Consider the following 72,089-nt stretch of genomic DNA (forward strand, 5'->3'; position numbering starts at 1 on the left):
CATCTACGGAATTCTGTTTACTTCTAAATCTTAACTTCTTCTTTTGGCTTTTCCCGGTTAGGGGTCGCCACAGCAGATCACCCGTCCGCTCATGACTGGCAGTGGAGTTTTACAGTGCCAAAGTGCTAGCCCAGCACCCAACCTTCCAAGGAAGGCACACACACACACACACACACACACACACACACACACACACACACACACACACACACACACACACACACACACACACACACACACACACACACACACACCCCTAGGGCCAATTTGGAGTGTCCAATCCACCTACAGCATGTCTTTGGGATGTGGGAGGAAACCGGAGCACCCAGAGGAAACCCACGCGATCACTGGGAGGACATGTAGACCCCGCACAGAAGGCACGCCAGCCGAGAACTTTTTGCTGTGAGGCGGCAACGCTAACCGCTGCACCACCGCGGCCGCACCCACTTCTAAATCTTAACCAATAAGAAATAATATTCTTATGTACTATCCTACTTTACTGTTGCATTATAAGAAGTTATGTACTCACCATAACGTTCCATCTGAGTAGGTAACTTCATTTGTCTGCAACCTTTGGGTCTTGGATTCGATCTCGGATCAGAGCCGGCAACTTATTACATAGCTTTAAGATCCGAGCTCCTAGCTCCTCCCCTTACCCATAATCCCCTGCCAACCCTGACTGACCACAGATCAAGTTTGCCCTATACAAGCAGCTAAAGGCTAAATACGTTCCGAAGGGGACTAAAAAAAAAAGGGCATACAGGGACTAAATTTCTGCAGGCCAGGGGGAAGGAGGGGGGGATGGTTGCAGACAAATTAAGTTACCTACTCAGATGGAACGTTATGGTGAGTACATAAATTCTTAATCTGAAGTAGGTACTTCATTTGTCAGCAACCATGGAAGGATGTTCCGGAGCACTGCGGAGCCAAAGGATGCTCTCCCTCTGGAGATAATGTCCAGCTTATAATGGTTGATAAAGGTATGAGATGAGGCCCAAGTGGCCGCGGAACAAATATCATCTAGAGAGACTCTAGAGCTAAAGGCAGCAGAGGTAGATATAGAGCGAGTAGAATGCGCACGCACTCCCTGAGGTGCGGGCCTCCCAGAACTTTCATAGGCCAAAAGAATACACGGAGATCCATCGTGATAAAGTGATCTTAGAGACAGATTTACCTAGATTAAATTTGGTAAAGGAGATGAACAACTGGTCGGATTGTCTATGACCAGCAGTCCTGTGAATGTAGAAGCGCAGTTGTCTATGCACATCTAACAAATGGAGTTTGTATTCTCCTTTGTTCTGATACTTAGGGAAGAAGACTGGTAGGTTAATGGATTGATTGATATTGGCCTATGAAGCCACCTTGGGAAGAAAAGAGGGACTGGTCCTGAGGTACACTCTATCCTGGTAAAAGGCCAAGTACGGGGGTTTTACACAAAGGGCCCGAAGCTCGGAAACTCTTTTCGCTGAAGTAATAGCAACCAGGAACGCCGTTTTCCAGGAGAGGTACTTAAGATCGACCGAAGCAGCAGGTTCAAAAGGGGGAGCTGTCAAGGCCTGTAGAACTAATGATAAATCCCAAGGAGGTACAACTTCCTTGACAGGAGGTCTGAGCAGCAAAGTACCCTTGAGGAAGGTTTTACATAATTTTGCTGTAATCAAAGGGCCTGACTCATGCCCCACATGGTAATGAGAAATAGCTGCTAGTTGAACCTTGACCGTAGAGCAGCTAGCCCCCTGATGAAACAGACCTGTAAGGAAATCCAACACAGATGGCAACGGAGCTGTGAAGAGGTCTAAGTTATGATGTTCTGCCCAGATGGAGAAGCGCTTCCACTTACTACGATAGTCTTTCCTAGTGGAAGGTTTATGTGCTGCTACTAGGATGGCTTTAACTGGGGAAGAGATACCGGGAGTCCTGACTAGGAGTAGAACTGGAGCAACCCAGCTGTCAGCTTGAGGTTGTCCAGATTCGGGATCGGGAGACCTAGGGGATGAGATATTAGATCCGGAAGGGGATCCAGAATCCAAGGAGGATTTACCAGATGAGACCACAGGTAAGGGAACCACGTTTGACGAGGCCAGAATGGGGCAATGAGGATCATTCTGCTCCCCAACCGACTGGCTTTCTGTAGGAGTTTCAGCATCAGGGGTAGAGGAGGCTAGGCATAAAGTAGACCGGGGGGCCAAGCATGCACCAGAGCGTCTCTCGGGGATTCCCCGGAGGGGGGAATTAGAGCGAAGTAGCTGTTGCATTTCGTATTTGAGGGAGAGGCGAAGAGATCACAACAGGGTTGCCCCCATTCGGCAAAAATCCGCTTCGCTACCTGGGGATTGAGAGACCACTCGTAAGGGGAAAGAATGGTGCGGCTGAGTCAGTCCGCCAGTATGTTGGACAGTCCCGGAATGTGCGTTGCAACAAGAAAGCGGTTGGTAGATATCGCCCATTCCCACACTCTCATGGCCTCTCAACAAAGAGGATAGGACCTGGTTCCCCCCTGTTTGTTGATGTACCAGACTATTGACATGTTGTCCGTCTGTATCGCAATAGTTCCTACAGGAAGAAGGTTCTGCAGTGCTTGCAACGCCAACAGCACCGCCCTCATCTCCAGGACATTGATATGCAAAGAGGTCTCTGTGTCGTTCCACGTGCCCTGGACCGTCTTGCATGATCAATGCCCCCCACCCCACCTGAGGCGAGAGGCGTCCGTGGTCACCGTGGAGAGGGGAGGAGGCGTGGAAAAGGGACGTCCCATATGGAGGTTCGGAGATTGGAGCCACCATAAGAGAGCCCTCCTGCACGCCCTGCTGATGGAAATAGGATGGCTTAGGGAGTAATGTTGAAAGGACCATTGGACTTGAAGGGTCCACTGCAGTACCCTCATATTCAGATGAGCCAATGGCAAAATAGTGATCGCCGCCGCCATGGAGCCTAGAGCCCTCAGGACCAATTCCGCCGGTGGAGCTTCTGATTGGAGGATGGCTCGCACATGAAGCCTCAGGTTTTGAAGCCGTTCCGTAGTCAGGAATGCTAGAAGGTTTCTTGTATCCAACTTGGCCCCTATAAACTCTATCACCCGAGTCAGAGCAAGAGAGGATTTTGTCCATGTTTATCGTGATGCCCAGCTGGGGAGCAAGCTGGAGGAAGTAATCCCTGGCTAAGCAGAGTAGATGCCTTGTCGGGGCGGTCAGGAGCCAGTCATCCAGGTATGGAAAAACCTGCATTCCCTGGAGTCTCAGGTGGGCCGCTATCACTGCTAATACTTTGGTAAACACCCTGGGGGCTGTGGTGAGACCAAAGGGAAGGACCCTAAACTGGTAGTGACTGGCTCCCAGCCGGAAGCGGAGAAACCTCCTGGATCATGTGTCCATTAAGATGTGGTAGTACGCATCCTTGAGGTCTATTGAGCACATCCAGTCGTTCTCCCGCAATAGGAGGAGGATGGATTGAAGATGGACCATCCAGAATTTTTCTTTGGTTACTGACGGGTTCAAAAAGGAGGTCGAGAAATGGCCTCAAGTCCCCCGTCTTTTTTGGCACCAGAAAGAACCTGGAGTAAAAACCTAATCCGAGCTGGTCTGGGGAGACGGGCTGGATGGCTCTTTTTTCTAGTAGCTGCTGGATCTCTGCAGCTGCTGCCTCCCTCTGATCGGGTGGTACATCGGAGAGGTTTCTGACTTTGGGGACATGGTAGAGGGGAATTTGGTAACCTCTGGATATGATACGAAGCACCCAGCGATCTGATGTGATGGACTCCCAAGCTGCCAGGTGCCTCGAGAAACGCCCCCCCCCCAGACTGCCTCCAGAGTGGAGCAGTCGGGCAACCCCTCAGGGTTGCTACGTGGGTCGATCAGAGAAGGTTTCTCTGGACCCAAAATTCTTCGGGCCCCCTCTGCCTCTAGGGCGACGTCCTCCCTGTCCTCCTCTGCCACGGAAGGACTGGTTGTCCGGAGCAGGCTGGGAATGTTGCACTTTCCGGAACCACATCTTCTTCTGCCCCTTTTGGTTCTTGGAGAAGGACCTCTGGGGAGCAGAGATGCGGACTCTGACGGCAGACAACGTCTTCCCGTCCTTTTCGCTCTGGACTAAAGTCTCGCGAACGGTCTTGCCAAATAAGGCAGAACCATCAAAAGGGGCATTCGCAAATGACGCCTTAAAGGGTTCCACGAAGTCCCAATGTCGGAGCCAGGCCTGGCGTCTCATGACTAGGCCTGCTCCGCTGGCTCTAGCGGCTCCCTCTGTAGCATGGGACAAAAGCCGCATAGAGGTATTCGATATAGATCTTAGAGTGGCCATGCGAGTGGAGTACAATTGTTTGTCCTCCGCCGACATGGACTCCGGGGGGGGAGCAGCGTACTCTTTGATAAGGTCTCGCTGCATCCTAATAATGTGTGCCATGTAGTTCAGGGACCTTACTGAGAAGGTCGCTGAACTAAAAACCCGCTTCCCCAGGCGATCCATCGAGTGGGACTCTTTGCTCGGTGGATGGACAGAGGGGCTCTCCTGAGCTAATTCCCTCTTGGTGGCTGCCGCCACCAACATGGCATCTACGGGGGGGACTCTTGCTCCAGTGGGATCTCTCTGAAGGGGGGCTCAGAATCCTATCGGGGCACTTGGGAACTGGCTCTACAGTGTCCTGCTCCTTCCACGCCCTGGTGGTAATAAGGTCCACCAGGGGGTTGGCCGGAGGGGACACCCAATAGGTAGACTGGCCTGCTTCGAACACCTCCAGGAACACCGACTCGGAGGAAGTCTTGGGGGCAGACCACACCGCCCCTAATCCTGAGCATTTTCATGAGGTCTCCGAAGGAGACATCCTCAGGGGGTGACCTTGGGGAGCCTTCCCCTTCATCCAAGTCTGTGTCTTCTGTTAAGGACTCGGGGGAGTCCACGTGCCTCCTCTTGCACTTCCGCTTATGAGGAACCTCCTCGGGGGGGCTGTCTGAGGAGGTCTCACCAGCAACGTCTCATTCCAGAGGAACGACCCGAGACATCGAAGCAGGCTGTCCCTGTGGCCGGGTGATGGAAGCCTGACTCAGCTGAGAGGGAGTGTAGGATGGAGCCAAAGCAAGGGCCAGGGGTCCGGATGCACTCAACAGAGCCCTCTCCACCGCATCGAAGGCCGAGGGAGAGTCGCTCTCTCTCGGATCCGAGAGCAGACTCCCACTCGGATCCGATGGTGGGATCGGAACCGGAGCAGAGACCATCGGATCCGACTTGGACTGAGCCGAAGGCACACTGAATCCCTCAGATCCGAAGCTCGGCCCACGGCTCCGAGAGCTCAGATCTGACAAGGATGGACCCGACAAACTCGAGGGCAAAGCTGGAGCCGAAGTACCAAGTACTCCCGGCTCCAACGCTGCCCGGCTCAGGACGCTCTGAACCCGGGAAACGGGTCGGAGAAGGAGCTATCGGGGCAAAAAAGGGTGTTGAGGCAGGAGCACTCCCATCTGCAGCTGGGCCTGGATGAACCTTCGCATCATCCGGTCCAAGTCCGCATCCAATAGGCTATAAGTGGATCTCGACGAGGCCACCGAGGCGGGCCGGGAGTGCCGCCTCTATGACCTCGACGGAGATCGGGTCTCCTCCTCCTCGGGTCCCGGAGAGAAGCACGGGGATCGGAGCAGAGGAAGAGGGGACCAGGAAGCCGTGGAGGGAGAAGCTCGCTTAGCCGGGGGGGGGGGCCGAAGCAGAGGCCTTGGCCCGCCACTTGTGGTGCTTTCTCCCTCCTTTTCTCCCTCCTGGCCTCCCTCTCCTCCGGCGCCGTAGTGGGAGTTTGAGTCCCGGCCGGGGGAGGGGGGTAGGAGTGGCTGCCACCGAGGACTAGGGTGGTGCCACGGAGTACCAGTGGCCGAAGCCAAATCCGGGGGGCAAAAGTCCCACCAGGATCAGCTTCGACCTACGGTCTTTCAGTGCCCTGGGGTTGAACGCCGCGCAGATAGTACACCCAGAGGAGAGGTGTTCAAACCCAAGGCACCGAACACAGAGTGTGGCCATCCGCCGGTGAAAGCTTATGGCTACACTCGGTGCATTTGGAAAAAATTGGTTTTGGGGCCTCTGACATGACACCAATATATAAAAATTAAACTCACTCACTCACGGCCTCTAACACACAGCGACCCCACACACACACTACGCACCAGCGAAGGAAGGGGAGGAAATTACACTAAACTATAATATATTAGGAATAAAAACAAAGGGAACCTAACCACACTCAAACTTTTTAACAAGAAACCTATAAAAAATTACAAAATTTATAGAAGTTTCAAAGTACTTAGCTGAAACTACTAGGAGCTCTGAATCTAGCAGCTTTCTCTAAGAGCGGCAAACTAGATCTGAGGTCAGTCATGGTTGGCAGGGGATTATGGGTAAGGGGAGGAGCTAGGAGCTCGGATCTTAAAGCTATGTAATAAGTTGCCGGCTCGGATCCGAGATTGGATCCAAGACCCAAAGGTTGCTGACAAATGAAGTACCTACTTCAGATTAACTTGTTATTGTAATTTTCAAATGCTTGTAAAATTACTTTGTTTTGTTTTTGTGCGTTAGTCTTTCTCCATGTACTTGGTGCCTGCTTTATAAACACAACCCACCCCCAACCTGACAATGATCAAGACTACTCATAGCTCAACTCTGGTAAACAAATGTGAAATAAAATAAAACCACACACCACTTGTTTTTTATAAGACTTCAAAAATGTAACTGTAAAGTTACCTAAATTGTGCACTTAAGAGAGGAGTTGGAAGTAACAGTTGATGTACTTTCACTGTAAATAAAACTACTTGGAAAGTGAGTCTCCAGTCTGTTAAACATGTCAGAATGGTCTTTACAGAAGGTGTAACTTGGTCAAAAAATAAACTTTTTTCCTTCCTGCATCATTGCCTACAACAGCAAACACAATGCAACTTTAATTCCACTGCTGCAAAGAGGGAGAAATTTCCATTGCTGCAAAGAATAGTTATACAAGTAAACTTGTAACAGAAGATATCTGAATGATCATTGCTGCAGTAGCCTTAGCTATATGGAGTTATATCCTGCAAGGATATAACAGTCGGCCAGCTTCCAAAGCTTCTGGGCACCTTCAACTCACCCAAACTCTTAGAGAGTTTGAGCTGAGCAGAGTAAAAGACAAGTCAGGACACAAAGCCCTTCTGTGCTTTCCTGCCAAGAGAGACAGAGACAATGCTAGGAACAATAAATAAACAGACAAGAGAGATGGATGGATAGATAAATAAATTCCAAATTTTTCATAAAAAAAAAAAAAAAAATATCAAAAAACAAGGGGGGTGGAGGGAGTGGCTACTGCAGCAGTGATCATTCAAACATCTACTGTTATGGTAAGTTAGTTACACCTTAATTTGTTCATCATATTGATCCCTGCTGCAGTAGCCTTAGCTATATAGATAGAGCACCACAGCATGGGCAAAGGGGAAGAATACAGCAGCTCCTGGAGAGCAGGGACAGATCAAGCTTTGCTAGGACTGGAGAAGGAATAAAGCTTACAGTGATTTGTAGAAGTATATACTGAGGACAAAGTAGCAGATTCTACAATACTTCTGGACTCCAACCCTTTCCAAAAAAGCATAGATGATGCCAAGACCCTGGTAGGGAGGGCCTTTATTCTGCCTGAAATAGTTTTGTTACGGCAAGTAAAACAAAAGACAACACCCTTAAACAACCATTTGGAAACCGTCTGTTTTGACACAGGTTTTCCCTTCTTTTCTTCACAAGAAATAAACAATTGAGCCGAAGAGCTGAAAGATTTAATTCTGTCATGATAGTACCAATGTTGCTTGTAGACATCCAATGTACGGAGTATCCTTTCCCCCTCACTTTTACTTTCGGAAAATAAAATGGGTAGAAAAGCAGTTTGGCTTAAAGTAAACTCAGATACCACTTTAGGCATAAAAGGAAGATGATTAGTTCTCAAAAAAAACATGTCCCTATGGAAGAGATGGCGTTGATTCATCATAACAGCTTGCAACTCAGATTCCCTTCTTCCACAGGTCAGTGTAATCAGTAAAACTGTTTTCCATGTTATGAAACTCAGATCAGCCAGATAAGCTGGTTCAAATACAGCAAGTGTTAGCTCCCAACACAAAATTAAGATCCCAAGGAGGGGCCACCAGTTTCCTTGGAGGCATCTTATGCAAAACCCCTTTCAAAAATACTTTGACATGACACTGTATTGAAAGGGGAGGATCCATGGGCAGCCATGCTGAAATGGCCAATAAAACAATACTGAAAGAGGAATAAACGTCCATAAGGTATTAACGCAAACAAATATTGTAAAATCAGAAATTACTAGCCCTGAATGGGTGCTGGTTATGTTGTTGACACCAACTAGAAAACCTTTTCTGCTTGCTAGTATAGGATTTTCAAGTAGCAGGCCTTCTTGCCTCCAATAGTACCTGCTGCACAGCCTCAGTAAACAGGTGGCTAAAAGGAATTAAGGCCCCATCATCCAGGCAGTCCACGGAGGAGGAAGGAAATCAGGGTGTTCTTGTTTAAGTAGATCTAGTCTGCGAGGACGTTTGCAGTAATTACCCCTTGCCATTTCCAAAAGAAGGAAGAATCCCAGCTGCCTGGGCCACAAGGGAGTCACCACAATGATTATGAGAGATTTCTTCTGAATCTTCCGAAGTACTGTGGTTATTAGTGGAAAGGGTGGAAAAGCATACAAGAACATTCTTATCCAAGGAAAATTTTTCTCAATTGATTTTTCTGAGAGGAGGCAAAAAGGTCTACCTGAGGAACTCCCCACAGATGGATATAATCTTGGAAGACCCCCGATCGTGAGGGTCTGTCATGGTCTCGCTCAGCTTGTCTGCCACACAATTTTGCTCTAACAGAATGTAGAATGCCTGTAGAGTGGGACTGTGCTTGCTGTGAAGCTATATCCCAATCTACCATGGAAAGTTTGCAAAAGGGGGTGCAACCCGACTCCCACTTGCTTGCTGATGCACTACATGACTGTGGTACTGTCTATAACCACTTGAAGAGGTTTCAGGCACCAAAGATTGGTTCAGAGAGTGTTTAAGTCAAGCAGCACCTTGATATTTCTGTGCTTGTATCTGTCCTTGGTGTCCCATACCCCTTGCCACTTTATCCCTCCTGAAACTGCCCCCCCCAGCAAATTCCAAAGAATTTGCGGTGACCGACTGCTGTGGAGCAGGAAGAATGAAGGGGAGAGCTGGACTTAAAGATATCTGTTGTCTCCAGCAACAGAGTTCTCTTCTGACAAACTCCAGCACTGGGATTTGAAAAGACAGTGTTGATGCTTGCACCAAAGAGATTTCAGATACCACTATATCTTTTTCATGTGAAGTCTTGCCGGGGTATCATGAAAATCATGGATGCAACTGAGACGCAAAATCCTGAGGTATTCTCTTACAGTGACCAATGTCCGAGTGGAAAACCTTAGAAATAAAGCTAAATAAAGATCTATCTTTTTCTGTCTAAGAAAAGCTCTTTGAACCGAGATGTCTAGCAGACATCCCAGGAACACAATCCTGTGTGTGAAAGTCAAGAAAGAGTTCTGAACATGCGCTTGGAATCCCAGTTTGTGAAAGAGCTCTCTCACCTGACAGAGAGATTCCTGAGACTTTGAAGAAGACTCTGTAAAGATAATTAAATAATCTAAATATGGGAAAACAGGAAAACCCTGTAGCCTGCAAGGACCTATAACTGGAGTTAGACACTTTGTGAACACATCAGACACTTTGTGAACAATCCTGGTGCAGTGGACAGTCCAAAGAGTAAGCCAGAAAACTGATAATGTGATCCAGACACACACAACCTTTAGAAATGTCTGAAGTCTGAATGAATAGGGATGCGAGAAGCATAGTTTAAGTAAAGTGTTATCAGGAAACTTGAAAGAGGAAGACGACGTTAACAGGTTATGAAGTGATATTTTGAATTTGGTTAATATCACAAACAGGTTTAGGAAAGAAAGACGCAGAATTGGTCTCCAAGCATTTCCTTTTTTGGCCCTAGGAACATCCTCACCTGGATAGGAGAAAAGTACAGTTTTGCACCTACCATAAATGTAGATGTCCGATAGATATGCAACTGCAGTCATAACATATGGGTTTGTCCTGCCTCAGGCAGCCCTCGGTCGGCCGAATTCCAAAGTCTGGGTCCGGCGTCGGCTGGTGTCGCCTCCTCTCCGACGTCACAACGGCTGGAGTATAAAGGAATCGGCCGACGCCATCTTCTTCAGTGTTTCTTGCCCCAGATGTCAGGTGCCCTCTTAGGAAGGCTAAATTTGGTAAATGGATAAAAAATAATCCCAAACATGCACAACAGTAATAAACAGATACACCATAGGAGATACCCCCAGCTGAAGGGAAAAAGGGGGGTAGGGACCCAAAAAGAAGGATACAGAGGGGTAGGAGGGTGGGAAAACCCGACTGCAGTTGCATATCTATCGGACATCTACATTTATGGTAGGTACAAAACTGTACTATGTCCTTCAAAAATGCAACTGCAGTCATAACATATGGGTTGAATACCATAGCCAAGCTGGGGGTGGATGGAACTATGATAAGGATGGTGTAGCTAAAATCCCCTGCAGGACTGCCGAAGCAAAGCCTGCTCGGGATCTGGAGTATAAGGGCAGGTGGTAGTGCTTGGTAAATGTATGCACGGAGCTCCATGTAGCAGCCTCTAAAATGTCCTTTGTTGCCACTCCTCTTAGGAAAGCTGTGGAAGTGGCTATAGCTCTGGTGGAGTGTGGCCTAATATTGGCTGGCACACCTTTTCCATGAAAAGAATAGCAAAATCTGATGCAATGTCCAATCCATTTTGAAATTGCTTGTTTGGAGATTGCCTTTCCTTGTACTCCAGCAGCATAGGCTACAAACAGCTGGTCAGACTTTCTGGTGGCCTTAGTTCTGTCCAAGTAGTAGCGTAGTTGTCTGTGTATGTCCAAAGTATGCAGTAGTTTTTCCCCCCTATTTTGAGGATTGGGGAAGAATGTAGGTAGATGCATAGCTTGATTTAGAGACACCCTGGAAATAACTTTTGGCATGAATGTAGGCTTGGTTCTTAGAGAGACTCTGTTTTGATGAAAAATGAGGAAGGGGGGCACTGCCATGAGTGCCTGTATCTCCGAAGCTCTCCTTGCAGAAGTGACTGCCAATAAGAAGGCTGTCTTCCATGAAAGAAATCGCATTTCTGAGGTTGCTGCTGGCTCAAATGGAGGAAGAGTTAGTTTTTCCAACACGTAGTTGAGGTCCCATGCAGGTACTGGCTGTTTTCTGGGAGGTTTGATATTCTTTATCCCTCTTAGAAACTGTCTTAGCAGAGGATGCGAAAACACTGGAGGGTCACAGTTGTATTTTGCTGATATTGCTGAGGCATGAATCTTTATTGAGGAGTATGAGAGTCCAGTATGAAATAGTTCTGCCAAGTATTCTAATATCCGAGGTATACTCAGTAATGCTGTGTCCTGACCCCTTTTGGCATTCCAGATGCTGAATCTCTTCCACTTGGCTGTATAGGTTTTTCTGGTGGAAGGTCTGCGTGCTTCCAGCAAGATCTCTTGAACAGATTTGGAAAGAGAGTTAGGTGTTGAAGTCATGGTAGCCTCCAGGCTGTCAGATGCAATGTTTTCAGGTCTTGATGTATAGTCCTGTAATTGTGTTGCGTTAGGAGCAGGGGCCATAGAGTCAGAGGCCATGGTTTGGTCCGAGTTATGGTCAATAGCAATGGGTACCAGTGTTGCATTGGCCAGTCTGGAGCTATCAAGATGCCTGTTGGTTGTTCTGCTTTGATTTTCAGTATCACCTTGGTCAGCAGAGGCAGGGGAGGGAATGCATAAATTTTTAGAGAATTCCAGCTGAAGGAGAGAGCATCTGTTTCCCAAGCTAGAGGGTGGTGAGTCCTTGTGCAGAACGTTTCCAGTTGATGATTTAAGTGGGAAGCAAAAAGATCTACGTCCGGTATTCCCCATGTCCTTGTCAGTTGAGAGAAAATGTGAGGGTGCAGCATCCATTCGTGTGGATCCATGAAATTTCTGCTCAGATTGTCCGCCAGTACATTGTCCTTGCCTGGTACAAACTGGGATTTTAAGTGTATCTTCAGGCTCAGGGATTTTTCCCAGAGAAGCATTGTTAGTCTTGCAGAGGGGATAAGAATGAGTGCCTCCCTGCTTGTTTATGCACCACATGACAGTGGTGTTGTCTGTCCTTATTAGCAAATGTCCTTCTTGTAGTGATTTTTCGAAAGTCTCGATGGCATGTATCACTGCCAACATCTCCTTTTGATTTATGTGCAGATGTCTTTCCTTTGGCGTCCGTAGACCTTGAATGCATCTGCCCTCCATGTGCGCCCCCCATCCATGGTCTGAGGCGTCTGTTGTGATCATTTGGCCTGCTTGAGGTCTGTTGAAAGACATGCCCTTGTTTAGTTGACTGGCTTGAGGCCACCATAGAAATTCCTTCTGCAGGCATGGAATAAGTGGGATTATGTCCTCTAGGCTGTTGCTGTGTTGAGACCATAAGTTTTTTAAATACCATTGCAGCTTTCTCATATAAAGTCTTGCCAAAGGTATCAGAAGGATGCAAGATGCCATGAAACCCAGGGCCTGCAGGATTTTCCTTGCAGTCAGCTGGGAAAGCTTTGCTAGGCCTTTGAAGTACTCTGGTAAATGCTGTTGTTTTTCCTCTGTGAGGTAGGCCATTTGGGTTTCCGTGTCCAGTTTGGCTCCTAGGAATGTAATCTGTTGGGATGGTAGTAATTTTGACTTCTGAATGTTGACTGTGTATCCCAAGGCCTGTAGTAGATGCATGACATAGTCCAAATTCCCTTTTAAGGTTTGTTTGTTGTCTGCTTGTATGAGGCAGTCGTCCAAGTAGGGATATATTTGAATCCCCTGCTGTCTGCAGTGTGCCACTACTGATGCCAGGCATTTCGTGAACACTCTGGGCGCAGTAGACAAGCCAAACGACAATGCTGAAAATTGATAATGCTCTGTCCCTGCAAGAAATCTGAGGTATCTTCTGCAGCTTTGTCTGATTGGGATATGCAGGTATGCCTCCTTGAGGTCCAGAGTGACCAGCCAAGACCCCTTGCCCAGCATGGGAAGAAGTTGCTGCAACGTCCGCATTTTGAATTTTGGCACAATGAGGAAAGTGTTTAGATTTGACAAGTCCAGTATGGGTCTCCATTTGTTTTCTTTTCTTGGAACAAGGAACAGTCTTGAATAAAATCCCTGGCCTTGCTCCTGAGGAGGAACCCTTTCTATTGCTTTTATACTTAATAGCTTGGAAACTTGAGTGAGTGCCTCTGCCCTTTGATGATGTGGCAGGTTTGGCATGCCTTGTCTTACTGGTAATGTGTGGAAGTGGAATCCGTAACCTTTGTCTATCAAATCCAGAATCCAATTGTCTTTGGTTAAGATATGCCAGTTTTGTGAGAATAAGGCTAATTTTCCGCCCAAAGGTGCTTCTCTTTGAACCTTTGTAGGCGGTACGAAAGTGAAGTCATTGTGATTGTCCTTGTGGTGCAGCTGAACTGTCTGCGCCACTTCTTTGATTTGGAGGTTGCCAGTGGCGGCCCCTGTAAGATCCTCGGTATTGCCCTCTACCCCTGGCACGTCTGCTTTTTCCCCTTTGAAACTTGTCAGAGCCGGGGAAGGACCAATTCTTTGACTGCCAGTTTCTGCTGAATCTGGGTGGCTGAATCTGAAGGAAATCCTTGACTGTCTGTACTGACTTTACTTTTTCCTCTATGGATTTCAATACATCTTGTGCAGTAGCACCAAAAAACTTTTGTTTTTCCAAAGGTGCATCCAGTAACTTTACTTTAACATGGTCAGGCAAAGACTGATCCTTCAACCAAGCATGTCTACGTATCACAGCCCCAGTCATAGCTGCCCTACATGAAGCTTCCAGTGCATCATAACCACACTGCAGAAAATGCTTATTAACCTGCTGAGTGTTATGTATAGGATCCTGTAGTGCCTTTTTATCAATAGGCTCAGGAGAGGCTAACTTTTTCTGTAAATCATCCAGGAGAAAATCTTGGTACTGAAACATGTGAAAAAGGCAGTTAAGAGACCTCATGGCTAGGGTAGTAGAGGTATATACTTTTTTACCCCATCTCTCCAGGGACCTTGCTTCTCTGTCAGCTGGCAGTGGGTTTTTGGCACTGGAGGAAGCCACTCCCTTGGGGCCCTGTGAAATAGTTTCTAGATCCACAGAGTGTGCCTTAAAAAGGTGCTTGTGAGTGTCAGGGACCCTATAATATCTGTCCGGCTTGACAGGAGCAGGAGGAAGAGAATCAGGGTTGGCACTGGAATCAGAGTAAAACATCATCCAAAACATCCATAACTGGAGGGATAGCCAAAGGTCTGTGCTGGGGAAGCTTGAGGAAAGTACGAAGCCTTTTCCTGGAGTCAGAGAATTCCTGACCCTGCCATTGAAAATGTTCCCTCATGGAATGCAGAACTTCCCCAAATGAGAAATCCTCTGGAGGGGAGGCAGAGGGAACTGATTCCTCAGCATCAGAGTCCTCGTAGGCCAGGAAGGGTTCATCTTGAGTATCAGAATGCTCAGAATCCCCAGAGGCTTCATCCGAGGAGAGGTCGTCCACCTGCTCAGTTCTAGGCCTTTTCTCTGCAGGTGGCTAAGAACCTCTGTCCGGATGAGGCTGAGACCCCCTGATAAGGGAAATAAGATCTGCAGCCAGAGACATGATCTGCTTATCAGAAGAAGAAGGGGCCTGGGCAGGTTTAGGATGGGCCTTGGCCTGACTGGCGGCCTTAGCACGTGCAAAGGCCTTGATGGACATGGATACAGGAGGCCTAGCAGCCCCACGTGCAGGCGTTACTTTGTCCACAGGAATGGTGTCGGGTAGATCCAGAAATTAGAAGTTATGTACTCACCATAACGTTCCATCTGAGTAGGTGTATTCATTTGTCTGCAACCTGTGGGTTATGGATCCGATATCGGATCCGAACCGGCATGGTTTACCAGCTATGGATCCAAGCTCTCAGCTCCTCCCCTCACCCATAATGCCCTGCTCTACCCTCATGACCTCAGATCGAGTTTGCCAATAGCAAAAAAACACCCTGAAAAGGGTAACACACCATATGCAGGAAACTGAAAGGCCAGGGGGATAGGAGGGCGGGATGGTTGCAGACAAATGAATACACCTACTCAGATGGAACGTTATGGTGAGTACATAACTTCTAAATCTGAAGTAGGAGATTCATTTGTCTGCAACCTGTGGGACAGAGTCCCCAGCTACCTGAATCTTGGGCGGCCATCATGGAAGGATATTCCGGAGCACCGCAGAGCCAAATGATGCTCTACCCTAGATGCAAGATCCAACTTATAGTGGGAAATAAAAGTATGAGATGAAGCCCACGTGGCTGCTGCACAAATATCATCTAGAGGAATCCTAGCCTTAAAGGCTGCCGAGGTAGATACTGACCGGGTTGAATGGGCGTGTACACCCTCCGGTGCGGGCCTTCCTGAAGCTTGATAAGCCAATAAGATGCACTGTGAAATCCAGCGGGACAGAGAAACTTTAGAAATTGGCTTGCCCAAATTGAATTTTGCAAAGGAAATAAACAACTGGTCGGATTGCCTATGACCAGCCGTCCTGTTCAGATAAAATCTAAGTTGCCTGTGAACATCTAATGAATGGAGCTTATATTCACCTTTGTTTTCATATTTAGGGAAGAAAACAGGGAGGTTAATGGACTGATTGATGTTTGCTTCAGAAGCGACTTTAGGAAGAAAGGACGGGTTGGTCCTGAGGTAGACACGGTCCGGATGAAATACCAAGTAAGGAGGTTTAGCTGACAATGCTTGAAGCTCAGAAACTCTCTTGGCCGATGTAATGGCTACCAAAAAGGCTGTCTTGTAGGACAAGAATTTGAGATCCACCGTAGCCGCTGGCTCGAAAGGGGGGGCGGTCAAGGCCTGTAGAACCAGAGAGAGGTCCCAAGGAGGAACCGCTTGTTTTATAGGGGGCCTGAGAAGAAAAGTTCCTTTGAGAAAAATCTTACACAATTTGGCTGCCATAAGAGGATTAGAGTCATGGCCAATGTGATAATGAGAAATAGCAGCCAGTTGTACTTTGACTGTGGAACTGCTGGCACCATCGTTAAAGAGAGTGGTTAGGAAGTCAAGCACTAATGGAAGAGGAACCGTGAAGGGATTCAGGCCTTGCCGCTCCGCCCACAAAGAAAAACGTTTCCACTTGCTGCGGTAAACCTTTCTAGTGGATGGTTTATGAGCTGCCACCAAAATTGCCTTAACAGGTGACGAAATACCGGGAGTCCTGATCAAGAGTGGAACTGGAGCAGCCAAGCGGTCAGCTTCAGGTTGTCCCGATTCGGAGGAGGAATGCAGGATGGATGGGATATCAGATCCGGGATGGGATCTAGAATCCAAGGAGGATTCACCGAGTGAGACCTTAGGAAGGGGAACCAGATCTGTCGAGGCCAAAACGGAGCAATGAGAATCATTCTGCAACCCACCCGAGAGGCTTTCTGAAGAACTTGGAGCATCAGAGGCAAGGGTGGATAAGCATACAGAAGACCGGGTGGCCAAGCATGCACCAGAGCGTCTCTTGGGGAACGTCCGGGAGGAGGTATCAGAGCGAAAAAACTGTCGCACTTGGCGTTTGAGGGAGAGGCAAAAAGATCGCATGAAGGGGTTCCCCACCGTGCGAATATGCGTTCCGCTACTCGACAATTGAGAGACCACTCGTAAGGGGTCAGAATGGTGCGACTGAGCTTGTCCGCTAGGATGTTGGACCGACCCGGAATGTGCGTTGCTATTAGAAAGCGGTTGGTGGAGATTGCCCATTCCCAAACTCTCATGGCTTCTCGACAAAGAGGGTAAGACCTTGTTCCCCCTTGCTTGTTGATGTACCAGACCACAGACATGTTGTCCGATTGAATCGCAATTGTTCCCAAGGGAAGAAAGTCTTGAAGTGCTAGCAACGCTAAGAGCACTGCTCTCATCTCTAGAACATTGATATGCAGTAAGGTCTCTGAATCGTCCCACGTGCCTTGGACGGTCCGCCCAAAGTGCCCCCACCCGAGGCGGGAGGCGTCCGTGGTCACCGTGGCGAGAGGGGGAGAAGCACAAAATGGGCGGCCCCTGTGGAGATCCGGGGAGTGAAGCCACCACAAGAGGGACCGCTTGCAAGCCTTGCTGATCGCAATGGGATGATGCATGGGGAGCAAGGTATGACCACTGTACTAAGAGCGTCCACTGTAGAATGCGCATATTGAGCCTGGCAAGCGGAAGAAGTGCTATAGCAGATGCCATGGACCCTAGAGCCCTCAGGACCAACTCCGCCGGAACAGAACTTGAGTGGAGAATGGCCCGCACCTGGAGCTGCAGATTTTGAACTCTGTCCGCAGTGAGGAAGGCTCGTAAACTCCTTGTGTCTAGTCTGGCCCCTATAAAATCTAAGAGCTGTGTGGGCGCCAGGTTGGATTTCTTTGTATTTATTGTGATGCCCAGAAAAGGAGCAAGATGGAGAAAGGAGTCTCAAGGCCAATAAAAGTAGATGCCTTGTTGGGCGGTAAGAAGGGAGTAGTCCAGGTAGGGAAACATCTGCACCCCGTGGAGCCGTAGGTGGGCCGCTACCACGGGTAATGCTTTGGTGAACACCCTGGGGGCTGTGGTGAGACCAAAGGGAAGGACCCGAACTGGTAGTGACTGGCTCCCAGCCGAAGCGGAGGAACCTCCTGGAGCCTGTCCATCAGGATGTGGTAGTACGCGTCCTTGAGGTCTATCGAGCACATCCAGTGATTTTCTCCCAGAAGGGGGAGAATAGATTGCAGAGTGACCATTCGGAATTTTTCTTTGGGGACTGCCAGATTCAAGAGAGAGAGGTCTAGGATTGGTCTTAGTTCCCCGTCTTTTGGCACTAAAAAGAACCTGGAGTAGAACCCTGATCCGATCTGGTCTGGGGGGACGGGCTGGATGGCTCTTTTCTTTAGCAGATGGCCAATTTCTGCCAAAGCGGCCTCCCATTGACCTGGTGGGACGTCTGGGAGGGACTTCAACTTTGGAAGGTGAAGGAAGGGGATGCGATATCCTCTGGATATGATTTGGAGAACCCAGCGGTCTGATGTTATGGACTCCCATGCCGCTAGGTGCCCCGAAAAACGTCCCCCGACTGCCCCCAGAGGGGAGCAGTCGGGCAACCCCTCAGGGTTGCTGCGGGCCGTTCAGAGAAAGGTTCCCTGGACCCGAAGTTTCTGGGAGCCCCTCTGCCTCTAGGGTGGCGTCCTCCCTGTCCTCCTCTGCCACGGAAGGACTGGTTGTCCGGAGCAGGCTGGGACTGCTGCGACTTCCGGAACCACATCTTCTTCTGACCCTTTTGGTTCCTAGAGTAGGGCCTCTGGGGTGCAGAGAAGCGGATTCCGACGGCAGACAGCGTCTTCCCGTCCTTCTCGCTCTGGGTCAACGTCTTGCGAACGGTTTTGCCAAAAAGAGCAGAACCATCAAAGGCGTCGCAAATGACGCTTTGAAGGGCTCAGAAAATGCAGTGACGGAGCCAGGCCTGACGTCTAGTGACTAGTCCTGTCCCCGCAGCTCTAGCGGCGCCTTCCGTTGCGTGGGAGAGTAGCCGCATAGAGGTATTAGTAACTGACCTAAGAGTGGCCATACGGTTGGAGTGCAGAACCCTGTCCTCCTCCGAAATGGACTCTGGGGGAGATGCAGCGTATTCTTTAATGAGATCTCGCTGCATCCTAATGACATGTGCCAAGTAGTTCAGCGCCCTTACCGAGAAGGTCGCTGAACTAAACATCCGCTTCCCCAAGCGGTCCATCATCTGAGACTCCTTGCTCGGGGGATGGACAGAGGGACTCTCCTGAGCCAGTTCCCTCTTGGTGGCCGCCACCGTCAACATGGCATCTACCGGAGGCCCCTTACTCCAATGGGCACGGTCGGACGGTGGGCTAAGGATCCTATCGGGCCTCTTAGGAATTGGCTCCACGGTGTCCGGTTCCTTCCACGCCCTGGTGGTAATAAGGTCCACCAGGGGGTCGGCAGGAGGGGACACCCAAGAGGTAGACGGGCCCGCTTCAAATGCCTCCAAGAACACGGACTCGTCCGAGGAAGACTTGGGGCAGACCTCCCCCTTATACGGAGCATTTCCATGATGTCTCCAAATGAGACATCCTCGGGGGGTGACCGTGGGGAGCCTTCCCCTTCCTCCAAGTCCGTGTCTTCCGTGAGAGAATCGGGGGAGTCAATGTGCCTCCTTTTGCACGAATGCTTGCGAGGGACATCCTCTGGGGGGCTGTCAGAGGAGTCCTCGCAAGCAGTAACATGTTCCACTGGAGCAACTTGGGGCACAGAAGCGGGCTGTCCCAGGGGCCGGATGGTGGAAGCCTGGCCCAGTGCAGAGGGAGCGCGGGACGGAGCCGGAACAAGTGCCGGGGGTCCGGAGACCCTCAACAGGGCCCTCTCCACTACATCAAACGCCGAAGGGGAGCCGACCTCGACCAAAGGATCCGACAATCGGCTCCCCCTCGGGTCCGAAGAGTGGATCGGAGCCGGCGCCGAAGCGCTCGGATCCGAAGGGACAGTGCGCTCCGACACATACGGCGCCGGCGAGCACTGACCCCCGTGGATCCGAGGCGGGGTTCCAGGCTCCGATATGTCGGATCCGACGCACTCGAGGGCAGGGTCGGATCCGAAGTACCAAGTACTATCGGCGCCGACCCACCCCCGGCTCTGAAGCTGCTCGGCTCCAGCTGCTCCGAACCCGGATAGCGGGTCGGAGAAGGAGCAATAGGTTTGAAAAGGGTGTTGAGCTCCCCCCAGAGGGGGGGGAGGCAAGAGCACTCCCATCTGCATCTGGGCCTGGATGAATCTTCTCATCATCCGGTCCAGATCAGCATCCGAAAGGCTATATGTAGATCTCGACGAGGCTACCGAGGTAGGCCTGGAGTGCCTCCTCGATAGCCTCGACGGAGATCGGGTCTCCTCCTCCTCAGGACCCGGTGAAAGCACACTGGGGACCGGAGCCGAAGGAGGAGACCGAGCCAACGGAGCCGGGGAGAAACCGCTTGGCTGGCGGGGCGAAACAGAGGTCTCGCCCGCCGCTAGGTGCTTCTCCTCCGGTCCTTTTTCTAGCATCCTCTCCTCTCCAGAAACGGGAGGTTGAGTCCCAGGAGGAGGAGGGGTGCCACTGAGGGAAGAACCGAAACCACGGTTACTCCCGAAGGAGCGGAGGTCGGAGCCGAGTCCGGGGGTCAAAGGCGAGCCAAGACAAGCTTGGACCTCCGCTCCTTCAGTGCCCTGGGGTTGAAGCCTGCACAAATGGAGCATCCAGATGTGAGGTGTTCAACCCCCAGGCACCTAACACACCGAGTGTGGCCATCAGCCGGGGAAAGCTTATGGCCACACTCGGAGCATTTAGAAAATATAGATTTGGGCTGTTCAGCCATCCCAATCTATAAACAAGCTACTAACTAAAGTAACTAAAACAAAGTACACACACAGGCCCAACACACACACACACACACTACGCCAATAACGAGGGGAGGGAAAAAAAATTACTTAATTTAACTCTAAAGTAAACTATCAAAGAGGAATACCTAAACTTTCACACAAATCTGAACAAAAAACTTCAAAAACTCTGAATTAACAGTTAGAAAACTAGCACTTAGCTGAGAGCTATAGAAACCAATCCAGTCACCATGCGCGGCAAACGAGATCTGAGGTCATGAGGGTAGAGCAGGGCATTATGGGTGAGGGGAGGAGCTGAGAGCTTGGATCCATAGCTGGTAAACCATGCCGGTTCGGATCCGATATCGGATCCATAACCCACAGGTTGCAGACAAATGAATCTCCTACTTCAGATGTACAGTTTTGTACCTACCATAAATGTAGATGTCCGATAGGTATGCATCTGCAGTCATAACATATGGGTTGTCCTGCCTCAGGCAGCCCTTCGGTCGGCCAGATTCCAAAGTCTGGGTCTGGCCTCGGCTGATGTCGCACTTTCCCCGTCAGAGCTTCTGGGGTATAAAGACATCAGCCGATGCCATTTTCCTCAGTGTTTCTTGCCCCAGATGCCAGGTACCCTCTAGGAAGGCTAAATTTGGATAAATATTGAAAATTCCAAACAGTAGCACACAAAATATATATACATATATACATATAAACAAATACACCATAATAGATTCCCCCAGCTAGCTGAAAGAGGGGTAAGCACCCTAGGAATACCACAGAGGGGAAGGAGGGTGGGTAATCCTGACTGCAGATGCATACCTATCGGACATCTACATTTATGGTATGTACAAAACTGTACTATGTCCTTCAAGGATGCAACTGCAGTCATAACATATGGGTAGAATACCATAGCCTAACTGGGGGAGGAGGTACTAAGATAATGATGGTGTAGTTAAGATCCCCTGTAAAACTGCAGTTGCAAAACCTGCTTGGGATCTGGAGTATAAAGGTAGACTGTAATGCTTGGCAAATGTATGCACGGAGCTCCAAGTAGCAGCTTCTAAAATGTCCTTGGTAGCCACCCCTCTTAGGAAAGCTGTAGTGGTGGCCGTGGCTCTTGTGGAGTGAGGCCTGATATTTTCAGGAGTTGTCTTTCCATGAAAAGAGTAGCAGAATCAAATGCAATTTCCTATCCATTTTGAAATTGTCTGTTTGGATATTGCTTTTCCTTGCACTCCAGTTGCATATGCTACAAAAAGTTGGTCAGTTTTTCTGCTGGTTTTAGTTCTGTCCAGATAGTAGCGTAGTTGTCTGTGTACATCCAGGGTGTGCAATAGTTTTTCCCCCCTGTTCTGTGGGTTAGGGAAGAACGTAGGCAAATGAATAGCTTGGTTCAAGGATACCCTGGATACCACCTTTGGTATGAAAGTAGGATTGGTTCTCAGAGACACTCTATCCTGGTGAAAAATAAGGAAAGGCTGCACTGCCATTAGTGCCTGTAACTCAGATACTCTTCTTGCTGAAGTGATTGCTAGAAGGAAAGCAGTTTTCCAAGATAAGAACTGTAAGTCTGCTGATGCTGCTGGTTCAAAAGGGGTAGTGTTAATTTTTCCAGCACAAAGTTGAGATCCCATGTAGGCAGAGGAGGTTTCCTTGGAGGTTTTACATTTTTGATCCCTCTTAAAAATTGTCTGAGGAGTGGGTGAGAGAAGATAGGAGGATCCATGTTGTACTCTGCTGAAATTGCTGAAGCATGAATCTTAATGGAAGAATAGGACAGGCCATTGTGGAACAATTCTGCTAAGTATTCTAGGATGTGTGCTAGGTTTGCCAGTGTGACATTTGTACCTTTTGATGCACTCCAAATGAGGAATCTTTTCCATTTTGCTGAGTAAGTTTTTCTTGTGAAGGGTCTGCGAGCCTCCAGGATAATGTCCTTGACCCTCCGAGATAAAACAGTTTGGTTTTGTTTTAAGCAATTTTCCAGGCAGTTAGCTGCAGTGTTTTCAAGTTTGGATGCAGGATCTTGTAGTTGTTCTGCGTTAGAAGTAAAGGCCATAGGGGTAGAGGCCATGGGTTCGTCCGAGACATGCTTCTCAGTAGCGGATACCAATGCTGCCTTGGCCAGTCTGGAGCTATCAGAATCATCTTTGGCTGTTCCTCCCTGATCTTCAGTAGAACTTTGTACATCAATGGGAGAGGTGGAAAAGCATACACTGTTAGTGCCTTCCAGCTGAAAGACAGGGAGTCCACCCTCCAGGCTTGTGGGTGGTATACTCTTGAGCAGAATTTGTTCAGTCGGTGGTTGAGTGGGGAGGCGAACAGGTCTATCTCTGGCATTCCCCATTTGTTTGTTATGATTTTGAAGATGTGTGGATGCAGCATCCATTCGTGAGCATCCGTGGTAGTTCTGCTTAAGCTGTCTGCTAGCAAATTCTCTTTTCCTGGTACGAATTTGGCCTGCAGTTGGATGTTGAGATTTAGGCCTAGGTTCCACAGATCCATTGCCATCCGGCACAGAGGGTAGGAATGTGTGCCTCCCTATTTGTTTATGTACCACATGACTGTGGTATTGTCTGTCCTTATCAGCAGATGTCCTTGCTGGAGGAATGTTTTGAATGCCTCGATTGCATGCTTCACTGCCAGCATCTCCTTTAGGTTTATGTGCAAATTCAGCTGGTCTTGAGACCATAGGCCTTGGATACACTTGTCTTCCATGTGTGCTCCCCATCCTAGGTCTGAGGCGTCCGTGGTGATGGTCTGCCTTGGTTGTGGTTTGTTGAAAGGCAGCCCTCTGTTGGTCTGGCAGGCCTGAGCCCACCACAGGAATTCCTTTTTCAGGCATGGAATGATTGGTATCATGGTTTCTAGACTGTGTCTGTGTTGAGACCATACATTCCTTAGGTACCACTGCAATTTCCTCATATGCAGCCTGGCATGCGTGATCAAGATTATGCAGGATGCCATGTAACCCAGGGCCTGCAGGACTTTCCTTGCAGTAAGCCGAGTTTGTCTTGTCAAAGCCATGAAGTAGACTGGGCGTTGCTTTTGTTTTTCTTCTGTGAGAAAACCATCTGAGTTATTGTGTCCAGATCCGCACCCAAAAATGTTATCCTTTGGGATGGCACTAGTCTTGACTTTTGGATGTTGACTGTGTATCCCAAGGCTGTAACAGGTGTATGACATAGGCCAAATCCTTTATTAGTTTTGTCGTCTTGTCCGCTTGTATTAGGCAGTCGTCCAGGTATGGGTAGATTTGAATTCCCTGAAGCCTGCAATGTGCAATTACTGATGCCAGGCATTTCGTGAATACTCTGGGCGCAGTAGATAAGCCAAAGGGCAATGCTGAGAATTGATAATGCTCTGATCCTGCAAGAAATCTGAGGTGTCTTCTGCAATCTGGTCGTATAGGGACGTGCAGGTATGCCTCCTTGAGATCTAGAGTCACCAGCCAAGACTCCTTGCCCAACATGGGAAGAAGTTGCTGTAGGGTCAGCATTTTGAATTTTGGCACAATGAGATATGTGTTTAGTGCGGACAAGTCGAGAATAGGCCTCCATTGGGTTTCTTTTCTTGGTACAAGGAATAGTCTGGAGTAAAATCCTTGGCCTTGTTCCATAGGTGGTACCCTTTCTATTGCTTTCATCTGAAGTAAACTGTTGATTTGCCTTAGAGCTGCTGGCTTCTGGTTTGGTGGAAGGTTTGGCATTCCGCTCTTTTTTGGTAAAGTGTGGAAGTGAAACCTGTATCCTTTGTCTATTGTTTGCAATGTCCATTTGTCTTTTGTAATGCAATGCCAATTTTTCGAGAATAAAGCCAACTTTCCGCCCAAGGGTGCTTCCACTTGTTCCCTGGTAGGCGGAATCAGAGCCAAGTCATTGTGTCTGTCCTGTGGAAGTGGTTGTAGTTGTAGCTGTGGCAGTACTCCTCTGGTTGGCAGGTTGCCACTGACAACCCCTGTAGGCACCCTTTGATTGACCTCTGCCTCTTGGTCGTCTATTCCTGCCCCTCTGTGCTCTGGAGGTGTCTGGAAAGGACCAATTCTTTGAAGGCCAGTTTCTGCTGAACCTCGGAGGTTGGACCTGCAGAAAATCCTTTACTGTTTGCACAGATTTTGCTTTTTCTTCCACTTTCTTTAGAATCTCCTGTGCAGGGGAGCCAAATAAACTTTGTTTCTCCATTGGAGCATCTAGGAGTTTAGCCTTGACATGGTCTGGCAAGGATTGCTCTTTTAGCCAGGCATGCCTTGAATTACTGCTCCAGTCATAGCTGATCTAAATGAAGCCTCCAGTGCATCATAGCCACATTTTAAGAAATGATTACTGACCTGCTGAGAGTTGTGTACCAAATCCTGAAGGGACTTACGGTCTAAAGGTTCAGGAGAAGAAAGCTTTTTATTCAGCTGATCTAACAAATATTCCTGGTACTCTATCATATGGAATTGACAGTTTAAAGCCCTGGCAGAAAGAGTAGCAGATGTATAAACCTTTTTTCCCCATCTCTCTAATGCTCTTGACTCCCTTTCAGAGGGTAGGGGTTTTTTGGCAGTGGCAGCTGCAACACCTTTTGGGCCCTGAGAAATAGTTTCTGGGTCTGCAGCATGGGCTTTATACAAGTGAAAGTGAGAATCCGGGGCCCTGTAATATCGGTCAGGTTTGGCAGGGGCCGGGGGAAGAGAATCAGGGGCAGAACTGACATCATTATATGCATCATCAACTACTGTTAGCACAGGTGGTATGGCTAAAGGCCTATGCTGTGGCAAGTGTAAAAAGGTCCTAAGTCTTTTTCTAGAATCAGAGATGTCCTGACCCTGCCATTGAAAGTGTTCCCTCATTGAGTGTAAAGTCTCCCCAAAGGAAAATTCTTCTGGACGGGAGGCAGAAGGAATAGAGTCCTCTGCATCTGAATCCTCATAAGGTGAGTATGGCCCTTCCTGATGGTCTGATAAATCAGATCCATCCGAGGAGTAATCAGAGGAGAGAGGCTCAGGGGGTACAGTCCTAGGCCTTTTGTCAGGAGGAGGTTGAGAGGCCCTGTCTGGGTGAGGTTGGGAACCCCTAATCAGAGATATAAGGTCCTCAGCAAGGCTGAGAATCTGAGAACTTGAGGGAGGTCTCAGAGGTAGATTTTGCAGGTAAAGCCTTTGAAATTTTAGCTGCTTTAGCCCTGGAGAAGGCCTTAATAGACATAGAAGCAGGGGGCCTAGCTGCCCCACGTGCAGGAGTAGAAATGTCCAATGGGATGGTGTCGGACAATTCTTGTGCGCTTGCTTCTTCGGTAGGGATTTCTGTAGCCGACTCAGCCGGGGTCTCTCTGGCCTCGGTTGTCGAAGGTATGATTTCGGCAGAAGTAAGAACCGAGGACTCTGTTTCAGCCGAAACAGAGAGACTCGCGGAAGGCCTAACCATGGTTTCAGCCGAAACCGTGGGCCGCGAGTGTCGGTCCTTTTCCTTGCATTTTTTGGCTAAATGTGTAGTCGGAGTCTCCGACGGCATATTATATGCAAAAGCGGATCCAAAAAACTCTTCTGCAAACTCCGACCGACGTCTAAGAGTCCGTCGGTTGAAGGAGGCACAGGCTAAACAAGCTGATACGTCGTGGTCTGGGCCTAAGCAAGGAAGGCAGTAAGAATGGAAATCCTTATGAGGTATTTGTTTCCCACAAGTTAAACAATTATTTACTTTGTCTGACATCGGCTGAGGCAAGAAAGAGTCCCCAACGAGGTACTTAGCTTTTTTAGAAGTCTTCGGTAGCTGAAATCTCTGGATCTGGCCGACCGGCACTTGCGAACAGCTTCTGCTTCGGGCACCGCGCGGCAAGAAAGACTGAGGAAAATGGCGTCGGCTGATGCCTTTATACCCCAGAAGCTCTGACGTCTGGGAAAGTGCGACATCAGCCGAGGCCAGACCCAGACTTTGGAATCCGGCCGACCACAGGGCTGCCTGAGGCAGGACAACCCATATGTTATGACTGCAGATGCATCCTTGAAGGACATCTTCGGTTTCCGGAGGAAAATCAACAACCGGCACCGGAGAGATCTCAGAGACCGAAGGTAGTGTTAACGCTGAGTCGTCGGCCTGGAGCGGTAGATTTACCACTTCCGAAGGAACCGGAGTGCTAGCAGAGGGTTTAGGAGAAACATCGGTAGTGGACGCAGGCCGAGGATGTCGGTCCCGGTCCTTGCGTTTTTTAGCAGATTGGGTTGTCGGTTGATCCGATGGCATGATATACGCAAAAGACTCACCGAAGAAGTCCTCGGCGAATTCTGCCCGGCGCCTGAGAATGCGCTTATTAAAGCAGGCACAGGCAGCACAGGCCGAGACGTCGTGGTCTGGGCCCAGGCAGGGAAGGCAGAGAGAATGGAAGTCCTTATGAGGTATTTGTTTACCACAAGACAAACAATTATTAACTTTCTCAATTTGTTCTGACATCGGCTGAGGCAAGAATAAATCTTCCCCAACGGGGTACTTGGCTTTTAGATGACTTCGGTACTGAAAAACACAGGAGCTGACTGACCGGCATTTGCGAACTGCTTCTGCTTCGGGCACTGTGCGGCAAGAAAGACTGGAGAAGATGGCGTCGGCCGATGCCTTTATACTCCAGCCGTTGTGACATCGGAGAGGAGGCGACACCAGCCGACGCCGGACCCAGACTTTGGAATTCGGCCGACCGAGGGCTGCCAGAGGCAGGACAACCCATATGTTATGACTGCAGTTGCATTCTTGAAGGACATCTGGTTCTATCACTCTTTGGCACAGCATGTGATGAAGAACAGATGGAAACAAATTAACGTGATTGGGAGGACGAGGAATGACCCCCTGAAAAGGAGGAATTTCTTTCCACTGCCAAATGTAACCTTGATGAATGATTTTCAGAACCCATTCGTCTGACACGATTTGTTGCCAAACAGAAAAATGTAGATTCAGACTTTCTGGGGGGGGGGGGGGGAGGACCCATGGTAGGAGGTGATCACAAACTCTAACAGTCAGTCAGACTTGTTGGGTTGTCCTTGGTTTGGGAAGGTACTAGACAGACATCTTTTCAGAACCCCCTTGCCATTTCTTTTTAAAATGTCTATTTACTTGCATTTTGTTGAGACTGTTTCGCCTCCTCCAATTCTGGCAAAAGCAGAATATAGAAAATCCCTTAGAAATTTTGGAAAAGGAGGGATGAAAAATCTTCAGAGATTCCCTGGACAGGCTTGCCATTTTCATCACAGCTCATGGTTTTGCTGCTAAACGCTAGGAGTCTTAACATGAAACTACATTTACTGGAAGCAGTCCTCACCTTGGAACACAGACATTTGCACAGTCACGGAGCCCTGGTTCAAGGCTGTGGAGAGCACCCCAGCCATATCGGGCTACACCTCCTTCCACACGTTCAGACCAAAAACTGATGACATGAAAACTAATGGAGATGGGTATTTTTTTTTATTTTAACATCTGTTTACCGGGAAAGTCCGACTTGGAACGAAGCCAATTTTCAGCGAAGGCCTGGAGCGAAACGCTCTAGACACATATTTTTTTGCAATGTGGGAGGAAACCGGAGCACCCGGAGGAAACCCACATGAATGCAGGAATGACATGCAGACCCTGCACAGAAGGCATCTCAGCCGAGAATCGAACTGGAGAACCTCTTGCTATGAGGCAACAACGCTACCGCTACACCATGGCAGCGCCTAATACCATAAAATCAGTCTCATTGAAAGTTACTATCACACCTGCCCCAGCAACAACTAAACTAAAAACTTCTCCAAAGCAGATTATAACCTCTTATGGGAAGGTATCAACAGCTTCACTGCACCTCCTCCCCCTCAGATGGAACTGGCAACTACACAGAGTTCTACAAAAATCTTTTATACAACACCTGAACAACTGCATTCACTCGGCCATACCCAATAGGATCAAAACAAGCTCCTCAAGGAGGAGCAAACCTGTCTGGTGGACAACTGCCATTAACAAGCTTTAAAATAGGAGGAATAAATTGTTAAGAGCAACAGGGAGTGAGCCCTAAACTGGAAACACTCCCTCCTCAGCTTAAACAAGCAAATAAGACTTCTTGTGAAGTTTTCCAAAGCTAACTATGAATCCAAATTAGCTTCCTCAACTAAGGACAGCCATAAGGCATTCTTTAGTAACATCCGTAACCTAAAAGGAAAGGCCCAGATTTGTGCCGAACTGGTAGTTAATGATACCACAAATACCAAGCCTGTGGACACTGCTAACCTGTTAGCCAACGGGTTCTGTGACACTCCCCTGTCCCTGCCACACTTACCCCAAGACAACCCTACCACCTGTCCTCTACCGTGCATCTCTAGAGAGCAGGTCATGAACACACTCTCTAAGGTCAAAAACACAACATCCATGAGACCTGATAACATCCCAGGCTGCATCCTACATGGGCTAAAACAAGAATTAGCAACACCATTGGGTACTCTTTTCAATCATAGTCTAAGCGCTGGCTTCATTGCTGCTGAATGGAAAAAGGCAAAAGTTATCCCCTTGCACAAAGGTGGTGCTTCCTCTGACCCCAGGAACTATTAGACCTATTAGCCTGACAAGCCTCATCTGCAAGGCCATGGAGGGAATCGTCATAGACCTTATCAACAAAGATATTGGTAGCCTTCAAACACTTGACCCTACTCAATTTGGATTTGTCAAATGGAGATCATGCCTGTTAAACCTGGTGGACTTCTTCAAGACAGTCACCAAGGCCGCTGATGACAGGAAATCTGTGCATACAGCTTACCTAGAGTTAGCCAAGGCTTTTGATACTATCCCCCCACTCAGGCATAATTAAACTCACCCAGCTAGATATCAACCCGTATATCATTAGATGTGTCGTTAACTTGCTCACTGATAGAAACCATATCATTAAAATAGCAGAATCCACCTCCGACAGCAGGCCTGTAACCAGTGGTGTTCCACATGGATCTGTCCAGGGACCTCTACTGTCTGGAATCTTTCTCAGCAGTGCAAGCTAAACCTAAAGGTCTGTGGCTGACAAAGTTTGCTGATGACTGCAAACTGGGAGTGGTCACAGAATCTCCAAATGATGTCAACATCCTACAAGAGAGTCTTAAAAAAATAAATGTATTACCATCCCTTTCAGTAAGAGTGATGTTCCTGCTAACTACCACTTCAATAACACCCTAAGAACGCACTCAGTGGTGACAGACCTGGGAACACAGGTTGACAGCAACCTTAGCTTTGATCACCATGTCTCCACAGTGGTAAGAAGGGCATTCTATATTGCTCATCTCATAAGTGAGGACATTGGCTCCAGAAAAAAAGAAATTAGAACTTCCCTATCATGTCAATAATGGAGTACAATGCCCCTTTTGGTATGTATCTTTCCAAGCACCTGCAGCAATTGGAGAGACCACAAAGGTTCTCCACAAGGAAAATTCAAGGTCTTCAGCATCTGTCCTGCAATGATCATCTGAAATCATTGTCACTTTATTCTGTTTCATACAGACTACTCAGAGGCAATCTCTACCTTGGGTATAAGGAAATCTTTGATCCTGCTTTACTGGAAATGTTGCATATCCCCAATTCAAATGATACATGGATTACTCGCTCTAATGGCATTAACCAACAGGTATGTGGCAACACAGAACTTGCTGGAGGGACAGATTTGTCTCCCAGAAGTTCACACACCTTTGGAACAAACTCACCCTTCATGTCGAGCAGAGCACCTCACTGGCCCTCTTCAAACGCAATCTGGATGATTGGATGGGTAACTGTAAATTCACCCCAGTGGTTCCATCTATGTCTATCTTGAACAGAGGTGACAGGTGCTAATCGTGGAAGTAAGGGTAAAACTTGGCTAGGGTTGTAAGGGCCCTAGGGTCATTAGCCTAGTAACCTCCTATGATCACACTTTTTGATCACCTCTGCAGCAGAGGACCTAAACACTAAATCTCTAACTAAGGTTGAATTTAAAATCTCTTTTTCATCATCTGGGCAGTTCTGAGAATGCAACCATGCATACCTCCTCAAGGCAGTACCTGTGGCCATAGCCCTGGAAGTAGTATCAGTGTCATACTCAAATTGCAGATAAACAATCCTCATATGTTCACAATTAGTTAAATCAAACATTAATATATGAGCCTAACAATTCAAAATTCTTAAAATCAAAGTTGCAGAAGTAAAGACCTTTCTCCCATACCAATCAATAATTTTCCCATCCTAATCAGAAACAGTAGGAATGGAATAGACTAGGTGCTTATCAGTAGTGGGATCAACTAGAGCTATAGCTGCTGGGTGAAGTTTGGGAAAATAAATATTTTAAAAAACTGAGGAACTTTGTACATTCTATCTGAATTTTTTAGGGACATCTAGCTATCGGGAACATTGCAGTCAGTACAACACACATCCTCTAAAGCATTCAGAAGAGAAGAAATAAGTATGGGAGCTGGAAAATCCTTCTGTTACAACACATTATTATTTTAGCGGACTGAGAAACGTTTGTGTTTTCCAACTGAAAACACTGGCACATTCTAGCAAGAGACTCAAAAAAGAAAACCCTGCAGGGATAAAATATAGTGTACATTTACAATAAATGTAGATGTTCGAGTGTATTCACTGTTGCAGTTATCACATTTGGGTTATCTGCCTGCAGGTAGCCCTCAGTCAGCCTGAATACCAGAGTCTTGGGATTTCTGCATCGGATGCTGTCGCTTCTTCCAGGACGTCAGCGGTATAAAACATGCAGCAGAAACCATTACATCAGTTTTTCTTGCCCAAGATATCAGGAGCCCCCAGAATAGGAAGCAATTACATGGTATGGAACACCCCCAGAAAAAAGCAAATACCAATGATATACAATATGCCAAACAAAAAACATAGGTAGAAACAAAGAGAAGTCAGGGGGCTGGAGGGAGGGTAACCAGGAGTGCAACAGTGAATACACTCCAACATCTACATTTATGGTAAGTGTACAACTGTACTATGTTCTTCGTGTTTCACTGTTGCAGTCACCATATTTGGGTTGATTCCCAAAGCTGAGGATGGGTGGAGGTAGTTAAGTATTAGGGCTGGCAATCAGACCCTGTAAGACTGCTGTGGCAAATCCAGCTCTGGATTTAGAAAAGATAGGCAAGTGGTAATGCTTGGTGAAAGTGTATACAGAGCTCCAGGTTGCAGCTTCCAGGATGTAGCCCTAGTGGAAAGTGTTCTGATCCCCTCTGGGGCAGGTTTCCCATGGTGTTTGCATCAGAAATGGATGCAGTGTGTTATCCATTTAGAAATGGTTTGCTTTGAAATGGCCTTGCCGTCTGCCCCTGCAGCAAAGCTGACTAGCAGCTGGTCAGATTTCCTGAAAGGCTTAGTCCTGTCCAGATAGAAAGTACAGTTGTGTACACTTACCATAAATGTAGATGTTAGAGTGTATTCACTGTTGCAGTCATTACATTTGGGTAATCTGCTGGCAGGTTGCCCTCAGTCGGCCTGCATAACAAAGTCTTGGGTCCTGCGTTGGTTGCTGTCTCCTCTTCCATGAAGTCAGGTTGTCAGGGGGATATAAAACATGCAGCCGACGCCATTTTATTCAGTCTTTCTTGCTGCGCGGTGCCCTAAGCAGAAGCAGAATGCAAGTGCCGGGCGGTCGACTCCTGAAATTTTCGCATTAGAGTTTCAGAACAAAAGTCTTCAACTAAAGCTAAGTACATATATATTAATAAACAGCAATATATATGTAAATGCACTTTTAGCAACATAAACTTTACCTTCATCTAAAAAGCAAGTGGACCAAAAAGGCTTTAGAATATAGTGAAGGAAAGAGAAGTTCTAGAAAAAAAGAGGGATGGCGGGTGGGTAACCTGGACTGCAACAGTGAATACACTCTAACATCTACATTTATGGTAAGTGTACACAACTGTACTATGTTCTTCGTGTTTCACTGTTGCAGCCATTACATTTGGGTAGAATCCCAAAGCTATGGATGGGAGGATTGGAACTAAATCGCATTAGGATCGGCTATAAGGCCCTGCAGAACTGCAGTGGCAAAGCCTGCCCTGGACTTAGAGAAGAGAGGCAAATGATAATGCATTGTAAAAGTATGAACAGAGCTCTAATTAGCAGCTTCTAGAATGTCTTTGGTCGGAACTCCTCTGAGAAAGGCTGCTGAGGTAGAGGCAGCCGTGGTGGAATGTGACCCGATTCCCTTGGGCACCGGTTTACCATGATGCAAGTAGCAGAAACGAAAGAAGTGGTTTATCCACTTAGAAATAGTCTGCTTTGATATAGCCTTCCCTCTGATGCTGCAGGAAATGCCACCAGTAGTTGCCCAGACTTTCTTGGAGATTTGGTCCTGTTTAAGTAGAATCTTAGTTGTCTGTGTACGTCCAATGAATGCAGAATCCGCTCCCCCTTGTTCTGCAGATTTGGGTAAAATGTTGGCAGGTGAATAGTTTTGGTTAAGAGCCACACTGGATACCACCTTAGGCATAAAGGAAGGATTGGTCCTGAGGGACACGCTGTCTGGGTAAAAAGTAATAAAGGGCTCCACAGCCATGAGGGCCTGTAGTTCTGAAACTCTTCTTGCTGAAGTAATCACCAAAAGGAAAGCTGTTTTCCAAGATAAAAACTTTATATCTGCAATAGCTGCTGGTTCAAAAGGAGGCAGGGTGAGTTTTTCCAGCACAAAATTGAGGTCCAATGCATGAGTTGGTGATCTTCTAGGAGGCCTTAAATTTTTGGCCCCTCTAGGATACTGTTTTAGTACAGGATGAGAAAAGATGGGACGCTCCGTGTTGTAATGAGCCGAGATGGCAGAAGCATGGATTTTTATTGAAGAAAAAGATAGGCCCTTGTCAAGCATCTCAGTCAAGTATTGTAAAATCTGAGGAATATTTGGTTTTGCTGTGTCCGTTCCTTGTGCTCTTCCATTTATCAGCATAAGATTTTCTAGTACTAGGCCTTCTGGCTTCCAAAATGACATACATCACAGATTTACTGAGAGGTGTTGTTTGAATAATTACATGATCAGCCATGCTGCCAGGTTCAAAGTTTGGAGCAGAGTGTGCAGAATTTGATTGTTCTGCTGAGACAGTAGATGAGGTATTTGAGGCAAGTACCAAGGAGGGAGTTGAGACATATTCCTTAGAATTGGGTGCCAGTGTTGGCGAGGCCAGTCCAGAGCAATTAGGATCATTTTTGTTTTTTCCTGTCTGACCTTTTTGGTTTTTCCTGTCTGACCTTTAGTAAGACCTTGGGGAGAAGAGGCAGAGGAGAAAAGGCATAGACTGATAGGTTTTTCCAATGGAAGGATAGGGCATCCACTTTCCATGCTCGTCTGTGATAAGTCCTTGTGCAGAATTTGTCCAGTTGACAATTTTCGGGAGAGGCAAATAGATCGATGCCTGGGCTTCCCCATTTCTGTGTTACCATGCTGAAGACTTGTGGATCCAGTTTCCACTCGTGAGGGTCCATAAGGTTTCTGCTTAGGTCGTCTGCCAGAGTATTTTGTTTTCCTGGCAGGAATTGTGCTTGAAGATGTACTTGGCAAGTCCAGACGGTGTCCCACAATGCCATGGCTAGTCTGCAAAGGGGGTAGGAATGTGTATCCCCCCTGCTTGTTTATGTACCACATAACCGTGGTGTTGTCCGTCTTTATCAGTAGTTGTCCTGGATGAAGTAAGTCCTTGAAGGCTGTCAGGGCATTCTGAACTGCTAGCATCTCTTTCTGGTTGATATGCAGATGCATTTGCTTTGGGTTCCATATGCCCTGAATGCATCTCCCCGCCAGGTGGGCCCCCCCAAGCATAGTCTGATGTGTCTGTAGTTAGGGTTTCGGTGGCAGGGGGTAGAGTGAATGACCATCCCTTGTTTTGGTGACATGTCTCTGCCCATCAAAGAAACTCCTGTTGTAGGGAGGGAATGAGAGGAATCCTTGTTTCCAGACTGTGGACCATGTTGACTCCATAAACTTTTTAGATACCATTGAAGTTTCCTCATATGCAGTCTTGCATATGGAATTAGTAGAATGCAGGATGCCATGAACCCCGCAGCCTGCAGAATTGGTCTTGCAGATAACTGGGTTTTTGTTGCCATCTGTTTGAAGTATATAGTCAGTTGCCTTTGTTTGTCTGGCATAAGGTAAGCCATCTGGGCAGTTGTATTCAAGCTTGCATCCAGGAATGTAATTTTTTGAGAGGGTACCAGTTGTGATTTCTTTTCGTTTATTGTGTATCCTAGGCATGTTAGAAGCCTTTTTACAAACGCCAGATGAAGAAGAATGTCCTTGTTTTCTGCTTGAATGAGACAGTTGTCCAAGTAAGGATAGATTTGTGTGGTTCTTTGTCTGCAAAATGCAATTACTGGTGCCAGGCACTTTTGTAAAGACCCTGGGCGCAGTAGATAAGCCAAAGGGCAGTGCAGAGAATTGGTAATGCATAAAACCTGCCTTGAAGCGGAGGTATCTTCTGCACGATTCCCTTATTGGGATATGCAGGTATGCCTCTTTTTAGTCTAGAGTCACTAACCAAGCGTTCTTGCCCAGCATGGGCAGTAGCTGTTGTAAAGTCAGCATTTTGAATTTTGGAATTTCAAAGAATGTGTTCAAAATCAATATGTCCAGTATTGGACACCAGGCATGGTCTTTTCTGGATACCAGGAACAGTTTCCCGTTCTGCTACTGGTTGAATAGCCCCCATATCCATGAGGGATGTAACTTGTTTCTGAGCCACTGCCCATTGATTTTGTGGCAGATCTGGCCAACCATTCGGAATTGGCAAAGTATGAAAATGAAATCTTTACCCCTGGGATACTATGTTTAATACCCACTTATCCTGGGTAATTAACTGCCAATTTTGAGCAAGAAGTGCTAGTTTTTCCCCAAGAGGGCTGCCAAAAGATAAGTGCTTGGTGATGGAAGAGGGAAGTCATTGAGACTGCTTACTGTAGGGCTGTGCTTTGATTCCTCCAGATTTAGAGGTAGAGGCACCCCACTGTTTTGACCTGTAGGAACCCTGTGATTGGTATCTAGAGCCTTTTGAGCATCTGGATTTGCCTTGAGAGGCTCTGTTGGACACAGGAAAGGACCAATTTATAGTAGGCCAGTGCTTACTTAATCTGGGTGGCTGCACTTGTAAGAAATCTTTTACAGTTTGCATAGATTTAGCTTTGTCTTCAATTTTCTTTAAAACCTCTTATAGTTTCATAGTATAGTACTAGGCTATCTGCCCTGGGGCATTTGTAAGCCTAGCCATAGTGATGTGGCTTTTGCCACCCCATGAAATGGTACAAAAATGTACAGAATAAATCTAGAATACTGTGCCTCTGTCTAGTAGTGACACAATGAAGGTCCCCTTATATAATAGAATTAGTTTACTGTGCCCCTGTCTAGCAGTGACACAGATGTGACCCCTGGGGTAAACTTACAATCTCCCATCCACTCATCAAGATTTCTCTTGAAGAGAGTCAGTGAGGGGCTCTGCCTAATACGAACTGGGATCCTGTTCCAAAGCATGGGAAGCCTCTGGTTTATGAATCTATCCCTCCAGCATGTCCTATTCATACTTGTGCCGAGGTTTAAGTCTTTAGCTCTCGTGGTACTGATGGATTTGGATTTTTTTGAGGTGGAGCATGTCCATCACATCCTGATTGGACATGGCCTTGTACGTCAGGCAGAGATCACCTCTGAGCAGGCGGTATGCTACTGAATAGAGCTGAAGTTTCTTTAGTCTGGCAAAATAAGACATATGTTGGAGACCCTTGATCCTTTTGGTGAGGTACTTTTGTGGTCTCTCCAGCTGTTGCAAATGCCGGGTGAGGTACATACCAAATGGGGCATTGTACTCAATCATGGGTCTGATGAGGGAGGAATAATGCCTTATTACCAGAGTATCATGCTGTAAAGGTGCATCCAACAATTTAGCTTTAACATGATCAGGCAGATTTTGTTTCTTGAGTCAGGCATGCCTTCTAATTACAGATCCAGTAACTGCGGCCCTGCAAGAGGCCTCCAAGGAATCAAAACTACATTGCAAAGTATGCTTTCCAACCTGTTCTGCTGCATGCAACAATTCCTGTAATTCTTTATTTTCCACACAATCAGAAATCAACATAATTTTCTGTTTCAATAGGCCCATAACATGCTGTTGATATTTAAGCATATGAAACTGGTAGTTTAAGGCCCTAATTGCCAAGGTAGCAGACGTATACACCTTCTTTCCCCATCTATCTAGGGCCCTGGAATCTCTATCATAGGGGGTAGGATTTTTGGCTGTAGAGGGCTTTATCCTGATTCTCCCAATGAAAATGTTCCCTTAAAGTATGCAAGGTTTCTCCAAAAGAATAATCCTCAGGAGGAGATGCAGATGGAATGGATTCTTCTGCATCTGAAACCTCAAAGGGTGGTATAGAAAATTCCTGATCAGAAGAAACAGAAACCTGAGCTGAAGATTCATAATCAGTGTCTTGACTAGGCCTCTTAGCGGGGGGATGGTTGGGAACCCCTGATCAAGGTAATTAAGTCCTCAGCCATTTTGATCATCTGTTTTTTAGGCACAGGGGCCTGAGCACATGGCTCATGCATCAGTTTTTTAGACTTAGTTGTTGATTTTGTTTTTGAAGCTGGTGTCGGTTTTATATAAAAATGTTGAGGCCTAAAAACACCCTCAGAAGCCGGTGCCTGCTCAACGGCTCCAGAACCATCCAAGGGAAAGACATCCACGGGTTCAATACTCTGAGAATCTCGCGGCATACCAGACTCCACATGGGTCTCGGTAGAGGCCTGTGACTCAAAAGTAGCGGGCATCAAGGGCTGTGAAAGCGCCTCACTGAGTACAGGCGAACCGGTGACTGGCTTAGGAGAAGGTTCATCGGTTTTGGACCTCGATGGTCTGTCTCTTTCTTTGCGTTTTTTGCCTACTCCGGTAGTCTGACTGCTATCAGATGACATTTCAGGGTAATTAAATCTGGATCCAAAATATTTTGAAGCAAAAATATACAGACGCTTAATAGTGCTTTGGTTAAATCTAGCACAAAACCGACAGCAAGGCACGTTATGATCTGGGCCTAGGCAAGGAATACAGTATAAATAAAAATCCTTATGAGGTATTTGCTTCCCACAAGTAATGCAATTGTTAACTTCTACTGCTTCCCCAACGGGGTACTTAGCTTTAATTGAAGACTTTGGTTCTGAAACTCGAATGCGAAAATTTCAGGAGTCGGCCGACCGGCACTTGCGAACTGCTTCTGCTTCAGGCACCGCGCAGCACGAAAGATAAATAAAATGGCGTCAGCTGCATGTTTTATACCCCTGACGACCTGACGTCATGGAAAAGGACAGAGCAACCGACGCAGGACCCAAGACTGATATTCAGGCCGACTGAGGGCAACCTGCCAGCAAATTACCCAAATGTAATGACTGCAACAGTGAAACACGAAGAACATCCTAAGCTGCCTGTGCACGTCCAGGGAGTGCAGGATCCTTTCCCTTTTACTCTGAGGATTGGGGGAAAAAATTGATTGGTTTAAAGCCACACTAGATACCACATTTGGGCATAAATGGTGGGTTAGTCCTGAGGGAAACCCTGTCTGCATGAAGATAATGAAGGGTTCCATGGCCATAAGGGCCTGCAATTCAGTCACTCTTCTAGCTGAAGTGATAAGTAAAGCTGTTTTCCATGAGAGGAATTTTAACTCTACTGTAGCAGCAGGTTCAAAGGGCGGAAGCGTGAGCTTTTCTAATACAAAGTTAAGGTCCCAAGCTGGAGTGGGAGCTCTCCTGGGGGGTCTTAAGTTTTCGGCTCCTCTCAGGAACTGTTTGACCAGAGGATGAGAGAAGAGTGGTGGCTCAGTACTATAATGAGCTGAGATGGCAGAGACATGAAATCTTAATTGAAGAGAACGATAGGCCTTTGTGGAGCATTTCATAGGTAGGTACTAGGCTATTGGCCATAGGGCTTATACAAGCCTAGCCAAAAAGGTACCTTGGCTTTCGCCACCCAAGAAAATTATTTTCCTGTGCCCCTGTCAAACAGAACCACAGAAGTGATCCCTGGGGTGAATTTCCTATTACCCATCCAATCATCAAGATTTTTCTTGAAGACTGCTAATGAGGAGCTCTGTTTGACATAGATAGGTGGTCTGTTCCAGATTATGGGAAGTCTCTGGGACAGGAATCTATCCCTCCAGCATGTTCTGTTTATTGTGGTGACAAGGTTTAGGTCCCTAGAGCGTGTAGCTCGGAGGGATAGGGATTTCAAGTGGAGCATGCCCAACAGCTCTGGGTTTGACATATCTTTGTATGTTGGGCAGAGATCGCCTCTGAGCAGGCGATATGCGATGGAGTAAAGCTGGAGTTTTTTGAGACAGTCTGCGTAAGGCATCTGTTTGAGGCCAGTAATACTCTTTGTGAGGTATTTTTGCGGCTTTTCCAGTTGTTGAAGATGTCTTGTGAGGTACATACCAAAAGGGGTGTTGTACTCTAAATGAGTCTAATGAGTGATGAGTAGAGGGGAACAATGACCTCTTTTTCTGGATGAGAAACATTTTGTGAGGAGGTGTCCCACGTAGAAGGATTTCCTGACCACTGTGGCGATGTGATTATCAAAGGAGAGACTACTGCCCACCTGTGTCCCAAGGTCTCATCACACTTTCGGTGTTAAGTAGACTACCGCCTATGTGGTAGCTCATGGGTACAGAGTTTTTACCAAAGGGGATGACAATGCACTTTTTGGCATTGAGCTTCAGACCATGGCTTTGACACTAGTCATTTGTCTCAGTGAGGCCCTTTTGTAGGATGTCCACATCGTTAGAAGTTTCGATTATGGCTCCTAGTTTGCAGTCATCTGCAAATTTAGTTAGCCAAAGACCTTCTGTGTTAGCCTGTACTTCAGAGAAGTAGATATCAAACAGGAGAGGACCCAGGAATGAACCCTGTGGTACTACACTTGTCACTGGTCTGAAGTCTGATTTGGAGTCTGCTACTTTCACAGTGTGAGTTCTGTCAGTAAGCCAGTTGGCAACCCATCTTGTGACATAGGGATTTATACCTAGTTTAGTGAGTTTATCTATAATTCCAGAGTGGAAGATGGTGTTGAACGTCTTGGCGAGATCTAGATAAGCTGTGTGAACCACCTTACCCTCATCTATGGCTTTGGTGACTACTTCAAAAAAGTCTATTAGGTTTAGGAGACATGATCTGCCTTTTACAAACCCAAACTGTGTGGGGTCCAGAGTTTGGAAATCTCCAATGTCTTTTTTTATGAGTTCCATGATGATATGTTCCATGGCCCTGCAGACCAGGTTCGTCAAGCTAATGGGGCAGTAGTTCCCGGGGTCTGTTGTGGTCACCCCTTTGTGGAGTGGGATAACTGTCGCGGTGCGCCATTCAATGGGCACAAAGCCTGAGGTGAGGCTATGATTGAACATGGTACTTAGGTGGGGTGCCAGTTCATTCTGTAGTTCAAGTAGAAGGCAGCCTGGGATGTTGTCAGGTCCCATGGATGCCATGTTCTTGGCTTTGGAGAGTGAGGGTTTTACCTGTGCAGCCGTGATTACAGGAACTTTGCATTCTTCCGGTATAAAGATGGGCCCTTTAGGGGGTGAGAGGGGGGTAAAGTTACCACTGAACCTATCTGCTAGGATGTTGGCAATATCAGTTGGTTCTGTATATCTAGTGTTTGTGCTGTAACTCAGAGCAGATCTGAGTGTTGCCACTGAAATTTCTGACATAGCTACAGAATGCTTTGTGGTTGTGTTTAGAATCAGTGGCAATTTTGTTTTCATAACTAGCTTTGGAGGATTTTATGAGGGATCTCAGCTTCTTACTGAGGCTAACCAGGGAGTTCCTCCAATTGTGGGATTTTACTCTTTTTTGCAACAGTTTCTTTCTTCTGTTGAAGAGTTCTGTTAAGCAATCTAGTATGTGAGGTAAGCTGGGCACAGTTGTGTCCATTCCCTGAGACTGGCTCCAAGAACAGCATCTTTTTCCCTTTTACTAATAGGATTTTCTAATACTAGGCCTCCTTGCCTCAAGAATGACATACAGCACCTGCTTACTGAGGGTTGCTGTTGATGAGTTCAGGGGATGAGCCAGGCTGCTAGGCTCAGGGTCTGTAGCTGAGGGTGCAAAATCTGGCCCTCCTGCTGGGACAGCAGGGAAGTGGTCTGAGACAGGTGCCTAGGTGGCACTACGGTCAGACTGCACAAAAGAGGGTACCAGTGCTGGCGTGCCCAATCTGGTGCAATCAGGATTATCCTTGGCCTGTCCTGTTTGATCTTTAGTAAAACCTTCGAGAGGAAGGGCAGAGGGGGAAAGGCATAGATTGAGAGGCTTTCCCAGGTAAAGGACAGGGCATCCACTTTCCAAGTTTGGCTGTGGGGAGATCTGGTGCAGTATCTGCTCAATTGATAGTTCTGAGGGGAAGCAAAGAGGTCCACCTCTGGTGCCCCCACCTGTTCCTCAAAAGCTTGAATATTTTGGGTTCCAGTTTCCATTCGTGTGGGTCCATGAGATTTTAGCTCAAGTCATCTGCCAGTGAATTTAGCTCGCTTGGCAGGAATTGAGCTTGCAGGTGCACTTGGTTGCTCAAGGCTGTGTTCCACAGAGCCATGGCTAATCTGCAGAGTGGGTAGGAATGGGTTCCTCCCTGCTTGTTTCTGTACCACATAACTGTGGTGTTACCTGTCTTTACCAATAGTTGTCCTACAAGAATAAGACCTCTGAAGACAGTCACAGAATTCTGTACAGCTAACATTTCTTTTTGACTAATATGCAGGTGCATTTACTTTGGGCTCTATTTGCCCTGAATGCATTGTCCTGCCATGTGAGCCCCCCATGCATAGTCTGATGCATCTATTGTTAGGGCTTTGGCGGCAGGGGGGGGTTGAGTGAAAGGGAGTCCCTTGTTGTGGTAGCAGGCCTCTGCTCACCAAAGGAGCTCTGACCATTTTACAGTGAGCTAATCGAAGGAAGGACACTCAGCAAACTCGGAGCTACAATATATAACATTAAGTATCCTGTTTTTTGTTTATTTTGTTATTTATTTCTTTGTTGTTTATAGCACTTTGTGTACTGTGTATTTTTTCTAGCTAGTTTCACTGTGTGTGAGGTATTAACTGGAAATTGTCCACTCTTATTAAGCATCTGTTGGGTTGTTGGTTTATGATAACTTGTTGCAGTTAAACTCTTTTTTTCTAGTGGCTCCTTTAGCTATTTAAAACTTTCATTTAAAGGCTCACTGCTGCTTTTCAGCTGTGAGTAACATTTCTGCAGTTTGTTCTAAGTAGTGGGGATATTTGTAGCATTTCCATATTCAGGCTTGTATATGGGCCTAGTGTTTGTGGAGGCTGTGTGTCTGAGCACATAATTCAGAGACATCTTGTTTTAGCCAAAGCCATCAGGCATTTCAGTGAGAGAGAATTGTTTGAGGTCATTGGCTGACTGAGGTCTCCTGGACTACAGCTTAGACTAAGCACCTCATTGGTTCTTTTGAGATTTCTTTCTTAAAGGCTGTCTCAGGTTTCAACTTTCTGTTACCTAAGAAGCTCAGCTGTAAGTGTTCAGCCATTTTACAGTGAGCTAATCAAAGGAAGGACACTCAGCAAACTCGGAGCTACAATATATAACATTAAGTATCCTGTTTTTTGTTTATTTTGTTCTTTATTTCTTTGTTGTTTATAGCACTTTGTGTACTGTGTATTTTTTCTAGCTAGTTTCACTGAGTGTGAGGTATTAACTGGAAATTGTCCACTCTTATTAAGCATCTGTTGGGTTGTTTGTTTATGATAACTTGCTGCAGTTAAACTCTTTTTTCTAATGGTTCCTTTAGCTGTTTAAAACTTTCATTTAAAGGCTCACTGCTGCTTTTCAGCTGTGAGTAACATTTCTGCAGTTTGTTTCCCACCCTCCCTCCCTCCCTGTTGGTATAGTGTAGTTGGTGGCTTTGCAGTTGCCCGCCCCTAGTGTAAATTTGATCAGGGACCCTCCTCCCAGTCTAGTGTCATTACCTCATTCTACCCAGTACAGGGAGATAATTTGAGAAGGCCAATCAACTTAGTTTCTGCTACTCCTTTCTCTCTTTCAAAAAAAAAATAAATAAAAAATAAATAAAAAAAAAAATAAATAAAAAAAAAACAATTATCTGCTTTTACTGTATTTGTGTTTTTTTCCTACTTTATTTTGCTTTTGCGTCATCATAAAAGTACTCTGTTGTATTTATTGCTGCTTGGTGTAACTCATTGTAAGCCTTTTAGTTTAAGCACCTGGGCTTCAGACCAGTTTTACATTAGGAAAGTTTGTGGTCTGCACTGTAGTGGCAGAACAGGTAGCTTACATCCTTCTAAGTTGGGAACTGCTGATTGAGGGCTCAGTGTCTGTTATTCTAAAAGTGTATTAATTCTGGTTAAAGCACTTGGGCTTGAGGCCAGTTATTTTACATTAAGAGGGTTCGTGTTCTGCACTCATGTGGGAGGAGAGGCTGGACTCTGTCCTTCTGAGCTGGGAATTTCTGGTTAAAGCTTATAGTGCCTGCATATTTGAACTGCTTCTTACTGAAATTGGTACACCTCGTTTGCTGTAGCATAGACTAGATCCAGGCCTGCTGAATCTAGCTTTGTTTGTATAACTTGAGCACTAATCCAGGCATTCTTTAAAGTATTCAGTTGTATTTATTACTGCTGGTAGTAACTTGATTAGAGTGTAGCTATCATTTCTAAGTCTTTTGGATTAAGCACTTGGGCTTCAGACCAGTTGTTTTACATTAGGAAGGTTTGTGGCCTGCACTGTGGTGGCAGGACAGGTAGCTTACATCCTTCTAAGTTGGGAACTGCTGATTGAGAGCTCAGTGTCTGTTATTCTAAAAGTGTATTAGTTCTGGTTTAAGCACTTGGGCTTCAGGCCAGTTATTTTACGTTAAGAAGGATTGCGGTCTGCACTCTTGTGGGAGGAGAGGCTGGACTCTGCCCTTCTGAGCAGGGAATTTCTGGTTAAAGGCTTATAGTGCCTGGATATTCTAACTGTTTCTTACTGAAATTGGTACACCTTGTTTGCTGTAGCATAGACTAGATCCAGGCCTGCTGAATCTAGCTTTATTTGTATGCTTGTTTGTTTATTTCCCTGAAACGCTAATTCCACCTAAACACGGCCTTTTAGCACTTCTGTGGATCCCTAGTGATATCTGCATTGCTTACTGTACTTATTTCCTTGTTTCACTTGAAAGAAAGTTACTGTTTGTTGTTTTTGCATTTAAGTTACCTGTAATATATTGCATTTAAGTTACCTGGCACTTGCTCACTAAAGCAATTATATAAGTCAGCTCTAAAAAATTAAAAGCACTACACCCTCACAAACTCCCCTTTAGTACCTTGTTCCCCATTGCCCCTTTTTTTCAATTATAAAGGAATTCCCAATACTATTCTAGCATGTCCAAAGGTCAGTTGTCAATCTCCTCTCCGGTCCAGCTGGTGAATCTGGCTATCTTGAGGCAATGTTACAACTGCCTCATGTACACAGACAACCCTCTCCTCCTCCCAACAAATTCCAACACATGTGAGAGATGCAACCATATAGCCAAACTGGAGGCTAAGCTCTCTCAACTCAGTACTGGCATAACCAAGTCAGGAGGAGAAGGAAACCACACTCACTACAATTCCAGTCTCACACAGACCTACCACGACAACAAACCAAACACATTAAACACACAAAAACATACTCGGAGGCTCTAAATAAAAATCTGCCTAAGCAGCAGAGACCTCCAAAGCAGACACCCAAGCAACCGCTACCCAAAAACAAAACACGTGCAACACATAGCTCACAAAGCCAGTGTGCCGAACAGTCACAGCCCTTAAGGCTAAACAACACACCTGATACACTTGTAATAGGTGACTATCGTCAGGCACACTGACGTCCCGCTCACCAGGCTGAACAAGAAGGTCACGGTGAGCTGCCTGTCAGGCGCTAGGATCCGCCACATAACACAAGCACTCAGGTCACTCCAAGGCAAGTACAAATATGACTCAGTCATTGTCCATGCTGGTGTGAATGACCTGAGACGTACCTCCCTGGACTACATGAAAAGAGACATAGAGGAGCTCTCTGAGCATGCAGCCCAGGCCGGTATGACCCTGACCTTGAGTAGCATCTTACCCTCACCAAGAATGATGCCACAATATGAAGACAAGATGATCAATTTCAACAATTGGCTTAGGTATTGGTGTCATTCAAAGGGGATCCAATGCCTGTCAGCCTGGGATGACATGCTCGACAAGCCACGATGCTTCGCTAGGGACGGCTTGCACCTGTCACCCCTGGGCTTTTGGATATTGGTAAAGGCTCTTGCTACCACCATAGTGCCTTTTAGGCAAGGCTCAAAAGACAAACCCACCTCCATAGGTATCACAAGGGATAAGAAACTAAGAGTAATGCTACTCAACGCCAGAATTCTAAACCTCAAGATGCACGCACTCGAAACTCTCCTTAGCATGGAGAACATCGATATCTGTGCAGTAACAGAAACCTGGTTCAAGGCTCCCGAGAGCACCCCAGCACTACCAGGTTATACCTCATACCATGCTTTTCGGCCCCAAAACTTGGACTGAACCACAAAAGGAGGGGGAGTATCAATATTCGTCAAAGATACCCACACCTCCAGGTTGGTGGTACAGCACGAAGCATCAGAGACTATCCATGTGCAACTAACTGTGGGTAAAACTGCCTTCCAGTTTATAACCTGCTACAGACCACCCTCCCAAACACAGGAACCCCACTTGGCCTTCCTGAGAATACTGGAAAATATGAAGGTCTCTCCAAACACCATTATATTGCGCGACTTCAACTACCCAAACATAGACTGGGAGCATTACTCTAGCTCCAACACCCTAGCCCAAAGGTTCCTAGAATTTATAAACTCAAATGCTATGGAACAACTTGTTACCACTCCCACAAGAGGGTTAAACATACTGGACCTGATCATCACCAACATGGGGACACTATGCTCCAGACCAGAAGTGTATCCCTCACTGGTAAGACCAGACCATAAACTAATCTTACTGGATATTCAAATCCCGACCCCACCCCCTGCCCAGAAAACCAGAGTGAAAAACTTCTCTAAAGCAAATTTCACAAGCCTCAAAACCGAGGCAAAATCCTTCAAAGCCGCCGGGACTGTGGAAAATACGGCCCAGACCGCAGAATCCTTTATAAACGCATTCTATGAACACCTTCAGGAATGCATGGATCATGCAATCCCAAATAAAACCAAGACCCAATCCTCCAAAGGCAGACGTCCTGTCTGGTGGACTCCAGCCATAAACAAACTATACAACAGAAGGAGGAAGCTACTACATGATAGAGCAAAATCCCAAAAAGGGAAGGCATCTCTGATCAGTATTAGCAAAAAACTACGGGCACTCATAAAATCGTCTAAGGCCAGCTTCGAGAGAAAAACTGCACAGGACACTAAGGATAATCACAAGGCTTTCTTTAGTTATGTTAGGAACCTGGGTGGGAATTCCCAGATATGCTCAAAATTAGTCCAAAATGACAAAAAATACACCGAGCCCACAGACACTGCCAACATCCTAGCTGACAGGTTCAGTGCAAACTTCTCCCACCCCCCTCCCCACCAAAAGGGCAAATATCGATCCCAACAGAGTGCTGCCCCTGACATCTCAGATACTCAGGTAAGAGCCGCCTCTCCAAAGCAAAAACACAGCATCAATGGGACCAGATGGTGTCCCGGCTCGTCCTACATGAACTCCAAGAAGAGCTAAACCCAAACATAAAACTACTGTTCAATCTTAGCCTTACTACAGGATATGTACCCAAAGAGTGGCGTACAGCAACAGTGGTCCCTCTCCACAAAGGTGGTGCCTCAACGGATCCTGGAAACTATCGCCCCATAAGCCTGACTAGCTTGGTCTGCAAAGCTATGGAAAGGATCATCATGGACCTCATAAATAAAGATATTGGGGACCTACAGACACTGGATCCTACCCAGTTTGGCTTTAAGGGCAAATCCTGCCTCTTAAACCTGGTCGATTTCTTTGAAACAGTCACCACGGCCACTGACGAGGGGAAGGTGGTCCACATAGCCTACCTGGACCTCGCAAAAGCCTTCGATACAATACCCCACTCGGGCATTATAGATAAGCTCACCAGCTTAAATATAAACCCCTATGTCACTAGATGGGTTGCAAACTGGCTCAAGGACAGAACCCACATGGTTAGAATTGCTGGAGCCATGTCAGACTCCAAACCAGTTACAAGTGGCGTCCCACAAGGCTCAGTCCTGGGACCTCTGTTGTTCAGTATATATTTCTCGGCGGTACAGGCCAACACGGAAGGACTGTGGCTGACCAAGTTCGCAGATGACTGCAAACTGGGCGCCATAATCGACTCTCCAGCCGACACAAGCATCCTCTAAAAGGGCCTCATAGAAACAGACAACTGGTGCCAGAGCCATGGCCTCAAGCTAAATGCCAAAAAGTGTATAGTCATCCCCTTTGGCAAAAACAAAGTGCCCACAAATTACCACATAGGTGGTAATCCCATTAAGTACAGAAGAAGTCATTAAGGACCTGGGGACCCAAGTTGATAGCAATCTGTCATTGGACAACCACGTGGCCAAAGTGGTTAGAAAAACATTTTATATAGCCCACCTAATCATGACGGGTTTCACATCTAGATCAGGGGAGGTCATTGTACCTCTTTACTCATCCCTCATCAGGCCCATAATTGAGTACAATGCCCCTTTTGGGATGTACCTTACCAGACACCTGCAGCAACTGGAAAGACCCCAAAAGTACCTCACCAAGAGGATCAAAGGGCTCAAACAGATGCCATATGCTGCCCGGTTAAAGAAACTCCAGCTCTACTCAGTGGCATACCGCCTGCTCAGAGGCGATCTATGCCTGACGTATAAAGCCATGTCCAACCCGGAATTAATGGACATGCTGCACCTCAGAAAATCCAAATCCCATCGAGCTACGCGCTCGAGAGACTTGAACCTCAGCACTGAAATAAATAGGACATGCTGGAGGGACAGATTCATAACCCAGAGGCTCCCTTCACTGGAATAAAATCCCAGTCCAGGTTAGGCAGAGTCCCACATTGACTCTCTTCAAGAGGAATCTTGATGAGTGGATGGGAGATCGTAGGTTTACCCCGGCTATCACTTCTGTGTCACTGTTAGACAGAGGCACAGTATACTAACCTCAAAAAAAGGCATAGCAAAACTAATTTAAAATGGGTGGCGAAAGCCAAACACACTCTGGCTAGGCTTATAAATGCCCTAGGGCAGATAGCCTAGTATGAACCTATGAACCTATGAATAGGAATCATCGTTTCCAGGTCCTGAGAATGTTGACACCACAGACTTTTTGCGTACCACTGAAGTTTCCTCATATGCAGTCTTGCATATGGAATTAGTAGAATGCAAGAGGCCATGAACCCTAGGGCTTGCACTATTTTTCTTGCAGATAGCTGGGTTTTGGTGGCCAGTAGTTTGTCAAATAAATTTGTTTTTCTGGAGTGAGGAATGCCACCTGGGAAGTTGTGTTCAAGCTTGTTCCCAGGAATACAATCTGTTGGCTGGGTACCAGAAGTGATTTATTTTTGTTGATGGTGTACCCCAGTGAAGTTAGAAGTCTCTTTACAAATGTCATGTGCTGTAGTAGGAATTCCTGACTGTCCGCCTGAATCTGGCAATCGTCCAAGTATGGGTAAATTTGAATTGTTCTCTGCCTGCAATATACATTGGCTTGAGCTAGGCATTTTGTGAATACCCTGGGTGCAGTAGATAAGTCAAAGGGAAGTGCAGAGAACTGATTGTGTATAGAGCCTGCTCTGAAACGTAGGTATCTCCTGCAAGATTCCCTTATGGGGATGTGCAGATGAGCTTCTTTTAAGTCTAGGGTTGCTAGCCAGGAGTCCTAGGCTAGCAGAGGAAGTAGCTGTTGGGAGAGTAAGCATTTTGAATTTTGGAACCACCAGAAAAAAAAAAAAGTGTTGAGAATAGACAGATCCAGGACAGAAAACCAAGAGTTCTTTTCTGGGTACCAGAAACAGTCTGGAATAAAAGCCTTGTCCCCTTTGTTCTGCTGGGACAGGTTGAATAGCCTTGATACTGAGAAGAGAAAGTACTTGCTTTTGGACCTCTGCCCACTGGTTTGGGGGAAGGTCTGGCCATCCGCTTCGGGTTGGGAGTGAGTAAAAGTGGAATCTGTATCCCTGAGACAATGTTTAAGACACATCTGTCCTGGGTAATGTACTCCCAGTTTTTGGCATGCAGGGCAAGTTTCCCTGCTAAAGGTGCAAGTACCTGGGCAAAGATTGGAAGAGTTAAGAAGTCGTTGTGAGATTTTACCACAGGAAGGCAGCTTACTACTCCCTGTACTGGAGGTGGGAGCACTCCATTGCTTAGCTCTGTGCATACCCTGAGACTGTAGTCTTGGTGGTCTGCTGCCCCTGGGTTTGGACTGAGAAGGTCTGCGAGGAACTGGAAAAGACCAGTTTTTAGAAGGCCAATGCCTACTGAATCTAGGTGGCTGTACTTGTAAGAAATCTTTAACAGTTTGCATAGATTTAGCTTTCTCCTCCATCCTTTTGAGGACTACTTCTGCTTTATTGCCAAATAGACGCTCTTGGTTTAATGGTGCATCGAGTAATTTTGCTTTGACATGGTCTGGCAAGGTTTGTTCCTTAAGCCAAGCATGCTTTCTAAGAAAAGACCTAATGACAGCAGCCCTGCAAGATGCTTCTAAGGCATCAAAACCACATTGCAAAGTATGTTTAACAAACTTGGTTAGCAGAATGCAACTCTTGTAAACCTTTATGTTTTGCACAATCAGGAATAAACATAATTTTCTGTTTAACACGTTGCGGATACTTTAACATATGAAACTGGCAATTTACAGCCCTGATGGCAAGAGTAGCATAGGTGTATACCTTCTTACCCAATCTGTCTAAAGCCCTAGAATCCCTGTCCGAAGGGGTAGGATTTGGGGCCGTTGTAGCCTTAATGCCTTTAGGTCCCTGGAAAATGGTCTCTGGATCCGCAGCAGGATTCTTAGAGAGGAATTTGTGGGAGTCAGGTACTCTATAGTAGTTGTCAGGTTTCCTGGGAGCCGAAGGCAAAGTATCAGGGGTAGGGCTGGATTCCAAGAAGACATCTACAATTTTCAGAACAGGAGGGGATAGCTAGAGGCCTGTGCTGAGACAAGTTTAAAAATTCCCCGAGTACCTTTTTGGACTGAGAGTAATCTTGGCTCTCCCAGCGGCAATGCTCTCTAAGGGCATGCAGGGTTTCACCAAAAGAAAAATCTTCTGTTGGGGAAGCAGAGGGAATTGAATCCTTTGCATCAGAATCCTCATAGGTAGATAAGGGTATGTCCTGGTACCCAGAAGGGTCAGAGTTATCAGACTCCTAATCTGAAGAATCAGAAGGAAAATCAGTTCTTGGTCTTTTTGAGGGGGAAGGCTGACTTCCCCTAATTAAAGTAATAAGGTCGTCAGCCATTCTAGGCATTTGTTTTTGTGGCATTTGGGCCTGAGAATGTGCTTTGGTAATCAGTTTCCTAGGCGCAGTGCAAACTCTAGGCCTGAGAAATTCGGTATTTTAGGTTTGAAATGAAGTAATCTGTTTAATATGAAAACCCGTAGGCCTGAATACACCCTCAGAAGCAGTTGCCTGCACAACGGCTCCGGACCCATCCATAGCAGAAACATCCACAAGTTCCATAGTCGAAGAAGTATCTCACAGCATACCGGACTCCAAATGGGTCTCAGCAGAGGCCTGCGAATCTGTAGATTCGGGTATCAGGGGCTGCGAAAGCACCTCACTGAGTACCGGCGGACTGGCAACTAGCTTAACAGAAGCGTCAGCCCTTTTGGACCTATGCGGTCTGTCTCTGTCTTTATCTTTACGTTTTTTCGGAAGATTGGTAGTCTGATAGCTTAACTAAGCCATTTCGGAGTATAGAGATCGAGAAAGTACAGTTTTGTACCTACCATAAATGTAGATGTTAGAGTGCTAATACAGCTTCAGTCATAACAGATGGGTTGTCCTGCCGTCAGGCGGGTCCTTGGTCGGCCGAATTCCAAAGTCTAGGTCCGGCGTCGGTTGTCGTCGCTTCTTCCCTGACGTCAGTGCGACAGGGGTATAAAAGAACCAGCCGACGCCATTTTCTTCAGTTTTTCTTGCCCCAGATGTCAGGTGCCCCCAGAAGGAAGGCAATACATAAAATTTTGTGCAATAAAGCAATGCCATATAATCAAAATACGGTAGTGCAAGCAAATACACCATTAATGAATACCCCAATCAGGTTGTATTAGGAGGTGTTAGCCAATAGGCCTGTCCCAAGAGGGGAAGGAGGGAGGGGAAACCTGGACTGCAGCTGTATTAGCACTCGAACATCTACATTTATGGTAGGTACAAAACTGTACTATGTTCATCGTGCAAACAGCTGCAGTCATAACAGATGGGTAGAATCCCAAAGCTAAGAAAGGGGTGGTAGGCACTAGGAGGAGCCAGGATGCTCTGCAAGACTGCAGTGGCAAAGCCTGCTCTAGTTTTGGAGTATAATGGTAGGTGGTAGTGCTTGGAGAAGGTATGCACAGAACTCCAAGTGGCTGCTTCCAAAATATCTTTGGTAGGAACTCCTCTGAGGAAAGCTGCAGAGGTAGCTGTGGCCCTTGTGGAGTGAGATCTGATGCCTACAGGTACAGCTTTGCCATGAAAAGAGTAACAAAAGCGTATGCAGTGGGCTAACCATTTTGAGATTGTCTGTTTGGAAATTGGCTTCCCTTGAGCTCCTATAGCATAGGACACAAAGAGCGGTTCTGATTTTCTGAAAGGCTTTGTTCTGTCCAAATAATAACGCAGTTGTCTGTGGATGTCCAAGGAATGTAGTAATCTTTTCCCTTTGTTTTGAGGATTAGGATAAAAAGGTAGGTAAGTGTATAGCCTGATTCAAAGCTACCCTGGATACCACTTTTGGCATAAAGGAGGGGTTGGCTCGTAAGGAAACTCTGTCCTGATGGAAGATGATAAAAGGCTGCACAGCCATGAGGGCTTGTAGTTCCGATACCCTACGAGCAGAGGTAATAGCCAGAAGGAAAGCTGTTTTCCAGGACAAATATTGCAAATCTGTTGAGGCAGCTGGCTCAAAAGGAGGCAAGGTCAGCTTTTCTAGAATGAAATTGAGATCCCAAGCAGGTATTGGTTGTTTCCTTGGGGGTTTCATATTCTTAGGCCCTCCGAGGAACTGTCTTAAGAGGGGGTGAGAGAATAAAGGTGGATCAGTGTTGTATTCTGCAGAAATGGCTGAGGCATGGATTTTGATGGAGGAGAATGAAAGTCCACTGCTTAGCAGCTCAGCTAAATACTGTAATATTTGTGGTAAATTCAGTTTTCCAGGATTCAGGCCCTTTTTCTCATTCCAGGCACAAAACCGTTTCCATTTTGCGGAGTAAGCTTTTCTAGTAGACGGCCTTCTGGCCTCCAAGATGACATCCTACACCTCCTTAGAGAGTAGGGTCTGTTGTGATGTTAAGGAATCTTCCATGCGGCCAGATTGAGTGTTTTCAGCTGACTGTGAAGAGTTTTGAAGCTGTGCTGAGACAGAAGAGCCATTAGAGGCAGGGTCCATGGTGGGGTATGCATCAGGCTCCTCAGAAGTGGGTACCAGTGTTGTCTTGGCCAGTCTGGGGCAATGAGAATCATCTTTGGTCTGTCTGCTCTGGCTTTTAATAGAACTTTGGGCAGCAGAGGAAGAGGTGGGAAGGCATGAACTGTCATTGTTGTCCAACTGAAAGAGAGAGCGTCCACTCTCCAGGCCTTTGGATGAAAAATCCTTGAGCAGAATTTTGTCAATTGGTGATTTTTGTGGGAGGCAAAGAGATCTATGTCTGGCCTTCCCCATGCTTGAATTATCTCTGTAAAAACTTGAGGATGCAACTTCCATTCGTGTGGATCTGTCATATTTCTGCTTAGGTTGTCTGCCAGCGTGTTTTCCTTGCTTGGCAAGTACTGTGCTTGAAGTTCGATTTGTAAGTCCAGAGCCATGTTCCAAAGTGACATGGCGAGCCTGCATAGGGGGTATGAATGGGTTCCTCCCTGTTTGTTTATGTACCACATTACTGTGGTGTTGTCTGTCCTTATCAATAGTTGACCTGGATGCAGTAGGTCTTTGAAAGCTATAACAGCATTTATTACTGCTAGCATTTCCTTTTGGTTGATGTGAAGGTGCTTTTCTTTTTGGGACCATTTGCCCTGAATGCACCAATCTGTCATGTGCGCCCCCCAGGCGTAGTCCGAGGTGTCTGTTGTGATGACTTGATTTGCTTGAGGCTCTCTGAATGGGAGACCTGTGTTTGTTTGGCATGCTTGAGCCCACCACAGAAATTCCTTTTGAAGACATGGAATTAGTGGTATTATTGTTTCCAAACTGTGGCTGTGTTGAGACCATAGGTTTTTCAGGTACCATTGAAGTTTCCTCATATGCAGCTTTGCACATGGGATTAGTAGGATGCAAGATGCCATGAATCCCAGAGCCTGCAGGATTTTCCTTGCAGTCAGCCTGGTGAAATTTGCTAGTGTTCTGAAGTATTGAGTTAGTTGCCCCTGCTTCTCTGGCGTGAGGTAGGCCATCTGGGTGTTTGTGTTCAAGTTGGCACCCAGGAAAATTATTTTCCGAGAGGGTATTAGCCTTGATTTCTTTTTGTTGACTGTGTATCCCAGAGAATTCAACAAGATTATTACATAAGCCAGATGTTTCAGAAGTATGTGCTTGTTGTCCGCTTGGATCAGGCAGTCGTCCAAATAGGGGTATATTTGTAACCCTTGAAGTCTGCAGTAAGCAATTACTGATGCCAGGCATTTCGTGAATACTCTGGGCGCAGTAGATAAGCCAAAGGGCAATGCAGAGAATTGATAATGGGTTAAACCTGCAAGAAATCTGAGGTATCTTCTGCAATTTTGTCTGATTGGGACATGCAGGTATGCCTCCTTGAGGTCCAATGTTACCAGCCAAGACTCCTTGCCCAGCATGGGAAGAAGCTCCTGTAAAGTAAGCATCTTGAATTTTGGTACGAGTAAAAATGTGTTTAGGATGGATAGATCCAAAATAGGTCTCCAATCTTTTCCCTTCCTTGGTACCAGGAATAGTCTGGAATAAAAACCTTGACCTTGTTCGTGAGCAGGTACCTCTTGAATAGCTTTCATGTCCATGAGATCTGAAATTTGTCTTTGTGCCTCTGCCCTTTGATTGTGTGGCAGGTTTGGCATGCCTCTCATTTTTGGAAGGGTGTGAAAATGGAATCTGTAGCCTCTGTTTATAATGTCCAGGATCCATTTGTCTTTTGTGACAATATGCCAGTTTTTTGAAAATAATGCCAGTTTTCCGCCTAAGGGTGCTGCCATTTGAGCCTTGCTTGGCATGCAAAGGGGAAAGTCATTGGGCTTGCTTTCTGAATGGCTGTGAACTATCCTCACCACCTCTTTGTGTAGGAGCTTGCCATTGTCTGCCTCTAAACGATCCTTCAGATTGCCCTCTGCCCCTCGGGCGCCTGTATCTACCTCTTTGGGGTCTGTCCATGGCTGGAAAGGACCAATTTTTGGAAGGCCAATTTCTACGGAAACGTTGAGGTTGTACCTGTAGAAAATCTTTCACTGTTTGCATTGATTTAGCCTTTTCCTCCATTTTCTTTAATACGTCCTCAGCATTAACACCAAATAATACATCCTTATGAAGAGGGGCATCTAGTAATTTAGCTTTGACATGATCTGGTAAGGTTTGTTCCTTGAGCCAGGCATGTCTACGTATCACTGATCCTGTAACAGCAGCTCTACATGAGGCCTCTAGAGCATCAAAACCACATTGCAAGGTATGTTTACCCACTTGTTCTGCACTATGCATCAAATCCTGCAACTCCTTCAAGTCTGGTTGTTCAGGTTGTGACATTTTACTTCTCAATTGTGCTAACAGAAACTGTTGGTACTTTAGCATATGGAACTGGCAGTTTAATGCCCTCATGGTTAAGGTGGCCGAGGTATATAACTTTTTTCCCCACTTTTCTAATGATCTGGAATCTCTCTCGGAAGGTAATGGATTTTTAGCAGTGGAGGCCTTAATTCCCTTGGGGCCCTGTGAGATAGTTTCTGGGTCAGCCGCATGGCTTTTGTATAAAAATAGATGTGAGTCAGGAACCCGGTAGTACCCGTCAGGCTTGACTGGGGCTGGAGGTAAAGAATCCGGGTTAAGGCAGGCCTCCGAGTACACATCATCTAGTATGTCCAAGACAGGAGGTATAGCCAGAGGTCTGTGCCGAGGTAGCAAGAGAAAATCCCTAAGCCTTTTCTCGGAATCTGAGTACTTTTGACCTTCCCAGTGGAAGTGTTCCCTTAAGGTATGCAAGGTTTCCCCAAATGAGTAATCCTCTGGGGGGGGGGGGGAACAGAGGGAATGGACTCCCCTTTTTGAAGATTCTGATACAGAGGAGTAAGAATGTTCCTGTTTATCAGAGTGCTGTGATATATTGGAGGCCTGGTCAGAGGAGGGGGATTCTTCCTCCACTCTGGGCCTTTTGTCCGGGGAGTTGAGAACCCCTGATAAGAGTAATTAAATCCTCAGCCATTTTAAGCATCTGTTTTTTAGGCATGGGGCCTGGAGATGGGCCCTGTGTAGCTTGTCTCTTAGAATGCATGGCTGCTTTAGACTTAGTGAGAGCCTTGATGGAAAAAGAAGAGGAAGGTCTGAAGACACCTTGAGAGGAGGCAGACCTGTCTACATTTTGAGATTCACCACCAAGAGTGGCTTCGGTATCTGTAATCGGGGTGTGGGCCGAGGAGCCTGCGACCTCGGGCACAGAAGACACCGCCAATGAAGTGTCGTCGGTAGTCAGGGGCTGCGTAGGTGCCTCGCTGAGAACCGGACCACCTGTAGTTGGCTTTGGCGTGGTGTCGGTAGAAGCCGCGGACCTCGTGTGTCGGTCCTTATCTTTGCATTTTTTAGACAAAACTGGAGTCGGAGTATCCGACGACATAATATAGTTAAATTTTTTGCCAAAATAATGCTGGGCGAACTCCGCCCGACGCTTAATGGTGCGTTTATTGAATGTAGCACAAAAACGACAGACCGAGACGTCATGGTCTGGGCCTAAGCAAGGAATACAGAGGGAATGAAAATCCTTATGCGGTATTTGCTTCCCACATGAAGTACAATTATTAACTTTGTCTGACATCGGTCTGAGGCAAGAAAAGTTTCCCCAACGGGGTACTTAGCTTTCAAGAAGACTTCGGTTGCAAAATTTTCGTAATTTCAGGAGCTGGCCGACTGGCACTTGCGAACTGCTTCTGCTTCAGGCACTGCGCGGCAAGAAAGACTGAAGAAAATGGCGTCGGCTGGTTCTTTTATACCCCTGTCGCACTGACGTCAGGGAAGAAGCGACAACAGACGCCGGACCTAGACTTTGGAATTCGGCCGACCGAGGACCCGCCTGGCGGCAGGACAACCCATCTGTTATGACTGCAGCTGTATGCACGATGAACATCAAAAGTATTTAGCAACAAAAATAGCCAGACGACGAATAGTACGGGCGTTGAACAAGGCAGAAAACCGACATCGAGGGACGTAGTGGTCTGGGCCTATTGATGCAGTAAGAATGAAAATCTCTATGAGGTATTTGCTTTCCACAGGCAAGACAATTATTAATTTTTTCTGACATCGGTTAGAGCAAGAAAAAAAGGATCCTCAATGGGGTACTTATCTTTTTGAATACTTCAGGTCTGAAACTCGAAAATGAAAATTTCAGGAGTCGGCCGACCGGCACTTGCAAATTGCTTCGGGGACCACACGGCAAAAAAAGACTGATGTAATGGCATTGGCTGCTTGTTTTATACCTCTGACAACCGGACGTCATGGAAGAATCGACAGCATCCGACACAGAAATCCCAAGACTCTGGTATTCAGGCCGGCTGAGGGCTACCTGCAAGCAGATAACCTAAATGTGATGACTGCAACAGTGAAACATGAAGAACATCTATTCAGATGGAACGTTCTGGCGAGTACATAAACTTCTTTATCTGAAGTAGTTTACTTCATTTGTTCTTCAACCTGTGGGACAGAATTCCCAGCTACCCAACTCTTGGGAGGCCCTCATGGAAGGATATTCCGGAGCATGGCAGAGCCAAAGGATGCTCTACTCCAGGAGACCAAATTTGGTTTATAATGAGAAATAAAGGTGAGAGATGAGGCAGAAGTAGCAGCTGAACAAATATCATCCAAAGAGACCCTAGACCAAAAGGCTGCTGACGTAGCCATAGATCGGGTCGAATTAGCCTTCACTTTCCTGGAAGAGGCAAACCTCTGAGTAAGCCCAGCCAATGCATTGTGAAATCCAGCGAGCAATAATCACTTCCGAGACAGGTTTACCTAAGAAGGGTTTGGCATAGGACACAAAAAGGTGATCAGACTTGCGGAAAGGTTTAATCCTGTGCAGATAAAACCTCAACTGCCTATGTACGTCCAGTAAATGTAATTTGTATCCCCCTTGTTCTGGTAGCTCGGAAAAAATACTAGTAAATTAATAATCTGATTAATATTTGCTTCCAAAGCTACCTTGGGAAGGAAAGACGGGTTAGTGCGTAGCAACATGCTATTTTTGTGAAAGATCATCCAAAGGACTGAGATAGAAAGAGCTTAAATCTCCGACACCCTTCTAGCAGATGTAATGGCAACCAAGAAGGCAGTTTTTTCCAGGTTAAAAATTGTAGATCCACAGATGGTGCAGACTCAAAGGGAGGAGAAACCAATGCCTGTAACAACAAAGTGAGGTCCCACGGAGGAAATCGGGTCCTTAACCAAGGGTCTGAGAAGAAAAGCACCTTTGAGAAAAGTTTTACAAAGTTTAGAGGAAGCCACTAAAGACATGTTTACCCAGATATGAAAATTAGAAATGGCGGCTAGTTGGACTTTCACCGTTGATGAACTAGTGCCCTGATGAAAAATGCTAGCTAGAAAATCTAAAACAGCCGAAAGTGGTGCAGTGGAAGGATCCAAAGACCTCTGAATGGCCCACACAGAAAAACGTTTCCATTTACTGCAATAAACTTTTCTGGTGGACAATTTATGAGCCGCCACCAGAATGGACTTGACAGGAGATGACAGATCGGGAGTCCTAAGGATCATGGGAACCAGAGCAGCCAAGCAGTGAGCTTCAGACTGTCCAGATCTGAATGAGGACTCCCAGAGGGATGTGAAAGCAGATCTAGGACTGGATCCAAGGTCCATGGTGGAACAACTAGATGAGACCGGAGTAAGTGAAACCAAACTGTCGAGCCAGAATGGGGCAAGGAGGATCACAGTGCCCCCCAGCCTTCGGGCTTCCTGTAGAAACTTCGACATGAGGGGAAGAGGAGAATATGCATAAAGAAGCCCACGAGGCCAAGCATGAATCAGAGCGTCTCTGGGGGCTTCCCCCGGTGGGGGGTTCAGAACAAAAAACTCGCTGCATTTAGCGTTGGAAGGAGATGCGCCGAGATTGCAGCAAGGACAACCCCACTCTAGGAAGAGCTTTTCTGGCACTGAAGGTTTCAGAGACCACTCGTGAACCATCAGGATAGATCTGCTGAGCCTGTCCGCTACAATGTTGGACAGTCCTGGGATGTGTGCTGCCACCAGAAAACGGCCGGTGGAGATAGTCCATTCCCACACTCTCATGGCCTCTTGACACAAGGATAAGATCTGGTTCCCCCTTGTTTGTTGATGTACCAAACCACAGATACATTGTCCATCTGAGTTGCAATAGTTCCCACAGGAAGACAAGCACAGAGGGCCTGCAACGCAAGAAGAACCGTTCTCATCTCTAAAACACGGATGAGCAGACAGGTCTCGGAAGGGGACCACGTGCCTTGGTCTGTCCTTCCTGAGCAGTCCCCCCTGACCCTAGTAGGGAGGCGTCCGTAGTCAAGTGTTTTGGGGTAAAGGAGGTTGAAAAAGGAAGTCGCTTTAAGAGATCCGGGGACTGAATCCACCACCAGAGTGTCCCTGCATGCTTTTGAAATTCTCATTGGAAAAGACAAAGGAAGGTCTAACAGTGACCAGTGAACTGCCACTGTCCACTGCAGTACCCTCATATGAGGGCGTGCCATGGGAAGAAGACTTATTGTGACCGCCATAGAACCTAGAGCTCTTAACACTGCTTCGGCTGTTGATAAATGGGTCTGAAGAATGTGCAAGACATGTAATCTCAGGCAGTGTATCCTGTCTGAGGTGGAGAACACCTTTGATTGTATTGTGTCCAGCCGTTCCCCAATGAAATCTAAAATCTGAGCCGGGCAAAGAGCAGACTTGTTCATACTGATCGTAATGCCCAACCTGTTGGCTAGCTGAAGGAAGGAGTCCCTGGCCTGACATAGTAGATGCTCTGAGGGGGGCAGTAAAGAGCCAATTGTCCAGGTATGGAAAGACCGGAATGCCCTGAAGCCTCAAGTGAGCCACTACTACTGCCATTAACTTGGTAAACACCAGGGGGGGGGGGGTGTGGTGAGACCAAAGGGGAGGGCTCGAAATTGGTAATGACTGGCTCCCAGCCGGAAGCAAAGAAACCTCTGGTAGCACCTGTCCATCTTGATGTGATAGTACACTTCCTGGAAGTCGAGCGAGCACATCCAGCCTCTGTTCTGCAGGTAAGGCAAGATAGATTGAATCGTGACCATCTGGAATTTTGTTTTGGTTACTGACAGGTTCAATTTGGGCAGATCCAATATTGGTCTGAGGTCCCCTGTCTTTTTTGGCACTAAAAATAACCTGGAATAAACCCCTCTGCATGGGTGGTACATCCGGGAGGGCTTTGTTGGATGGGGGAAGATCCTTGAAGGATACGAAATATCTTCTGGATATGACTCGCAGCACCCACTGATCTGTAGTGATGGACTCCCATGCAAGTGTGTGAAGCAACAAGCGACACCAGACTGCCACATCCGGGAGGGCTTTGTTGGATGGGGGAAGATCCTTGAAGGATATGAAATATCTTCTGGATATGACTCGCAGCACCCACTGATCTGTAGTGATGGACTCCCATGCAAGTGGGTGAAGCAACAAGCGACACCCGACTGCCTCCAGAGATGGATAGTCAGGCAACCCCTCAGGATTGCTAGCCGGGTTTAGCCGAGAAAGGTTCTCGGGACCCAAAATTCCTAGGACTCCCTCTTGCTGCTAGAGCAGCGTCTATCATATCCCCCTCTGCCTCTGGGGGAAGGAGAGTCCTGAGCATCCCAGGAAAACCCTTGAGAGTTGTGGAACCATATCTTTTTCTGGCCTAGCTGGTTCCTGGAAAAGGACCTTTGAGGCGGTAAGAAGCGGATCCAGACGGCAGACAGCATCTTCCCATCCTTCTCGCTCTGGACCAAAGTCTCTGTCTTCCCAAAAAGGGAAGAACCATAAGGACAGTTGGTAAAAGACGCCTTGAAGGGCTCAGAGAACTGATATAAGCACAGCCAGGTGTGGCGCAGGATGACAAGGCCTGACCCTGCACCGTGGCATGGGAGAGCAAATGCATAGACATGTTGGCTACAGATTTTAGGGTGGCCATTCATGCAAACATCTTCCTGTCCTCTGTCGACATGGACCCCGAGGTCGACTCTGTGCCTTCCTTGACCAAATCTCTCTGGAGTCCTTTAACATGTGCCATGTAGTTCAACGCCCTCACACAGAAGGTCACTGAAGTATAAACTCGCTTCCCAAAACAATCCAACGTTCTCGACTCTCTGTCAAGGGGATGGAATGTGGAACTCTCCTGGACGAGTACCTTCTTGGTGGCCGCTGCCACCAGCATAGCATCTACAGGGGAGCCCTTGTGCCAGTGTAACTTGTCCGCAGGAGGGCTTAAAACCTTGTCTGGGCAGTTGGGTATTGGCTCTACGATGTCCATCTCCTTTCACACCCTACATGTTATCAAATCCACAAGTGAGTCAAAAGGAGAGGACACCCAAGAGGTAGACGGGCCCGAGCCGAACGCCTCCAGAAAATCAAACTCGTCAGAGGTTGGTTTTGGGGTGGACCACCCCCCTCTTTGGAGGAGGATCTCCATGATGTCTTCAAAGGAGACATCCTCAAGGGGGTGATCTTGGGGAACCTTCTCCTTCATCCAGGTCCGTGTCTTCGGTGAGGGACTCCGGAGGAGAGTCCAACTGCCTCTTTTTACACGTATGCTTGCGGGGCGACCATCTGGGAAGGTCTCGCAAGCAGATTATTCCAAGGCTGGAACGTCTTGGGGCACTACGGCTACGGGCTGTCCATGAGAGGGCAAGATGTTCGGGCCTGCACTCAAGACCACTGGGGTCTGCACTGACTCTGAAGACGAAATAGTCAGAGGCCTCGACCCTGCAAGAATCCTCTCCACCACGTCGAATGCCAAGGAGGAAGGGACCTCCTGGGCTGAACTAGCAGACTGGGGAGTCGGAGTAGAGCCTCTAGGAGCCAACACACCAAGTTAAATGCTTCTCTCTGACGAGCTCGGAGCAGAGAGCACTCCCTTGGATCCAACCCAGAGGCTACTGCTCCAAGAGCTTGGATCCAATCTAGTCGGATCAGACACACTCAAAGCACTGGCCAGCGTCTAGGTACAGGTACCATTGGGCACTGACCCCTCGACTCCTCGGATCCAACAAGTCCGAAACTGCAGGTCGGATTGGAGAAGGAATGACCAGTCTAAATACTGTCTGGAAGGTGCCCGATCCAGTGGGAGAAGGCTGTCGCAAGACCCCCAATCTGGATTTGAGTGTGGATAAACCTCCACATCATCTTGTCCATCTCTGCTTCAGATAGGCTCTGGGTAGAGCAGAAGGACGCCACCAAAGTGGGCCAAGAAAGCTGCTGAGGAGAGGGCCTAGGGGGTGACCGGCTAACTTGAACCTCAGGCACAGGAGAGAACCTAGGGGATCTGAGCAGAGGTGTCACAGGCCTGGAAATGGGCTTAACCTTCGGGGGGGGGGGGGCAGCCTCCGATGAGCGGACAAGAAAGTGCTTGCAAGGCTGGCCCTTCTTGGTGTTATCCCCTTCCCCAGGCCTCTTGGCAGGAAAATGAGTCCCAGAGGCCAAGGAAGGGAGAGATGAAGCAGCAGCTGTTCTCTTAGCAGGGAAAGGTGGGACCTCAGTCCTAGCAGAGGAGGGCAACAAGCCCTTAACGATTAGTTTGTCCCACCTGTCCTTAAGTGCTCTGGGGTTAAACCCACCACAAAAATGACAGGGGGACTGGAGGTGAGCCACCCCCAAACAAACCAAGCACAGAGTGTGGCCATCCACCGGAGAAAGCTTATGGCCACACTCTGTGCACCTTTTGAAACCTGGATTAAGGGAATCCGCCATGCCTCAGCTGGCCCAAGAGAGACAGACACACACACAGACACACCACGAGGAAAGAGGGGAGGAAGGATAGTAAACCTACAAGAAAATTGCTACAAAGAACCCTGAGAAGGTATAGATAGGTTAGAAGTATATGACAGAAATAGAAAAAGCAATAAAAGTTAAAGAAATTACTGTTTAAAGAACACCACTGTCTCAATGAAGCTCGGACCATGCTGCTTCCTCTCAGGCAGCAAACAAGATCTGAAATGCAAAGGGAGACAGGGGCATTATGGGTAAGGGGAGGAGCATGGAGCTCAGAACTGTAGCTGGAAAATGCAGCCGTGTCAGATCCAATGTGGATCCGAGGACCCACAGGTTGAAGAACAAATGAAGTAAACTACTTCAGCTCACAATTTTCCCTTGACATCTACTAGGGAACCCTCCTCAGCTCCACTGCCTCGCTGGGTGCAAAGCAGTTGCGCATTGCTACTTAGCAACAAACTTAGTTGCACACTGAGACTATGACTCAGTCTTCCAGCCTTAGATCTCAACAGAATATCCACCTTTGTTAGTCTCACAAGCAAATCCTGTTCCATCTACCCCATCCCTACCAGTTACTACAATATATACCTGCCATAATGGACGGACAGTTTCAGACCATTTCTCCAATCAACCTGACTGACATGAGCCCATGCTTGAAATATTTGTATGTATGTATGGGCATCCTGCGGCAATGCAGTAATTGCCTCACGTATACAGACAACCACTTGTTCCTAAAGCAAAAACACAGCATCTGAGAGATGCAATTATACCATGAAATTAGAATCAGCCCTCTCACATTTATTTAATTTATTTTACATCTATTGACCGGGATACTCTGACTGGATATATGTCCATTTTCAGCAAAGGCCCGGGGAGAAAAGCTCCAAGATAATAATACACATTGAACATTTAATAAATGCTAGTTTCAAGCAGATTACAGTCATAAGCAATACCAGCATTTCGCATATAGAATACTAACTTATCATAAAACACTTTACAAAACATAACATTATTTTCATTCAGGTTTAAGACACATTGAGCAGCAGTTATACAACTGACCCTTCCTGAAATGGTGTGGTAGAAAAATGTTAGAAGTAGTTGAAGGTAAGGCATCTAAGCAAGAGAGGTCACTAGTCGGGCTTCGTGCAAGGACATAACCAATGAGTATTGAAGTATTTCTCGAGTTTATTTTTGAATGGAGTTAGTGAGGGTTCTAGAGTCAAGTCAGCGGGGAGTCTGCTCCATGTTTTTTCAACAGAGTTGACAGTCTCCCCAGCTGAGTAGTTGGATTTGCATGTTTGAACTAGGATTCTAGTGGATGATCGCAGTGGCCGGGTGCTGGTGTAGAGGCTAATAATATTTTTTAGTGCAGGTGTATTTTCAGGTTGGTAAAGGACTTTATGTGCCACTATTAGCTGGTTGAACTGCAGTAGGCTAGGCAGTGCAAGTCATCCTAGGAGACTTAGGTTGTAACAGTGGTGTGTCTGGTAGGCTGTGCCAGTAGCAAATCTGGCAATGTGGTTATAGGAGGAGGATAGTTTATTAAGATCTGTTTTGTTTAAGTTGGAGAATAGAGGAGAGGCGTAGAGAAGAGTTGATAGTAGACGGGGAATGGGCAAGTGCAGTTCTAGCAAGTGGGGTAAGGAAAAGTTTGATTCTGTAAAGACAGCCAAGTTTTTTATTAATGGTTTTCATAGTTTGATTGATATGTGCATCAAATTTCAAGTTGCTATTAACTATGATACCCAGTAGTTTAGTTTGGGCTTCTGGGGAGATGATAGTGCCATTGTTAGCGGTTATGCTGAAGGATGGCAGGGGGGACCTGTGTGGGGGGGGGGAAGAGGAGCAGCTTAGTTTTGCTGGGTTTTAGGATTAGATGTTGACTGGAGAGCCATTTTTCCACTGTACTGAAGGTATTTTAGGTTAAATGTGAATAAAGTAGCTGGTGAGGTGTGAGAACAAATCAAGGTGGAGTCATCCGCATATTGAATGCAGGTAGCATCTGGGATGACTTAATGAAGGTCGTTCATAAAGATGGAGAAAAAAAGGGGTCCTAGCAACGAGCCCTGGGGAACTCCTAATGTGATGGGTAGGCGAGAAGATAGCTTGTCCTGCCACAGGACTGCCTGTTGCCTGCCCTGCAGGTAGGAGTTACCAATGGAGTGTATGGCTGTTTAAGGAGAAGGCCTTCAAGGTATTTAAGGATTTTGTGGTCAACCATGTCAAAAGCCTTAGACAGATCTAGAAGAGTGCTGAGGATAATTGGTTATTATTGCAGTTGTGGTTAATGATGTTAGAGAAAGACAGGAGGGCAGTAGTAGTACTGTGGTGTGGCTTAAAGCCATGCTGAAAGTTGGACAACAGCTTGTTCTGTGTGAGGTAGTGCATGAGATGTATGTGTACACACTTCTCCATAATTTTAGCAAGAGGTGACAGAATAGCTATGGGTCTAAAGTTTGACAGTTCAGTGGAACTGCCTCCTTTATGGAGAGGTATGACATGGGAGATTTTCCATATAGTGGATACAGTAGTTTCAGATGTAGCTCTGTTGATCAAGATTGAGATGGGGGTATGCTATGGTGTCAGCAGCCTTTTGCAGATAGTCTGCTGGGAGGAGGTCGGCAGCCAGGGTGTTGGGTCTTTGCTTCTTAAGTAGGGCATGAATAAGTAGAGTAGGAACAGGTTGGAAGGTAAAGTATGTTTGGGTACTGGGTGTGGCTGCATTAGAATTAGAGCCATCGGGAGAGAGTTGTCTGGCTAAAGACCGGATAGTCTCTGTGAAGAAGCTGTTGAAGTTATTAACAATGTCTACTGAGGATTTTTGTTGGGAAGCTGAGGGGGGTGGGGTGGCGGTTTGGCCAGGGTGGAGTAGTTTGTTTATTCCTTCCCAGAACTTTTGACATTTATTTTGATGTTTTTGCAGTAGATGGTAGTAGTGGTTCTTTTTGTCTAAGATTATGGACACATAATAATATACTAGACATACTACAGGTTGTCAGCACACACAACTCCCTTCTCACACAAGATAAGGTCAAGACACACAAACCCACATATATGCACGTACTCACTAACAGCCTACCAAAAGACCAGAGACCTCCCAAATGCAAACATACACATATTGGTACAAGAACAGACTCCATCACTACACATAATACACACATCTGTGTCTCAAAAATTAAGCCCCTAAGGCAAAACGCCTCGAAACCTAATGTTCTGGTCACAGGTGACTCACTAGTGAGGCACACGTCTCCCTCACCAGGCTGAACAAGGAGAAGGTCACAGTCAGCTGCCACGATCCGCATGCACTCAAGACACTTAGCAACAAGTACTATTATGACACGTCATAGTACATGTTGGTGAGAATCACTTGAGATGTTCCTCTCTGGGCTATATGAAGAGAGACATGACCCAACTCTCAGATTATGTGCCCCAGGCAGGGATGTCCCTAACCCTAAGCAGCATTCTACTTTCACTTAGGATGATGCCACAATACAGACCAAAAATGATGACTTTCAATAACTAGCTTGGCTTCTGGTGTCAGTCCAGGGGGATCCAGTATCTGTTTGCCTGGGAAGACATGGTCAACAGTTCACGCTGCTTTGCCAGAGATGGTCTTCACCTGTCTCAAGACTTTTGGATACTGGCAAAGACACTTGCCTTCCTCATAGTGCCCTTTTTAGGCAATGTCCAAACAGCAAAACTTCCAACAAAGAAATCCACTAAAGTCAAACTCAAGGTCATGCTACTTAATGCTAGGAGCTTAAACAGTGAACTGCACTCCCTGGAAGTACTCTTCACCTTGGAAGATGCTGACGTTTGTGCAATCATTAAGACTCTGTACAAGGCTGCAATGCCTTTCACACATTCAGATCCCAAAACAAGTGTGAAAGTATCAGAGGTGGAGGTGTTATCCATCTTAATTAAATACAAATACATCACACGACTGGTGAAACAGTACGACTCTCGAGCTACTCCAGGTTCAAATAACTACAGGTAAAATACCCCTCCACATCATTGCTAGCTACAGGTCCCCTACCATGAATCACGAGAAGCACACCAACTACCTGGACTTGTTGGAGTCGCTCAGTATACTGCCAAAAATCTTGATCATGGGAGATTTCAACTATCCTTCCATTGACTGGGTGACTTACATGAGCAAAAACACTGGACTTTGTTACTTCAAATGTAACAGTTGGTCAGCAAATCCACAAAGGGCTCAAATGTCCTGGGCCTAGTGCTCGCCAATATGGGGGGGGCGTTACTACACTACCCCCGTGTGTTGCCCTCCAAGGTAAGGTTAAACCGCAAGTCTGTCTCATTTGAAGTAAATATTAAACCTAACACCCCCACAGGAGTAAAAAAAATAAAAAAACTGAAGAATTTCTCCAAACCAAAAGACTGCCTACTGAACAATGGCATTAAAACTTTTAAAGCTTCTGCTAACATAGCCAACAAGGACTCTTATGTAGAGTAATGCACAAATGGCCTATATAGCCACAAATCACCGACTCGGCTGTACTCAACAGAAACAAAACCAGTTCTACCCAAAAAACAAGTTTTTTTTACTCCTGTGGGGGTGTTGGGTTTGATCTTTACTTCAAATGAGAAGGTGAAAACATACTGGACCTGGTCATCACCAACATGGGTGACAGGTGTTCCACACCGGAGGTCAACCCATCACTGGTTAGATCAGACCATAAACTAATCACTCTGTCCACACCCCACCACCAACCCATCCACACCCCACCACCACCCCAACTAAGGAAACCACAGTAAACTATTCTAAAGCAAACTTCACCTTACTTAAGACAGAGGCAGTAAGTTTCACAGCCCCCACGCTAAAGGGTAATGTTGCCCAAGATACAGAAACCTTTACAAATGCACTCTATGAGCACCTACGAGGATGCATGGATCGTGCCATCCCTAGCAAAACCACAACCCACTCCTCTAAGAGAAGGAAACCAGTCTGGTGGACCCTCTGCCATAAACAGGCTATACAATAGAAGGAGGAAACTAGTTCAGAAAAAAAAAGCAAATCCCAAGAAGGAAAGACATCCCTGATCAGTATCAGTAAGAAACTAAGGTCCCTCATAAAATCATCCAAGGCTAACTTCGAAAGAAAAATAGCCAAGGATTCAAAAGATAACCACAAAGCCTTCTTTAGCTATGTTAAGAATCTAAGTGGCAACTCGCAGATATGCACTGAACTAGTGCAAAATAGCACAAAATATACTGAACCTACTGATAATTGCCAACATTCTGGCAGATAGATTCAGTGCAAACTTCACCCCCCTCTCACCCCCCAAAGGGCCCACAACAATACCGGAAAAGTGAAGTGTCCCGGAAATCACAGACACACAGGTGAAAACAGCCCTTTCAAAAGCCAAAAACACAGCGTCAATGGGACCAGATGGTGTCCCAGGGTCCATCTTGCACAAACTACAGAACGAACTAACCCCCCACCTAAACATGCTGTTCAATCTCAGCTTCTTCACAGGCTACGTGCCCATAGAATGGCAGACAGCAATGGTTATTCCACTCCACAAAGGAGGGGCCACAACTGACCCTGGTAACTATCACCCCATAAGCCTGACTAGCCTGGGACTCTAAGGCTATGGAGCGCATCATCATGGAACTCATTAACAAAGACATTGGGAACCTCCAAACACTTGACCAGACCCAGTTCAGCTTTGTTAAGGGCAGATCATGCCTACTAAACCTGGTTGCCTTCTTCGAGACAGCCAACAAGGCCATAGACGAGGGAAAAGTGGTTCACACAGCCTACCTTGACCTCTCCAAGGCTTTCAACACCATTCCCCACTCTGGTATTACAGAAAAACTCACCAGCCTGAACATAAACCCCTACGTCACGAGATGGGTTGCCAAATGGCTTACAGACAGAACTCGCACAGTAAGAATAGCAGGCTCCAGGTCCGACTCTAAACCAGTCACAAGTGGTGTCCCGCAAGGCTTTGTCCTGGGACCCTACTGTTCAGCATATACTTCTCAGAAGTACAGGCAAACACAGGAGGACTACGGCTAACCAAGTTCGAGATGACTGCAAACTGGGAGCCATAATTGACTCTCCGGCTGACATGGACATCCTCCAAAAGAGCCTTACTGAGACGGACACCTGGTGTCAAAGTCATGGCCTCAAGCTAAAGGCCAAAAAATGCATAGTCATCCCGTTTGGGAAAAACAAAACACCAACTAATTACCACATAAGTGGCAGCCCCCTTAATACAGAAGAGGTAATGAGATCTGGGGACCCAGGTAGATAGCAATCTCTCCTCTGACAATCATATTGTCAAAGTAGTTAGGAAATACTTCTATGTGGCCCATCTAATTACTAAAAGGTTCGCATCAGAAATAGAGGTTACAGTGTCCCTCTACTCGTCACTCATCAGACCCATCATAGAGTACAATGCCTCATTTGGGATGTACCTCACAAGACACTTCCAACAGCTGGAAAGACCACAAAAGTACCTCACCAAGAGGATTACTGGCCTCAAACATATGTCCTATGCAGCCTGACTGAAAAAAACTTCAGCTGTACTCAGTGGCATATCGCTTACTCAGAGGAGATTTCTGCCTGACTTACAAAGCCATGTCCAACTAATGAATTGAATGACATGCTTCACCTAAAGAAATCCAAGTCACTGCAAGCCACGCGCTCTAAACCCCGCCACAACAATAAATAGAACATGCTGGAGGGATAGATTCCTGTCACCGAGACTACCAATGCTTTCAAACAAAATTCTCAACTACATTAGGCAGAGCTCCTCACAGTCCAAGAGAAACCTTGACGAGTGGATGGGTAACAGAAAATACACCCCTGGGATCAATTCATTGGCTCTGCCTGACAGAGGATCAATTAATTAATAAATGGGGTGGCAAAAGCCAACACACTCTGGCTAGGCTTATAAATGCCCTCTGGCAGATAGCCTAGTACCTACCTATGACATAGATCTTGCTTATTAAACCTAGTGGACTTCTTTGAAAATATCACCAAAGCCCTGGATGGGGGCAAAACCGTACATACCACCTACCTTGATTTAGCCAAGGCCTTTGACACAATCCCCCATTCAGGTATCAGAGAAGCTCTCTAAACTGGGGACTGACCCATACATTACTAGATGGACAGCAAACTGGCTCACCAAAAGAACACACACACTGTCAAAGTTGAGGAATCCATCTCCACTAGTAGAACAGCTACCAGTGGGATACCACAAGGACCTGTGCGGGTCCACGGTTTACAATCTATTTCTATGAAGTCCAGGCGAAGGTAGATGTCCCGTGGTTTGCCAAGTTTGTAGATGACTGTAAACTGGGTGCAATCAGAGACCTCCAACGATGTTAACATATTACAGAAAGGGCGGACACAGACAAATGATTGCTGCCAAACTCATGGACTAAAACTTAACACAAATAAATGCCTTATTATCCCCTTTGGTAAAGTAGCCCCTGCTAATTATGATACAAATAGCACTTCACTAAGCTTAAACTCAGTGGTGCAAGACTTGGAAACACAGGTTGATAGCAATCTAAACTTCAATCACCATATGTCCGTAGTGGTAAGAAAAGCATTCTACATCGTGCATCTCAAATAAGGGCATCGCACCCAAGACCAGGGAGTTTATAGCTCTGCTGTACTTGACCCTTATCAGACCACTAGTGGAGTACAATGCTCCTTTCTGTATGTACCTCATCAGACACATGCAGCAACTGGAGAGACCATAGAGATTTCTAACCAAAAGAACCCAGGGCCTCCAAAACATGACATACATGGAAAGACTGAAACCCCTGTTACTGCACTCTGCATCATACAGACTGCTGACAGGCGACATGTGGCTGACCATCAGGGCAGTCTCGAACTCTGCCGTAATGTAAATGCTCCACATACGCAAATCAAATGGGACAAGAATAACTCACTCCAGGGATCTCAACCTAGACTGTAAGGTGCAGGGAGAGCTTTCTGGAGTGGGGAAATTTGTCGATCTCTACAATGGAATGTAAGTGACACCCGATAAATTCTACTCGAGTCAAGGTAAAATGACTTTTGGGTAGCTTGACTGCGATCCCTAGATCGTGCATCAGACAAAGTAGAAGGTCCACATGATTCAATAGCTTATCACTGGAGGCAGCAGTTAAGAGCCAATCATCAAGATATGGGAAAACCTGGATCCCTAGGAGGTTAACATGCACTGCCCTCACTGAGATTATTTTGGTTAACACTCTGGGGGCTGTGGTGAGATGGAAAGGCACAGTTCTGAATTGATAATGATCATCCCCCAGATGAAAAGGGAGTAATCTCCCTGAACAATTCTCCATCTTTACATGGTAGTATGGATCCTTTTTCAATAGGGGCAAAATAGACTGAATTATGACCATGTGGAATTCTGCCTGCTTTACAAATTGATTTAGATGACAGATCGAAAACGGGTCCGAGGTTCCTGGTTTTCTTGGCTACTAATAGACTCCAAACTCTAGTCTTTGCAAATCCACTGAACGACAAATTTTTCTTAGCAGCGTTGAAACTTCTACTGCTGCGAGCTCCCACTGACTGGGTAGAACAATCGGGAATAAAAAGTTGTGTACTCACCATGACATTCCATCTGTGTTGTCCATTTTTATTCTTTCTCAACTGACCTGTTTGGATCACAGACTCAGATCCAACTTGGCTGCTTCTTCTACAGCGTAGGATCCTAGAACTCTAGAGCTCCTCCCTGTACCCACAATGCACTACCAACCTAACTTACTTCAGATAAGAGTTTGCTACCCCTAGATACAAGAGAAAACTGTCTGAATAGAAAAAAAAAGTGAAAGCCGGAGCTCAAATAAGGAACAGAAGTTCCTATGACACTCAGACCACTCCAGAAGTAAATAAGAGGTGGAGGTAGGAGGGTGGGGAGTTGAAGAATAAAAAATGGACACCACAGATGAAACATTATGGGGAGGACATAACTTTTTAATCTGATGTTATTTCCATTCATTCCTCAACTGATGGGGCACAGTCCCCAGCTACCAAAAAACCCTGGGAGGACCTTAAGGAAGGATATTCCGGAGCACTGTTGAGCCAAATGCTACTCTGTTCTTAAAGACCAGATCCAAGTTGGAATAAGCAATAAAGGTATGAGGATTAGCCAACATTGAGGCTGCACAACTATCTCCACAAGGATACTGTAGACCAAAAAGCCGAAGAAACTGCCATAGACCTAGTAGAATGGGTCTTAGGAGGTTTTGCTAAAGATAAACTCAGGTTTTCCACAGACAAAGGTAACACAATCAATTAACTATTTGCCCAGTGTGCCTTTAGATACTGGATTGCCTAATCTGGTAGGAGAAAAAGAAAAAGTAGTTGATCAGACTTTCTCAAGTCTTTGGTTCTATAAAGATAGAAACAAAGATGTCTATGCATGTCCAACAGATGCAACATGTACTCTTCTTTGTTTGAGAAATCTGGAAAGAAAATTAGGAGATTAATGGCCTGGTTAATATTTGCCTCAGAAGTCACCGTAGGCAAAAAGGATGGATTAGTTCACAATGACACTCTGTCCTTATAAAAACTTAGATAAGGAGGTTTTGAAGACAGATCCTGGAGTTCAGATACTCTTCAAGCCAATTTAACAGCCACTAGGAACATGGTCTTACAATACAAAAATCTGAGGTCACCTGTGATCGAAGGTTCAGGGAGACTGAGTTTAAGGCCTGAAGCATTGTATTTAAATCTCAAGGGAAAGTAGAGTCTTTCAACGGGGTCCAAGTAGAAAAGCTCCCTTGAGGAAAGCCTTACAAAGTTTAGAAAAAAGCTAAGGTTAACTTATTTACACCCAGATGAATATTAGAAATGGCAGCCAAATGAACTTTAATTATTAAGAAACTAGCCCCTTCATTGAAAATTGAAGCTAAAAGTCAAGAATAGTTGGGAGAGGCGCCAAAAAGGGGTCCAAGTCTTTGTGAAAGGCTAGAAAGACTGATCTTTTCCATTTACTCTTGTAAATCTTTCTAGTGGAAGCCTTATGGGAAGATAATAAAATGTGATGGATGAAGGAGACCCTGGGCTGTCTAGCAATCAGTGTAACTGGAAAAACCATGCACTCAACTTAAGGCCTTATATGTCCAGGTGAGTTATGTCTGTCGGGTGAGACAAGAGGTCTGCAGTTGGATCCAGAATCCAAGGTGGACATACAAGATGAGGCCAAAGGAATGAGAACCAAATCTGATGAGGCCAAAAAGGTGCAATGAGGATTACTGTGCTCTTCAACCATCCTGCTTTCTGAAGAAGTTTTGTTATTTGTGGCAGGATGAA

The sequence above is a fragment of the Protopterus annectens genome, chromosome 10.part0 (assembly GCF_019279795.1).
Source record: "Protopterus annectens isolate FY-2018-M chromosome 10.part0, PAN1.0, whole genome shotgun sequence".
NCBI lineage: Eukaryota > Metazoa > Chordata > Ceratodontiformes > Protopteridae > Protopterus > Protopterus annectens.